This window comes from Juglans microcarpa x Juglans regia, chromosome 5D (assembly GCF_004785595.1).
Source record: "Juglans microcarpa x Juglans regia isolate MS1-56 chromosome 5D, Jm3101_v1.0, whole genome shotgun sequence".
Taxonomy (NCBI): Eukaryota; Viridiplantae; Streptophyta; class Magnoliopsida; order Fagales; family Juglandaceae; genus Juglans; species Juglans microcarpa x Juglans regia.
The window spans coordinates 14,863,105-14,934,870 of record NC_054602.1 but is presented as its reverse complement, the minus strand read 5'-3'; the positions used below and the strand labels follow the sequence as shown (position 1 = coordinate 14,934,870).

General features: G+C 35.1%; 6 protein-coding genes across 9 annotated transcripts in view; 3 read left to right on the top strand and 3 right to left on the bottom strand.

The window, feature by feature from the left end:
• The window catches only part of LOC121266085 (actin-related protein 2/3 complex subunit 2A-like), an 11,306-nt gene extending 1,835 nt beyond the window's left edge, over positions 1-9,471 (top strand). Inside the window, exons 4-10 of one of the 3 annotated variants that reach the window (XM_041169808.1) lie at positions 1,803-1,972; positions 4,154-4,231; positions 4,485-4,617; positions 4,697-4,788; positions 6,508-6,564; positions 8,981-9,052; positions 9,199-9,471. In XM_041169808.1, the coding sequence (XP_041025742.1) occupies positions 1,803-1,972; positions 4,154-4,231; positions 4,485-4,617; positions 4,697-4,788; positions 6,508-6,564; positions 8,981-9,052; positions 9,199-9,234 (638 nt within the window). In that variant the 3' untranslated portion in view covers positions 9,235-9,471. Of the gene's footprint in view, positions 1-1,802; positions 1,973-4,153; positions 4,232-4,484; positions 4,618-4,696; positions 4,789-5,985; positions 6,056-6,507; positions 6,565-8,980; positions 9,059-9,198 lie in introns of those variants that run through there. The other 2 variants (XM_041169810.1, XM_041169809.1) reach the window with 2 other exon arrangements.
• Positions 9,472-10,444: 973 nt separating this feature from the next.
• On the bottom strand, positions 10,445-15,487 carry LOC121265525 (espin-like). The gene is made up of 5 exons (XM_041169179.1): positions 15,095-15,487; positions 13,357-13,968; positions 11,876-12,305; positions 11,608-11,685; positions 10,445-11,044 (listed from the first exon to the last, which is right to left on the bottom strand). Exons 1-5 carry the CDS (start codon positions 15,103-15,105, stop codon positions 10,991-10,993), a joined length of 1,185 nt encoding a protein of 394 aa, XP_041025113.1. The 5' UTR covers positions 15,106-15,487; the 3' UTR covers positions 10,445-10,990.
• A 19,773-nt stretch (positions 15,488-35,260) lies between these two features.
• LOC121266075 (leucine-rich repeat receptor-like serine/threonine-protein kinase BAM3) lies at positions 35,261-39,501 on the top strand. Of its 2 annotated transcripts, XM_041169795.1 has the most exons (3): positions 35,263-35,587; positions 35,773-38,193; positions 38,892-39,501. In XM_041169795.1, the coding sequence occupies exons 2-3, from the start codon at positions 35,973-35,975 to the stop codon at positions 39,227-39,229; spliced, it is 2,559 nt and encodes an 852-aa protein (XP_041025729.1). In that variant the 5' UTR covers positions 35,263-35,587; positions 35,773-35,972; the 3' UTR covers positions 39,230-39,501. The 2 variants fall into 2 exon arrangements, with proteins under 2 accessions (XP_041025728.1, XP_041025729.1); XM_041169794.1 differs by having other exon boundaries at positions 35,261-38,193.
• A 3,263-nt stretch (positions 39,502-42,764) lies between these two features.
• Positions 42,765-44,400, bottom strand: LOC121264522 (plasma membrane-associated cation-binding protein 1-like). The gene is made up of 5 exons (XM_041167739.1): positions 44,176-44,400; positions 43,843-43,986; positions 43,589-43,678; positions 43,374-43,458; positions 42,765-43,205 (listed from the first exon to the last, which is right to left on the bottom strand). The coding sequence occupies exons 2-5, from the start codon at positions 43,951-43,953 to the stop codon at positions 42,832-42,834; spliced, it is 660 nt and encodes a 219-aa protein (XP_041023673.1). The 5' UTR covers positions 43,954-43,986; positions 44,176-44,400; the 3' UTR covers positions 42,765-42,831.
• Positions 44,401-57,847: 13,447 nt separating this feature from the next.
• On the bottom strand, positions 57,848-66,091 carry LOC121264521 (DNA replication licensing factor MCM6). Its single transcript, XM_041167738.1, has 18 exons — positions 65,906-66,091; positions 65,631-65,780; positions 65,426-65,551; positions 63,056-63,218; positions 62,745-62,938; positions 62,432-62,627; positions 62,246-62,323; positions 61,590-61,819; positions 61,389-61,503; positions 60,365-60,439; positions 60,137-60,277; positions 59,751-59,954; positions 59,486-59,647; positions 59,334-59,389; positions 59,102-59,241; positions 58,875-59,000; positions 58,427-58,557; positions 57,848-58,356 (listed from the first exon to the last, which is right to left on the bottom strand). Exons 1-18 carry the CDS (start codon positions 65,980-65,982, stop codon positions 58,216-58,218), a joined length of 2,505 nt encoding a protein of 834 aa, XP_041023672.1. The 5' UTR covers positions 65,983-66,091; the 3' UTR covers positions 57,848-58,215.
• A 2,271-nt stretch (positions 66,092-68,362) lies between these two features.
• Positions 68,363-71,766, top strand: part of LOC121264520 (ycf3-interacting protein 1, chloroplastic) — a 3,976-nt gene continuing 572 nt past the window's right edge. Inside the window, exons 1-5 of the mRNA XM_041167737.1 lie at positions 68,363-68,697; positions 68,785-68,829; positions 69,052-69,165; positions 70,262-70,342; positions 71,488-71,652. Of these exons, the coding sequence (XP_041023671.1) occupies positions 68,422-68,697; positions 68,785-68,829; positions 69,052-69,165; positions 70,262-70,342; positions 71,488-71,652 (681 nt within the window). The 5' untranslated portion in view covers positions 68,363-68,421. The remainder of the gene's footprint in view (positions 68,698-68,784; positions 68,830-69,051; positions 69,166-70,261; positions 70,343-71,487; positions 71,653-71,766) is intronic.

The window sequence follows — 71,766 nt, the reverse complement described above, 5'->3', positions numbered from 1 at the left end:
GGAGTTGTAACTGAAATTGTATGACATGTGGGAAGAAGTTAAAAATGTTTGGAACTATGTCTGACTGTGCATATTGTAATATTTATGCAGTCCAAGGAAATCAACATATGAATTAAAAAGACTATTCACAGTTTGATCATGTATGTTGTTTGGACCTTATGCCTCTTGTACTATTTCTACGGGGGTTGATTAATTTGTATTATTCAGTTCTTTTGCTGAACTGATTCTGGATTTTGTTTCTTTTAGGCCTTATTAAATGTTTTCATTGTGATGGTTTTAGCGGCTTATGCAACATGTTTTGAAAAGTAAACTCCTCTCCCATTGGATTTGCCTCTAAACCTTGCCCCAGCAGAAGACTGGAATAAATCAATGAGCAAGATCAACTTGCATGACTGATTGAAATATCCATCTATACTTCTAGGCTTTGATGTATAGCTAAAAATTTAGATTAGGTTTAGGTGATTATCTGCAAATAGCAGTTCCTTTCTCAATTGAAGTAACATTCATTTGCAATATATAGTCCTTACCATATTCAGGATGTCACTCCTCAAGTGAATGCTTTGTGAGCTATTATGCTCTCATATAAATTTAATGTGCAACCAACTTGTAGACTAGGTGAATATAAAAGAGTAGCGTATAGCTTGTGAATTTTGTTTTGGATGTCTCTCATTGGCAATTCACTGTGCCTGTTCTCATGGGTTAAAGCCAATTTCTCAAGTTAAAAAATTATGCTCGAGGCTAGAACTCGGCGCTTATTAGAATTATCCTCTGCCTTTGGTTTTTAGGAGTGTAATACCTCATATTGAGAGAGCATAGGTGGTGAATGAGATCCCACATTACTTGAGAGGGAGAAATTTTTACTCTTTATAATGATTCCAAGGAACTTCAATGGTACCATTGACTAGATCTGTTGGAGTATGGCTCAGATCTGGCTTGGGCATTCATTGGGGTGTTACAAATGGTATTAGAGTCCAAAAAGAAATGTGGGACTTGAGTCATGTCATCTATGATGGAATGACTTCATGAGGGACATTGGGAATTTAAGGGGGGAGATCGTAATACTCCATATTGAATGAGTATAGGTGGTGAATGCGATCTTACATTGCTTGGAAATGAGAAGTTCTTACTCTTTATAATGATTTCAAGAGGATCCGGTTGCATCATTGACTAGTTTTTTTTTGGAGTATGGCCTAGATGTGGCTTGGGCCTTCCTTGGGGAGTTACAAAGTGGTTGTAAGAAACTCTCTCTCTCTCTCTCTCTAGAAATGACATGAAAGGAAGAGGATTACCCTGTAGGACATTCCTTTTTAAAAGTAGATACTAAGGGAGTTCTTTCATTGTACACTTGTTTTACCCTAAACACTTCCTTTTTCATTTTTTGGCTCTTAACCCCTCGCGAATGCACAAATGGAAAAACACTGTGTAAATATATATTAAAAGAAACAAAAGCAGAGAGTACAATATATGAAATTATTCTATAGGTTATCATGAACATATTATTTCTTTTGGTCAAGATGTAGGGTGCCTGAGCAGACAGAAATTCTTAACGATGCAATCAAACAAGCCATCATGTGAAAAATCCGAGTGTGCCTTCACCTTACATGTAGAAATAGCTTATAACAGATTGTTTGATATAAATTCAGTGAATTATATCTTTGCATAAGATTGTTTTGAACCATAAAGGATAAAAAAAAATACCTTCCATTAATTCTTTATCTATTTATTATTTGTGTATTCTGTGGCTGAGTTACCATTTTTTGTTTTTGATGTTATTGGACTTTTTCCTTGTTGATGTTTTGCAGAGTACAGACATGCTCTTTTGGTTAAGATTGCATCTGTGAGGGAAACGGTCCTTGGTGCTCCATTGAGAGTAATTCTAAAACAACTTGCTTCAAGGACTGTTGCTTCTAATATGGACCGGCTTGTTGCCATTCTGCATAGGCCAAACGAGTCTTTTTTCCTTGTTCCTCGGGTAAAAATATCATCTCAACAGGTCAACATATTTTTGTTGCATAATTTTTTTCTTCTCTAGAACTTTGAACGATATCATTTGACCTTCATGGCTTTATTTTTAGAGACGTAGTATTAACTAGAAAATTGCTCTTTACTCTCATTCTCCCCTTGACAGTGAAGAAGGCATAGCCCTGTGTACTTGGGCAGTGCCCCCCCCACCCCATGCTGTGGCGAGCCCTCTTCATGAGGTAGGGAGAAGGGGACCCCCACCCTACGGATCTCTCCCACCCTGTGGGCCCACAGTGGGGCAGTGTGTGGGGGTGGGGAAACCCTTCCCCCTTTTCCGTGTGCCCATCCTGAGGGGTAGAGGAGAGGCCCTCTCCTTCCCTCAGTAGGGGAGAAATCTCCCACCTCACTCCCCCACAACTAGATGGGGGAATCCTCTCCCCAACAGGAATTTCTTCATTTATTATTGTACTTTTTAAATTTCGTATGGTTATCTTTGTTTTTCGACCCGTGGTATACCACAAGTTAATCATTGTCCATGTTGTATATCACATGACAAAAGCTTGGCAGGATTTTTAGAATCAGCCAAAACTTTGGTTTTGATTAGGAAGAAAGTCTTATTAATGAATAGATCTAAGTACATAGGGTCTATACAGTAGATACATTTAATTAGAAAGAGCAAAAGTTTTATAGAAGTCTTGAAAACTAAAGTTGGAAGAACATATGTATGCTGAAAACCAGTGATAAGTTTCCAGGACTTAGTCACTTAAACAGTATTTGATGGTTTAAGGGGTATCCAAAATACTTCAGTCTTTTTGCAATCAAGAATGAATCTAGGTTGTTATTGGGGGGCCAAATCATATATAAAATTTCTTGTAGAACAAAAATTATAACAGAACTCAAAAGTGTACATGAAAATATATCTGGTCAGCCACAAGCACAACCAACTTCAATTGGTCCCTGATATATTAATGAGTAAATCTAAGTACACGGTGTATACATAATAATATATCATCTTAACATGAGTAATCTAAGTACTTATAAAAAAAAATGAGTAGATCTAAGTATTCGGGGTCTATAAAATAATCCCCAATGTTTAGCCTAATCTCAAACATTAGTGGTCCACAATATCAAATTAAGCGCTATCAAATCAAATTCAATATTTAAAACATGTGATTATCTGAGTTACACAACTTCAAGAACCAAAATTCACGGTATTCAAATATGCACACTTTGAAATTCGATTCAAGTTTTCTCAATTTAATCATAATTAAATAAAACTACTTGCCTATCAAAAAAATAAATAAATAAAACTACTCGATTGAATGTTGAATTCCAACATCCTATATAACACAACCATCAATTTTGTTATCCACCCAAATCATAAAACTCTCTAATTTTGACTTATTAGTAATCAAAGATTTAATTTAATTTTCTTCAAGTCAAAATTTCATAAATTTTTTGACTTATTGAAATCTTAAACTTTAAATTTTTTTTTTTTTTTTCCCCTCTACAATGTAACTCAAATGTAACTGAAATTGACCCTATAAAATGAAATTACACATCAACATACCTCCATGTATTAAATTTGGAGAAAAAACAAAAAATGTCAGTTGAATCAGGTTAGCTTAGGGGTCATGGGTTACAGGCTTTTGGCTGGAATTCGTATTTTCCTTGATGAGTGCGGTGGTTGGGGTCTCCTTGCCAGAAAAGCTGGTCTCCGTTTCGGTAGGTCAACATTGGCCTAAAATCATCTAGTCGGTGATCTTTTGACAAGGAAGGCCATATTCTTTCTTCCATCATCTGGTGTTAATGGTGGAGGAGGGGTGGCAGCTTCTTCTCTCTTGATGCAATGGTTTTTTGCCTCTATATGTAGCATTTTATCTAGGTTGGGGTCTCTCCTGGAATTGCAAAGATACCTCTAACTATTCATAAATTAAATCTACTAGCCTCATTATCTGGAGTATTACACAGACCCCATCTCCTTCCAAAGGTGATACACTCTAACTCTAGTTGCATTGATATATAAGTTTTGATAGAACATTTCTGAAATTCAGTTTTTTTTTTTTTTAGCGTAACAGAGCATGTTGTAATTTTGGTGTCATTGTGTATGTTTTCATCCAATCCACTATTCTGTGCGAAGGTCCATACTTAAAACTTGCTGACAGAATGTTATAATATTGATTTTTAACAGATAGAAAAGGTGACAGTGGTGTTTCCTATGAGATTTAAAGACTCCATAGATATTGTTCTTGCCACTTCCTTCCTGCAGGTACAATAATTTTTTAATCTAAATAACTGATTTCATGCAAATGCGGGTTTTGTTTTTTGGAAAACTATGAGTGGACTCTCACCTTTTTGTTGATGGTCCTATGAGGGTCTTTCACATATGGAATTTATTACAATTTACACATATGTATGGTGATTCTGTTGCTCACACTTGCAAGCATACCTTTATGATATGTTTGCCTTAATCCACTTGTGTTATTTGTAGTTTTTCACTTCCAAGTTTGTTTATCATATAGGAGTTTGTGGAAGCAAGGCGTACAACTGGACTCCATAATGCTCCTTCTTGTTTGTGGTCTGCATCTGCTCCTCCAGAACTGAAGGGAGCTCCGGCTGAAGCATTATTGGCAAATGCAGGATTTGTTACATTTGGTAAATGTAGAAAAATGGATAGAGTTGGTTTTTCCTTTACTTTCTCACCATAACAAACTACATTGTTTAAATGATGCAGTTATCTTCCCTCGTCACGTAGAAGGCAAAAAGCTGGACCGTACGGTTTGGAGTTTATCTACGTTTCACGCTTATGTTAGTTATCATGTTAAAGTGAGATTTCTTTCACCTAATCTCCCTGAATCTTGCTTCCTTTATCTTTGATTTTTTTTTCACGTGCTTGGAAATTGTGAAATACATAAAAATAAAAAATAAAAGTGATACATGTCCCTATATTATTTGCAATATTTATGGAAAAGAAAGCAGTAAAGCACATTCTTACACAGTTTCCACTTGCATGTTCAAACTTTTTAATTGAGATACAAACTGTGAATGATTTTGGGTAAGGGTCCTGCTAGGGCCACTGATAGTGGCCCTGAGGATTCCTACCAATAAGTGTAAAATGTATTTTTTTATTTTGTGTTTTTTTTTTTCAGGTATTTTTTAAATCTTTTTAAACATTTTTAAGAAAAAAAAGAAAAAAATCACAAATTCATTTAAAAACACTTCCTTAACAATTAAGTAAAAAAAAATTATAAAATAAAAATAAAAATCGGTAGCTTTTGTCGTGCTGCATCCTTGGTGGATGCAGCATTTTCCTTTGGGTAAATGTAAATCTAGTGAGTAGCTTCAGCTGGAAACAGCACCTATGTGTTTGTAGTCAGAATTGTTTTGATAATTATGGATTATTTTTGTTAATTTTAGGCATCATACAAGTTCCATACTTTGTGCTTGGGTATATGCATGTGCATCTGTACCACTTCAAATATGTCATGTTTAAGTAATAGTGTGATGTAGCCTGGCATAGTGAGAAGCTTAATCTGCTAAAATGAAAATCTCACAACTTGTTTTTGCAAACAAAGAACTAATCCCAATGTAATAGGAATATAAGGAAAACTCTTCCAAGCAGATTCTATTGATTTAAAATCAGAAAAATAACTCATGCAGCCAAAACCAGCCTTAGAGTACTTAAATAATGTAAAGAAATTTAACCAAATCGAAATTCTAAGAGATCGGGATTTTAAAATTATTGCAAGTTTGTTCAAGCCACAGTCTCAAGTGTGTCGCGCAAGTTTTAGTTGCGAATTTCATTCAACTAATATCTTGCGAGAGTCTTGTGGACTCTCAAGAAGAGCCACTCAATTGGCCTTCAACTCACAGGAGTCGTGAGAAGTTTCAAAAAGGCTTGCTCGACAGATGCTTGTGCATGGGTTGCACATCTTGTGTATTTTTATTTATTTTTACTCCAATATGGGTTTTACTACTTTCTCTCAAACTTCTCCATGAACCCATTGGCAATTTGGTCCACAGCAGAGTGCTTGCTACTATGTTTGCTCTCACCTGTTAAATGCATGCACAGCAGGTGCTCTGGCTAGGGAAGGTGATGCTCGTACAACATTTTGATTGTGTGACATTGCATGTTCAATAGTAAATGATCTATATTTCACGATGATCTCAATTCATAGAAAAACTTTGGAGAGTTTCTCAAGCATGGGTGCCACAAAATATTGATTTATTTCCTCATTTATCTTGAAATCTGTTGTCTTGTTATCCATTTTAAAATCATTAAGATATGTTCATATGGTATGCATCCTTATTCCTAGACTAGATTAATTAAGAACCTTCTTCTGATATTAGCTTTCTGCTTTTCGTTAGGGAAAGAAACCTTGATCTGTTTGAATGTGTAAAATGGTGGTATGTGGATTTTATTTGGTTCTATCAGCCCATATGGGTGTATTTTTGGCGTGCAAAGTCTTCACTTTATTTTAGGATGCTTCTTTTTCTATATTTTTGGATATATTTGATATCTGTTCCATACATATTCCTCAACAGTGCTCTGAGGGTTTTATGCATACAAGGATGCGACGTCGCGTGGAATCTTTGATTCAGGTACTATTACCTCTCTGATCAGTCTCTCTTTCTTATAGTATCTGAAAGTGGTACTCTTAGATTGATTTTTTGTAAATGTTTAGTTGATTTTTTTATAAAGGAGATAAATGTGAAAAAATCTAGCTGCCAATGATGGACTAGAAATTGACCGAAATTCATAAAAGCCATAACACCTTCTTCATGAAGGCCTCAGCTTGTTGGGAATAGCTCATTACTGAGTGAAGCTTGTAAATTTGCCTAATACTTGTTTTTCAATGAGTGATTCTAGCTGCACTTTGGTGCAAAGCCAGAACCACAATGGAAATTCACATGGCATTGATTGCTGTAGCAGTAGGAATTCTCTGTATACTGACAACCACAGAAATAGCTACAACAATTAGCTAACCTAGGAACTCTTACCCGTGTTCATCTCTTTCTACTTTTACGGTCATTACATGTATGGTGCATTAAGGTCATTATTGTATTCTTCCCATGCCATGAATTTTTTTTTTGTTGTTTGGGGGGGGGGGGGGGGGGGGGGGGGTTTCATTACCCCCTTTTTGTGCCTTGTTGAGGCTGCATCGCACTCTGTGGAGAGCTTCGGTCCTTGGTTCAATTATTATTATTCAGCATCAATTGGGTTATCCGCTGTCAGTTGTAAAGTTCATGGCATCTGGGAGAGGCGCATTTGTGGTTAGGAGTATTTGGAGAGCAGCTCCTGTATTGTTGGTGTGCTGATTGAAGTGAGAGGAATGGAGGGTATTGACAATATTATGAGAAAGTTAGTTATGGAGCTTTTGGCCATCTAAAAGCAGAAGATGCATTAGATGGAATGAGAAGGCCTGAAATGTCCAACCAGTGTCATGTTTACTGCAAATGGGTACAATGTGTTTGGGTTGAAGGAAGTGAAGGGAAGTGGATGAATGATATGTGAAATGGATTAAACTCAGAAGCACTTCCCACATTTAGATGTTTATGTGAAATGTCCACCCTGCATCTTGTGAACCGCACATGGTTAACAGTGTGTTTGGATTGAAAGAAGTGGATGAAAGAGAAGTGTAATGTATTAAAATCAGAAGCATTTCCTTTTTTGATGAGTAATGTAAAGTTTTGTTAAGACAAGAAGGACCCTTTTCACAGGAAGTATACAAGAGATCCACCTAACTATTAAAAAGGAAAAAGATCATATCCAATTCTCAAAATGCCTTTATCTTTTGAAGACAAATTCTTGAATTGGTTCTTATTTCCAATAAGCGCCGGTAGGTTGAGATTGGGCACCTGGGTGCTTTGTAGATTGAATATGGAGAAGGCCTATGTTCATGTGAATTGGAGATCCTGGATCTAAAAGCTGCGGATTTGGAGAGAAATGATATGCGTTGATCACCCAATGCATATCTACAGTGTGCTCCCATAGATTTCTTTAGCAGTACCTGAGATTTACACTAGGAGAACCTTTGTCTCTTATGCTGTTTATAATTTTTTTTCCCTACTTTTGACCTCCCGTAAAATTTTATCAGAGGTTAAAGGGTTATGTAGCTCGTCATGAATGAGATTCTGTCAGCTGAAGGAGAATCCATCAGTGCTAGAATGTGCATTGGAGTTGTCCATTTTGAGGTGCTTGTATCATCTCCGTGAAAGAAAGCAGCAGGAGCATGTAGCTCTTGCCAAAAAATGGGACAGTAGACTTTGCGTCTTGCGATGGCGCGAAGGAGCCATGCGGTTGTTGCATGTGCTAATCAAAAGGTAGATGTGGTCAATGGGATGGTAGAGCCTAACGCCAGGTCCAAGTGGGGAGTGGGGTGTGTTATGAAGGCGTGCTGTGGTAGATTTAATATTGAAGTTCTTACATAAAAGAGGTGAGAAGAAAACTGAAAGTTATTGAAGTAGCATAACTTGATTGATAAGCAAGCTGATAGCCAGCCAGAAGTGGTTGGCATAAAAAAATAAGCTAGAACCTGAGGAAGGAGGGTGGCATGTGGTAGCCAAGCACCAGTGACTGGTGGCAGCCGATGACTGGGGAAGGATGAGGAAAGGGCAAATCTTCTAATGGTGGGGAGGCGTGTAGAGACATGGTGGATCAAGAGCTCTAGATCTACCCTTTAATGACAAAGCAAGTGAGAAAAAAAAAAATACTTATGAAAGGAAAAGGAGAAGAAAAAAGAGAGAGATCTTTGGATTTGTTATGGGAGGAGGGGCTTCTTTCTTCCTCTCTTTGATTTGGGAGTGGTGGATTCCGGTGGGGATAAGGATTTGTGGGGGGAGAGCAGTTCATGAGATTTTTTTTTTTTTTTTACATATATTCTGTCCCTAAATTAAATTGGTTAAAAGTATTTTGTACCCACATTCTTGTTTGTGCTTTGTTTTGTTTACGTAAACAAGAAGGTGCACAGGATATTCTCATGAGCTCATGGGAACTCACATTTATTAAATTCTGTAGGCTCTCGATCGTGCCAAGCCCGAGTTGGAGAGTCCAAAGAAAAAAGTGCAAAGCAGATCCTTCAAACGACTGGTTTGTCTCGCGGATGCTTTTCTTATCTTAATGCCATAACAATATATATACTTATAATTTTTAGCTGACTTTGCTTTTTCTATGCTTTTCCTTTTCCTTTTACTATTTTTGTCAAAAAAAAAAAAAAACTGTGCACCGGATTTCAGAGCCTCAACGAAGCAAGGACCAATTCAGAGTCATAGTTGGTACAGGATGGGTGCTTCTGTTTGGACAATGAGAAGCCCATTAGCCGAGGCATTGCTTGCTATATGCAGGGGAAGACTACTAGTACTCCAAGTGCTTGTATTTTATTTCCCAATATAAATTAAAAAAAGAGAAAGGAAAGAAAAGAACATATTTATTCAGTTTGCTAATATGATACAATTTTGTTTGTAGTTGGGTTTTTAGTGAACGGTAAAATGTTACTTTGTTTAGGTCAATTTTGGGGTCCATTATTTTCTTTCATTCCTGGTTTGAAACATTAATTTCACACCCTCTAATTTTGGACTTTAGACTTGGTGGACTTGTCATGTCTAAAACCCTCCTTGCTCTATCATTACCAATCCCCTCAAAATGGAAAACTCTATGCTCTTTGTGTTCTAACTTGGAAAGTCTCTGGAGAGGAAACTAAGCCGACAATGATATGATTGCTGCGATATATGCAGAAGAGCCTGAACAATCCTTTTTTTTTTTTTTTTTTTAAGAGTTCAATGGAAAGTCCAAAAATCTTGTAATGGGAGAAGTTTCAATTATAATTTAAGCCTGGACATGATTGATGGTGGTAGGCTCCCATCTCATTTATAATTTAAGCCCCTAGATGAGGGACATGATTGATTAGGTGAAGTGAATATAGGAAAAGATTGATGATTGGCAGGTGAGATAACAGCTGAATTAAGTTTACTTTCCCCAAAGGAGGGAGGGAGGGAGGGAGGGAGGGAGAGTTAATATTTTCACACAATAATGTTATGGCTAAATATGGTCATATAGATGTCCATTTTAAGATCAAATTGGTTGAATACAATAAATTAAAAGAAAGTTTATTTATTTATGTTATTTACTTATGGTTATATTTAAGCCTTGTTAATATGTGAATTTGAAATGGGTAGATATAATTATAAATAATTATTTTTAAAATTCATAATTCAAATGTTTTTGTTCGAGAAAAAACCTCAGAATTCAAATTCATTTTATATTGTCAAATTCATATCAAGCACCTCAGACACCTCTTTATTTCTTTTTTCTTGTTTCAAAAAGCAATCATAAAACAATTTTTATATATATATATCGGAAATGGCAGGAGTAGGACCAAACTGCCAAGCAACTCAGACAAATTTTTAGGTAGTTGCCTTATCCCATGGGGGGGGGGGGGGACACATTAAATCGGCAAGCAGTACATAAGTCTTACAACTACCAGAAAACAGCTCATTCATTTGTCATTGATGGGGAAGAAACAGCTGCACGAAGGGTGGAGGGCAGCTCTTTCTCAACACGGGATGAGCATGAACAACAGCAAAGAATTCCACGCAAAACAAATGACAAGCAACCAAAAAAACCAAGCACTTAACATAAAAAAAAGAACCCCACCTTGGAGGGTTTCCTCACGTGATTGATTTAGCTGGTTTTTATATCTTACATTAAAAAACTTGGCTGAGTATAAAAGCTCTTCTGGTTGTCAGTCTCTCTCTGAGAGAAGGCTAGGCTTGGCTTGGATGGGCCCTGAGTACCTCTGGATTTTTCAGTCACACCTGCCTCCATCTCTCCGCGTGTGCTTTTGCAGATCAAGCTCCGATATATCAACCTCAAATTGATACCTTTAACAGTAGAAGAAAGGGCCAAATATATTAATTGAAAAAGGTTGTTGGTGGGCCCTACCCTCCACCCACTATAAAGTATGAACCAACATAATATAATTTTTTTTTATTTTTTATTTTCTTGGAGCAGAATTGACTGGAAAATTGGCTACTCGGATTCACTGTCCAAGCTCTCCATTCCTTTCAGACCCCTTCGCTTTTGCTGCATATGCCATCCACAACAAGCAACAAACATGCAGATCGTTTTAGTCTTGCTGCAAATATAATCAAATCTACAATAATGCCCGAAAGACCACTATTTCCAGGCGATGCTTCTACAAGTCAAGATGAAGGGTTGATGATTTGCAAAGGAATTGTCAGAAACTCGAGAAGAAATATGTGGGAGCCAACAGCCAAGTTGTAATTTCCATCAAGGAAAGTAGATGGAAACACACCCAAAGTCAATCAGATGATTGTGGAGAATGGACAAAGAAAGAGATAATATATATATATATATATTTAAAAAGCAATGGATCGCGGAGAATGGGTCAATGAAAAACAGATGAGAATCTAAAGATGTCCATGAAGAAGCTGGTGCAGTAATTGCACAAGTACTAAAAAGTATCCCTTATGGCTATGCAACTCTGAAGGAATTTGAAAACGCATCCCTACTGTTTCTTTTTTCTTTTGGTAAATAACTGTGGGCGTACTAAACAATGTTGTGGGCGCCCTATCTCTCTCCACAATCCCAAAAGGCAAAGAAAAGAGGAAAACAAGCATCAATACCTTCTTCACACATTTCTTCTCCCTAACCTCATATCGATTCCTTGTCAAGTCAGACAGCCACATCCCTGGAAAACAATACTGCCAAAAAAAACATAACCCACAATTTTATTTTTTCTCATCTGTATGGAACAATTCGAAATAGTCTGCACCAAACAGAAGACAGCATTTTTTTTTTTTTTGAAAAAAAAAAGAGCCACTAAATAAAACAGATTATTATTATTATATGATTTATGGTTTTTTTTCCCCTTTATAGTTAATTGTAGTATACCTGGAGAGCTTTATCAATGTTCTTGGCTCTTTTCTTGGGTCTCTGAGACAGTTTTGTGCCTTTCATTGCAAGGAAATCATCTTCTTTCTCCTTTCTCGACAGAGCAAGGTAAATCCTGGGCCACTCAGTCACTTCAACATTCACCTTTTCCCCTCCTCCTCCTCCTCCAGTCAATGGAGCAGCAGTGTTAGTAGGCCCAGCTTCTTGCTCTGAGTGTGCTTGATTAGCAGAATCAAGATGATCACAGGATCCATTTGGCTTCTCCTTCTCATCTTTTGCAGACCCAGAATAAGGATTCATCTTTCTATCAAGTTTCTCCGGAGGAGGAGATCGTCTTCCGGCCATAGATCTCGGCAACACTCGGCTACTGCTGCCACCGTTTCTGGATGGTGATCCGTTTGCTCCAGAACCAGATCGCTCCTCTAAATTCCTGGGCATCATGGCCAACTAATATTATGCAATAGATGATAAAAAGATTCTTGCTTTAGGGGTAACGGCAGAGTAGATCAAGTTCAAAAGCTTTTTCTAGGACCGGAAATAATCGCAAAGACACGAATTTTCTTAATACCCACCCAAAACAAAAAATGCATTTAACATACTTTATCTATGCTAGTGCTGCCGCATATCATATCATTATAAGAAATACGTTGAAGAAAGGAGATAATCAAGGATACATGGTTATATAATATATATATATATATATATATTTAAGTACAAATTAGCATGGGGAAAAGAGAATAAGGAAAACGGTTTTCAAAGAAATTTCTCAAGTTTCAAGATCGGGACCGGACTGGAACTCAAAGCTGTGTTCTGTCACAAATAAGAGACAAGGGTATAAGAGCATTGATGGGTGATACCCCATGAGTCCATGACCCCAACCCACATTTGTGACACAGAGAATTGGAAAGCAGAGATAAAAACTAGAGAGGGAGGACGACTGGGGATTGGACTTCTTGGATACCCACTACTGGAAGAAAAGCTTGTTTTTAGGTCTTAGATTTTCCCAAGCCCATCTTTTCGAGGGGCACAAAAGTAAATTAGTGAGAGTATGCTTGAACAGAAACAGCTAAAACATAAAAACAATGATAACCATGGCAACAACAATACATGGTTTCAGTCTTCAGATTTTGGACCAATATGAGTAAATCAAGTAAAAACATGATTCTTTTGAAACTCAGGAGTTTATCAAACAAAGCAAATACGAAGATCCAGATCGATATGTGAGTGAAGTTATCTATATCTAGACTAAATTAAAAAGTCACAGATGAGATCATAAGGTTTATAAGGAAAATAATGAAAGAACACGAAGGCCGAGCCCAGTAAAAATAGAAGAGAAGACTTTCGATTTAGAAGAAGAAAATAGGGCATAAAGAAGATCCACATAAAATCTTAGAACATAAAGACGCATATATGCGTATTAAAAAGGAAAATAATGGGCAGAGAGAGAAGAAACAAAAAGAAGAGAAAGATATGAAAGAAACCTGTTGGAAAGAAAGGCAGAAGCTTCTCTTCTGGGTCTGGTGGGGGCGTTAGGAGTAGAAGCGGAAGAAAGGGGCAGTGGCGGAGGCGGCGGTGGTGGCATCGTTGTGGCGGGTGCGAGTCTCCTTTGGGCCTTGATAGCAGCAGACGACGACGACGATGATGCCGAGTCATCAGTTAGCACCCGGATCTCCGTTCTTGAGACTCTTGCTTTCTTTCTCTGGCCCCACTGCAGTAACATGTCTCCATTAACGCCTCCGGCACCCCGGCCCGGGCAGGGACTCGCACTCGCACAGGGACTTGGACTTCTGTCGCTCTTCGGGTTCTGGGTCTGGTGGTTCTTCGCTGCTGATAGGGGATCATGGAGCTGCTGGTGGTGGTGGTGGTTATCGGACTGGGGTGAAGTGGGTGCAGCTTCAAAAGTGTTGATTTGGTCTTGGGTTGTTCTAGATGGGGATCTGAACCTGAAGCCTTTGGCTTCCAAAGTAGAACAACTGGTGCCATTCACATTTGTTCTGGTGGTATTGGTAGTCGGGTTGAGAATTCTGCCATTGATGTTGGGCTTCTTCCCATTACTCAAAGCAACGCCATCTGGGCTGCTTACTCTCTGATATCTGTGAAACCAAACCAAACACACATTCGCTTCCATTAGCAGCCGAATCAGTATATATTGCAGAAACGAAGCACTTGACTCTTCTGATTCAATTCGAAAAAAACAATCAAAAACAAAATAATGAGAGGCCGAGATGTTTGTTTATGACAAGATCTGACAAATAGGACAGATTCCCTTTATCAGCTCCACACTCCAATTGCTCTAAGATGTATTTGGCATTACATAAAGAACACATTCAACACCCATAAAAAGAAAGCACACAACAGGTAGAGTGCGAAAGAAATAGACAGACATTCAACTATTATGGTGAAAATGAATGAAAATATCATCTTTTTTTAGAATGGAGATTCATGTTCGGGACACAAGGCCACAAGTGAATCCGCCAGCAACAGAATGGGGGTTTGACTTGCACCAAATTCTAGCAGAGAGCAAAGGGAGCTACGGTAAGGATAAGAAGCTTAGCGAATCCCTGGATGGGGATTATAGGAAAGAACTTCAGGAACTTGGTTGGCCTTGATGCTTTTCCACATTTATTATCAAGTATATGCAGGTTCACAAACGTCATCGGTGTAGAGAAGAAATCATCTCAAGACCAGAATCAGCCTGCGAGATTTGTAGCCGGAATAGGATGTAGAGGCTCCCAACAGCCGAATCTCAAGGATGATGACCGATCGGAATTCACTGCAACAAAGTTGCGAATCTCAATCTCAATCTGATGGTTATCTCGATGAATCTACACTCCCAGAGAGAGAGAGAGAGGGAGGGAGGGAGGGAGAATTTTCCGTGACATTTTCATCCGTTCAAGAAAAAAAACAATCGAAAGAAGAATCAAATTGAGGTGGGGAGCTCAGTTTTCAAAGAAACGGAGACGTTGCTGCTTCGCCTACAATTTCCACCATAAAAAAAGCTGATCTCAGACAGCAGTAACAAAGAAAAACCAAAAACAAGTTAATCAATTGTCAGTAACAACAGGATCCAGGAACTCATTGCGCCATCAGATAAAGCCACAGAAGGGAAGGAAAAAGAAAATCATCTCAAGGCCTGAAGCAATGGGGTAGACCTCACTGTAATCTCAACAGACAGACAGACAGATAGACAGAACAAGAAAGGGTTATATGGAGGCAGACCTCATTGACATGTATGTATTCCAAAGGATGAAAATCGCTGGAACAAATTCTGGTTTGATCCCTCAAATCACCTCACACAATCAGCTTTCTGTGACATATATATTTACACATATGTTTTGGTAATGAAAATCGCCTCTCAAAATGACTTCTTTTCTCTGCATAAATCTAAGAACAATGAATGGAATACAGAGAGAGACAAGAGAGGAAAAAAAAAAAAAAAAAAAAAAGACCAAGGAAACAGAAGAGTACGAGAAAGAGGAGGAAGAGAAAGAAGAAGAAGAAGCAGCTACAGAAGATGGGCAACGAAACGAAGAGATAGTACAAATAATATAGAAGTAGGGGTATGGGAGTGAGTGGGAGACTCTAAACAGGTGCTTCCTTCGTTTATTATTCGACTTCTCTAAAACACCCCTTAATTCTTCCTTTAATCTCCGACTCTGCCACTATTACCTTTCAATAATAGTTCAATTTCCCAACACTAGTGGTAAATTACCTTATGTATTTCCTCTCAATTTTCTAACAAAAAATAAAATAAAAAAATAAAAAAATTATTACCTTCAATTGTAACATAATGATTATACTCCATGCATTAAGATATATATTGGATATAATATATTTTTAAGCCATTTTAATGGTAAGATTAAATGAAATTACTCTTTAGTAACGCTCAAAATATTAATTAAAGGTATTAATGTCGAGAATAATAATTTGAAACTATTTTTTTTTTTAAAAAAATGGTAACAATCGTACAGTATATGATGTATTTAAACCATTTTTTTGTGTTAAAAAAAGCTTTCAAAACCTTTTTTTAAATGATAATTTGAAAACTCTTTAAAAAATTGGAATACCAAATGCTAATCATTACCTCTTTGAATTCTTTTCCATATAATTAATATGAGAAACTATATATATAAAATGAAGTTTTGGTTTTCTCCCATCGAGATAAAAAATAAAAAATAAATAAAAATAATATATTTCTCTGCGAATTAACGACTGTCTATCGTATTTAAGAAAAAAGATTATTTGTAAATTTAGTAACTAATGCTCCAAATATAATATTGATGTGGTAAAAATATATATATATATATATATTTAATTTAAATGTTTTATATTTGATATAACTTCGTAGAATATAGATATGTTCTCGTATATTGTGAGGTTACAGAAAAATTTTAATAAATGTTTGAGTTACATCTTATTAAAAGTTTTTTGAATATATCTTATTAAAAATTTAATGAATAAGATTGCAAAATTGACGAAAAATTCTAACTTATTTTTTTTACTTAAAACAATCTTCTATGTTTCATTTTTTAAACGAGTAATGTCAAGTACAAATCTTAAATAGATAAATCTCATACAAGTCTTTTATAAAAAAATAGATTTCACTAATAAAAAATAATTTTTTATACTTTTTTAAAGTGAAGTCAACTTCTTTATAAGGATTTATATGAGATTTATACATTTGATTTCTCTTTAAAAATATAAGACAGATTAAAACAAATTAACTAGTAAGCATAGTTAAAAGAGGGTTAAAAAGAACAACTGTTAAGGATCAGTCATGGATGTCGATCCATCCTAGCCACTCTTGTGGGTGTGACCAACCACCCTAGACAGCCATGGCTAAATTGTGGGTTAGGTCACAGATAAGCCACCCTTTGTTGGAGGAATCGCCTTTCGACAATAAATTTCATTGGCAAGCCATCCTCGATAAATTTCATTGATTGTAGAGTTTTTTATTTTTCCTAATAGTTTCATAAATATTAAATTTTTAAAATAAAAAAAAATTATTTACAGTCGTGGATTATGTAGGCGACATGAAATTCTTTTGAAAAAAATAATAAATACATAATTCATATAAAAAAGAAATTAATTTTGTTAATAATAGACCTTACATTTAAAAAAAAAAAAAAACTGTATAACGCTTTACAATTTTAAAATTACTTATTTTAAATGATGAAGAAACCAAATTCTTAAAATGCTGAGGAGGCAATATCCATGTGTGTGCCACATCATTTCTTAAAATAAAGATGGCAATATCTCTAGCATTTTCCTATCATTTTCATTTGCTTAAAAAAGTGAAAACCAAAGCACACGTCCTAGGTTGCTACAAAGACGTGAAAAAGAGCCAAACGTAATTGAATAGTAGCAGGCTAATGAACATAGTCGATCGTGGAAAACATGGGCTTCATTACATGTCTAGAGGTATATTTCCTTAGAATTTTTTGGGAGCAATTACCACAAAAAGATCAAAAGAAAAATACAAATAAAAAGAAAAATATTTTAATTACGAAAGAATATTACAAAAATAAATTTATAAAATGACGTGATTTAAAATGATATGTTAAATTGTACAACTATTTTTATTATAAAGTAGATATAATAAATCTTATGAAATAACGTTAATTTGTAAATTTAGTTTTTATAAAATTAACACTTCTAAAAAATAGAATCCTCTTACGGAGTAGTAATCTTCTAAAATAAAAATACATTATCTTGTTTAAAATTTATTTTAGTAAATAAAATTGAGATGCTTATGGGAATTTAGATACATTTATTTTTCTTATTATATTATTTTAGTGTTTTTTATTTGCAGTCATGTACTGAAAATAAATGTTGGTGTATTCCGTTTTTTTTTTTTTCCTTACTTCTCTCTCTCTCTCTCTCTCTCTCTTATTTGTCGATATTGTCATGGTTCATTGGTTATAGAAGAAAAGTTGTTTTTCTAACGTCGAGTTTTATTATGGTTACTTTTTTATGCTACTTCTGTCTTACATTTTGACAATTTATGCAGAAATCTATATTATTCCACAGAAAAAACGTATACGAATATATTTTATTTGTTTATAAATAAAAAATAATGAAAATATTTCAAACAATACATACCATTTTCATTTTATATAATTATTTCTATTTCCCGTAATTTTTATTTAATTTTTAAACATTTTGTATCACACAGTGAAATGCATTCCAACTTTCCAAGAAAAAACCGAAGGCAATTTTAAGAAAGATAAATCATTTTCATAACAAGCATAACTAAGATTGATTCCATGAAAAGATAATCTAAACAGAAGGATAAAGACCTTGTCACATAGCATAAAAATAGCGTGCACATCAAGTGTTTAGATAATTGTAAATGTTATAGAATCCACTTCCAAGTGTTTTTTCTCACACACTTTAAGCCCTAGAATTGGGTCAAAATCCAAATCCACCCGATATATCACAGATGACCCAATAACTGAAATAGGGAGATTTCTGGTTTATATGGCCTTTATTGATAACCAAAACTCTCAAAGGCATGAATATGCATCTAATCCTGCTTCATATATATTCGGGGTAACGAGTCTTATAGCACTTAGGAGTGGTAATATGTGATACGCTGTGAACTCAACACAAACATGATACTAAATTAGTAGATTTGGATTTGATAATAACGGATTCGGGTTGGTCAAAACGAATTGACCCGTTAAGACACGATTTATAAATAGGTCAATAACGGATTAACATGTTTAATACGAAATCAACCCATTTTGATACGTTTAGAATTTATTTCAAAATTAAAATTTAATTAGTGTTAAGTTGTAATATTAGTATTTTTCAGTATGTTTATGTTTTTATTATTTTTATTATTGATATTGTAATTTTAGACCCATGCTCATATTTGTTATTGTATAGTTTGTAATATTGATTTTATTATATGTTAAAATTTAAAAAATATTGATATATATATTTTTTATGATATTGTGGTTATTAATAAATATAAATTTTAACTTTTATGTGAAATTATGTTAATCAAGTCAAATGAATCATGCGTTTTAATTCAACTCATTTATATGAAGCAAATGGGTTTGCATGAGTCGTATTGTGTTAACATATTTATAATTAATTATTAAACGGGTGACACGACATGACCTATTATCTAAAGGGTTGTGTTAAAATTTAAAAGTTTGACATATTTAGCTTAATGAGTTGGGTTCGAGTTGACTTATATAGTTGAATATTCATGACTTGACATGACATGATACGAATACGACCCGAAAACACGATTTTCCAACCCTTGCCACTGCTTCAATATATGTGGATGGATAATCTTAATGCATGAATCTTAAAAGACCACCCCCTCCCCCAACTCATTTTATCATCTCACCAATTTTTCATCCAACAAGGTAATAAATTAAAACTTAAGCTGCAAATTCAACTCGATTAATTTATTAAATGAATTATTTGTGCACAAAATTATAATTGATTATTATATGATATATTTCATATAATACTCAACTTAACTCGTTTAAGTGGACATAAGCTTAATTAATAACTTCGTATTTTCATTAATTGTTTATAGTATTATCTCTATATTTATAATAATAATAATAATAATATTTAAGAGGTTAGAGGAAATGATCCTAATACTAAATACATTGTTTTGATCCTTATATGTATAATCACTTATATATGTATACATAAACTTAATAAAAATATTAGTAAAAAGTTAAATTTGTTTGTCAAAATGTATGGATAAAGTTTTAAAATACAGTATAAAAAATATATCCATCAAAACGAAATAGCTGGTGAATAAGCTCAAACTTGCTCAAATATTAAATAAGTTGTTTGTAAACGTAAAATCCAGTCGTTGAAAAACTCTAACTCGACACGTATTTGAATAAAAATTAAATCAACGAGACTTAACCACCCCTATTTGTTGGAGAATTCAACACAGCGGAAGGGATAAAAGCGGTAATAAAAGAGTACACTCTACGCACTCAGTGACACCAAGAATTTAACGTGGTTCGGCAACTGCCTACATCCACAGAAAAGAGCTTCACTATTCAATAATGGTACACAAGAAAATATTACAGAGGAAGAGGATCACACTCCACTCAACTCAAGTCTCTTTTTTTCTCTCAGAGCTCTCCAAGCTCTCTCTCTTTTCTCTTCTCTTCCTTGGGTGTGATTGAGACTCTCGCCAGAAGCCTCAATTTATAGATGCATTGCTTCACGTATGAATGCATTTATTGTTGCATTCAATGGACAGTTGAGAGCTGGGCGTTGGAGGTTGAGCAAGCAGTCAACAATGACTGCTTGCTTGTCTCTGCAGTCAACAATGGGCAGGGATTTCAACACTATTCACTCGAACTAGACTCAAGTATACAACCTTAAAGCTACGTTTGAATGTTGAGGTAATTTTAAATGATCTAAATATTAATAATAGTAAAAAAAAATAGTGAATAGTCATAAAAAGTAATAAATAATTTGTGAATAGTAATAAAATAACCTGATACTACTTCACTTACCCAATTCCAAAGTGATAAACAAGACATTACCTTCACGCCTTAATTCTATTTTTCTAGACATGCAAATAACCTCAACTATACAACCTCGTTATATACACCTAAAACCGAAAGCAACACCAGCCCTAGTTTAGAGAGAGAGACTCCTAATTCTCTCTAAAAACCACACCAAATCAAAACCTGCGCAGAGGGGAAGAGCTTCGGTTCCTCCCTCCCTCCTCTCTCCTTCATCCCTACTCCCTCTCATCTCTAGTTTTCTTCTTTCTTTTTCTTTTTTAGTTATTTTTTCAGGGCTAAGTATGGAGGAAGGTCGATCTGCTGGTCTCCGGCGTCCGGCAACCACCACACGCCCTCCCGCAAGTTTCCCAAGGTGCTGATTCTTTAGATGGTCAAAGTTTTTCGCCGAACGGAGCTGTGCATGACCCACATGCGCGGTCTAAAGTGGACGCTTGAAACAATGTTTTGAATACCATACTGGATGTCGTACAGGTCAAGGCACTAAAACGAAATATTTCGGTACCGATACACTTTCGTGTACCGTTTCGGGATAGTCGATATATGAATAAATTATATTCCAAAATAATAATCTATATATGAATAAATTATATATAAATACATATATATATATAAATTATAAATAGCTTAGTCTGAATTGGGGGGTCAAAAAATAAGCCTGTAGTTTGAAATAAATAAATAAATGTCAAAATATAGGCCGGTACCGGCTGGTATTTAGGCCGGTGCGAAATATATATGATACCTGTACCGGCCACTGGGCTGGTACGCAAAATATCGGCCGTACCAACCGGTAGGGTATGAGATTAAAAACAGTGGCGTGAAATCCACGTGCCACTGCTAAGGGTGCTCTTCTGCCACCATGCACAGCTTTTCTGGGTCCAAGGCCACCAGTTATTTCAGATTTAATTGACCGCCATACTCATAGGGTGGCGTGTGGCTCTCATGCGCCATTACAATCACTTTGTTTGTAATTTTTTACTTCAAGGTTGAAAATACGGATCTATATCTTTTCAAGATGTAATTCATTTTTTTCATGTATCTTTAATTTCTGTTACGTCTTTTGTTTCAAGGAAAAAAAACACATCGTCTCTTGGACTTCCGTCTATAGAGTGTGTCCTCTACTCCATCTTAGACAAAGTATGGGGTTTGTTAACTCTGTCTTGGATAGAGTTGTGCTTTCTCAGGTAGTCTGAGAGAGGTTTGCAACATGGATTAGACTCTGTCAGTCACAGTTATGTACTGGGGAGTCATTAATGTTATAGTTGGTTTGTAATGAATGTTTCAGGTTAAAGTTATAGTGTCCGTTATTAATGAATGCAGTTTGTTTTATCAAAAAAAAAAAAAAACTATATAACATCGTTTGGAGATTCAATGATGATCATCAAGTTCTTAAGGTTAAAAACTTATATTGGATTTGGATTTCAAATTCAAGACTTTAAAAAGCTTTAAAACTTATTTGGCTTTTGATGTAAATTTAAATAAAAAATTATTTACATCAGTCTACTGTTGGTTGTAGCCGCAGCACACCTAATCTGTTGAGTATATATATATAAAAAAAAAAAAAAAAAAAAAAAAAAAAAAAAAAAAAAAAACACCATATAAAATGTACGGAGAGTGCGGCTGATATATAACCGGGCTCAATTTAAATTTAAGTTTTAATATACGATCCAAACAAGGGATTTGAATTTTAAAGACCATAATCCAAATCCTCCCTCTAAATCCATCCATCCAAACACACCTAATGGAATCGTTCTCTCCACTCAGTAAAGGCTCTTCTTCTTTCCCATGCATATATAAGAGCAACAGGTCTACAGCTATGGGAATTCTTCTCTCCATTGCGTAAAGGCTTCTCTCTTTCCATTGCGTAAAAGCTACCAGGAATAAGTTCAGCACTAGTTCCTCAAACCTCATATTTTTTACTTAAAACTTTCCATTTCACCGACCCTAGTCTCGAGAGTGTATATGCTCCTCCATTGATCTTCTTCAAGACTAATTCAGGAGTTTTACATTCCAAAGGTGAATGAATAAAAAGCTGAGATAGCAAATGTACCTGAATAGAAAGAACAATAGTTCTCAACTAAGCAAATTCAACTTTTAAGGCCGTCAACTTACACACACGACAAAGATCCATATGGGAACTATACAAGCGATGGAAGTAGGGACTAAGGAACATGGAATGAAGTTACATTTCAAGTACCAATGCAACGCCCCATTACATCCATCCTGCTAAGGAAAAACAAAAAAAAAACATGCCACAATGACATAAGCTGGTATTATTGCATCCGTGGGCAATAAACAGTAAAAACTAATCAGGCATTGCAACTTCAAAGCCCAAAAAGAAGGGGAGAAAATGAAAAAACTATGCTCATGTGTACCTTTCTTCTTTGGATTATTCGGTATCAGGGAAGGGAATTCGGTGATTGACTGGTTGGCTAAGCATGGTGCGGACGGAGAAAATTCGAACTGGAATCAATTGCAGCTTATGCCAAGACTCTTGTGTGGTTTGATTCGGTTGAATAAGCTGACCATGCCATATTTACGTTGTCGTTAGGGACTAGGGAGTGTCCTGTTTTTTATTCTTTGTTGGGGTTAGTTGTTTTGTTGGTTTTTGCTTTGGTTTTTATTCATGTACGTATAACTCATTACATGAGGTCCCAATACAGATTACGGCTTGTGCATAAAGAGGCACAAGGAAAAATAAATAAAGCTTTAAACTGAAGAATTTTGAGAAACGTGGTTTTTATATAAAGTGGGACTATAACAGAAACTTCTGTTAGTAAATCCCAACTGGATTTGAAAAACAAAATGCTGTTATTGTTGAAAACATACTGAGTGAGCTCATTCACCTTAATAAATACCAAAGCCTGCTTGAAAACACTATTTGAGGATTGATTCTGTCATAGATTGTTAGCTGAAGCCTTCAAAAGCTCATCTTACAGACGACTTGGCATAATCAACAAGTTTCGCCATATAGGCATTATGCTTCTTTCTTTGCTTTGTTTAAATCATGATTTTATTTTCAAATTGCCAGAGAGAAACACTTTCTTGATAATTTAAGTGTACATGGGTTGTCAGGATTGCATTTTTCCAACCTGCTGAGTAATGACAAGTAATGGAGTATGTCAATAAAAGAGGGTGCAATAATAAGAGGAAAAAGAAGAGCATACTGCATCTTGGTCATTTTAGCAGGGTCGCAGTGGAGGATAACTTGGAGAGCTCAACATCATTGTTGTCCTCCCTCCACATTGTCCTAGTTTTTCGCATTGGGTTTGGCCACACAAACTGCTGCTATTGTAGCGGTTGATGCTGGTGTTGATGTGGAAGCGGAAGGGTCGGCAGCAGGGGAATGAATATCCATACTGTCATCGTCGTCTTCTTGTTGTGCATTAAAAGCTACGGAAGCGGAATCCTCTTCCTTCAAACGCTGGCTGCTTCGAATTGGTCCATCGATACCTGCCTCTCCCTCTCACTCTCGTGTCACACACACACACCCACCCCAGAAACACGAAAATCACGAAGGGAAAATAAACGGCTATCGTTGTGTTTTGTCTGGAATAATATGACATGTCGTTAATTGAAAGGTACTAAAAATATCGTTGCACTTCCCTCTCGACCTTTTTTGCGCCTTTAAGTCCAGAAAGGTACCTAGAAATATTAATACACGTAGGATGGTGGCTTTATTTTCTATCGAAAACGCCATTCTAGAATTTGGTTTGACTGTGACCTTGGGTGAAACGTACTTTAGACAGATTGTTCACTCGATATACGCTTGACAATCCGCTCGAGCAAATATTCAGAAAACTAAATTCATGTACCGTTTTATATATAAACGTAATTATCTTCCATGGCCTGGGCTAACTGTTGTGTAAACGATGACAATAAAGTGAATATAGACACAGGAAAAACAAGCAATCACACACGACACAGTATTTACGTGGTTCGGGAAATTGCCTACGTCCACGGGAGCTGCAGAGGATTTTTATTTCTTGAGGAATCACAATACAATAGTGTAGAACGGCTACTGTTCACTCTCATGCTATACAAGTCAAAAAACAACTCAATATATATGTTGTACGGCGGAAACCATAAATTCAGCAGAATTAATGATGTTCGCTCGAGCGGCGTGTCGAGCCCGCGTCGAGCGAACCTGTTTTCCGCAATCGCTCGAGCCGTGAGTCGAGCGGCTCCTTAAGCGAAGCTCTCTGACTTCCCTCCGCTCTAGCAGTGAGTCGAGCGGTCATCGAGCGAACCTCTCTGACTTGCTTTTGCTCGAGCAGTCTGTCAAGCTCTCTTCGAGCGAAGCTCTCTGACTTGTATTCGCTCGAGCGGCTAGACGCTTCGCTCGAGCGGCGTGAACCAGACTCCAAATACTCAACAATTCTCCCACTTGGAGACTGGTACACTCACATTGTCGCCCCCTGCCTCAAACATGATATCCTCCACCTCTGCAACTCACAGCTCCTGTTTTCATGCTAGAAGACCAATGAAGTTGCGCACAACTTCAGTTTCTCAAGTGTAACACCCTTTGTCAACATATCAGCAGGGTTCTTACTTCCACAAATTTTCTCAAGTAGCAACTGTCCATCATCCAACAATGATCGTATAAAGTGATACCTGATCTGAATGTGTTTAGTCCTGGAATGAAATGCTGGGTTCTTGGCAAGGAATATGGCACTCTGACTGTCACTGTAGAGAGTGCTATTCTGATTCTTTTTACCCAATTCCTCCAAGAAGCCCTGTATCCAAACCATCTCTTTTGCAGCTTCTGAAACTGCAATATATTCAGCTTCTGTAGTAGACAAAGAAACTGTCTTCTGTAGATTAGAACCCCATGAAACTGCAGTACCGCCCAGAGTGTAAACAAACCCTGTGGTACTTTTTCTGCTATCAATGTCTCCAGCTAAATCAGCATCAACATAGCCTTGCACCTCTAAGCCCTCTCCTGAGAAACACAAGCACGTTTCTGAGGAGCCTTTTAAGTACCTCAAAATTCACTTCACTGCTTCCCAATGTTGTTTTCCAGGATTACTCATGTATCTACTCACAACTCCTACTACATGGGCAATATCTGGTCTAGTGCAAACCATAGCATACATAAGTGACCCAATAGCTGAGGCATAAGGAACCTTACTCATATAGTCTTGTTCCTCTTCTGACTTTGGTGCCTGATCCTTGCTGAGTCTGAAATGACTTCCTAAGGGTGTGCCAACTGACTTGGCCTTGTCCATACTGAACCGGTTGAGTACCTTTTTCACATACTCAGCCTGTGAGAGTCTCAAAGTGTCTCTGACTCTGTCTCTAACAATTCTCATGCCAAGGATTTGCTTTGCAGCTCCCAAATCCTTCATTACAAAATGCTCTGACATCTGCTTCTTCAGACTGTTGATCTCATCAATACTAGCCCCTGCAATGAGCATGTCATTCACATATAGCAGCAAAATAATGTAAGAATTGTCAAACTGTCTGACATAGCAACAATGATCTGCCTGACATCTGCTGTACCCTACACTACACATGAAACCATCAAATTTCTTGTACCACTGTCTGGGAGCTTGTTTCAGGCCATACAAGCTTTTCTTTAGTCTGCAAACTGAACCTTCCTTTCCCTGTACCACAAACCCCTCGGGTTGGTGCATGTAGATGTCTTCTTCAAGATCTCCATGAAGAAAAGCTGTCTTCACATCTAACTGCTCAAGAAATAGATCTTCAACAGCAACCATAGCCAAAACTAGCCTGATGGTTGTGATTTTTACCACAGGAGAAAAGATCTCAGAATAGTCAATGCCCTGTTTCTATTGAAAGCCTTTTACAACAAGTCTGGCCTTGTACCTCTTACTGCCATCATGCTCAGTTTTCACCCGGTACACCCACTTGTTGTGTAATGCCTTCTTCCCTGATGGAAGTTTTGTCAACTCCCATGTCTGATTCCCTAACAAGGAATCCATCTCATCCTCCATGGCCAACTCCCACTTGCTAGAATTTTCATCTTGCAAGGTTTCTTGGTAACTCTGTGGTTCTCCACCATCTGTCAACAAAATGTAATTCAAAGAAGGTGAAAAACACTGTGGAGGACGAATAGTCCTACCTGACTTGCGAACTGCAGCTATTGGAGTGGACGGCTCTGGATCTGACTGCGGAATAATGGGAATGGGTGTGCTAGACCCACTCTCCCCGTCACTCACATCTCTGCACTGCACTGTGACCTCTGGTAGATCATCCAAACTCACAAACTCAAACTCCTGAGGAGCTGCTTCAGCAACTGTACTAGACTTGTCTTTGTACACAATCTTCTCATTGAAGATCACATTTCTGCTTCTTATAATCTTCCAACCCTGATCATCCCAGAAACGATAGCCAAATGCCTCGTCTCCATAGCCAATGAAATAACATTTCCTTGACTTGGCCTCAAGCTTATTACGAGCATCAGAATCAATAAGAACATAAGAAAGACAGCCAAATATTTTAAGATGAGAAAATTTGACCTCTTTCCTGCTCCAAGTCTCCTCAAGCAATCCACAATCTAAAGGAACTGATGGCCCTCTGTTTATCAAGTATACTGCAGTGCTAACTGCATCTGCCCAGAAAGTAGGTGGTAGCCCAGCGTGCAGCCTCATGCTTCTAGCACGCTCATTTATGGTTCTGTTCATACGTTCAGCAACTCCATTTTACTGTGGTGTCCCATGAATGGTCTTCTCCATTCTGATACCCTGAGTTGCACAGTACTCCTTGAACCCACCATCAATATACTCATCACCATTATCAGACCTCAAGCATTTCAACTTCAAATCTATTTCAGTCTCAACCATGGCTTTCCAATTTTTGAACACATTAAATACATCAGATTTATGTTTCAAAAAATAGACCCATACCTTCCTGCTGTGATCATCAATAAATGTAACATAGTAGCGAGAACCTCCAAGGGATGCCACTGGGGAAGGTCCCCACACATCAGTGTGCACAAGATCCAGTCTCTCTGACTTCAGTGTTCTACCACTCCTCAAGAAATTGACCTTCTTCTGTTTCCCCATAATACAGCTCTCACACATACTGAGATCAGCTGACTTCAGTTTTGGTAGCTTGCTTCTAGACAGAAGTTCTTTCATGCCCTTCGGACTCATATGGCCAAGCCTGCAATGCCATAAGTCTGCTGTGCTCTCTGCAACGGTAGTGGCAATAGTGTTATTTAAACCAGTAGTCATATAGAGTGTACCAATTTTCTTACCCCGAGCCAGTACCAATGCCCCTTTGGTGACTTTCCAGGTGCTATCTGAGAATACCACTGAGTGACCACAATCATCAAGTTGCCCAACAGAGATGAGGTTCTTCTTTAACTCAGGAATGTGTCTGACCTTTTGCAAGGTCCATTTGTTCTTGTTAGGAAGTACAATGTTGATGTCTCCCATTCCAATTACATTCAAAGCTTCTCCATCAGCCAAATACACCTTTCCAAAATCACCTGCAACATAGTTTTGCATTATCTCCAGATGGGAAGATGTATGGAAAGATGCCCCTGAATCAAGTATCCAGTCATCAACTGGACTATGAACTGCAAGCAATAGTGCATCCTGTAATTCTTCAGTTACCAAATTAGCACTATCATTCTCTGTCTTCTTGGGATTTTTGCAATTCTTCTTTATGTGGCCAGCTTTGCCACAATTCCAACAAATTGCCTGCTGACTAGTTCTTGACTTGCTCTTGCCCCTATTCTTTGATTTTGATCTGCCTCTGTTTGAGTTCCTGTCTTGTGCTCTCCCCCGAGAGTCGACATTCAGAGTTGAACTCGAACGTGAGGTCTCGCCTGAATCTCTCCTACGCACCTCCTCAGCCAAAATCAAATCACGGATGTCATCATATTTCAACTTTGACTTACCAGCAGAATTGCTAACAGCCATCCTCATGGCTTCCCAACTGTTTGGCAGTGATGCCAATAGTATCAGTGCACGTATCTCATCATCAAATTCAATTTCAACAGACGACAATTGATTTGTGATAGTATTGAAATCATTCAGATGTTGTGCAACAGACGTACCATCTGACATCTTTAAGTTAAATAACTTATTCATCAGGTGTACCTTATTATTTGCTGACGGCTTTTCATACATACCTGATAAAGCCGCTATGAGATCCGCAGTCGTCTTCTCCTTGATGACGTTGTGTGCAACGGATCTCGACAGGGTTAGACGAATAACCCCCAGGACCTGTCGATCCAACAGAGTCCAATCAGCAACTGACATGCTGTCCGGCTTCTTCCCTAACAATGGAAGATGGAGTTTCTTCCCATAGAGGTAATCATGTATCTGCATCCTCCAATACCCATAATCCGTGCCATCAAACTTCTCAATCCCCAATACTTTCACTTCTTCTCCAGCTATCGTATTTCTCAGACCTAAACCTTGGCTCTTGATACCAATTGTTGTGTAAACGATGACAATAAAGTGAATATAGACACAGGAAAAACAAGCAATCACACACGACACAGTATTTACGTGGTTCGACAAATTGCCTACGTCCACGGGAGCTGCAGAGGATTTTTATTTTTTGAGGAATCACAATACAATAGTGTAGAACGGCTACTGTTCACTCTCATGCTGTACAAGTCAAAAAACAACTCAATATATATGTTGTACGGCGGAAACCCTAAATTCAGCAGAATTAATGATGTTCGCTCGAGCGGCGTGTCGAGCCCGCGTCGAGCGAACCTGTTTCCCGCAATCGCTCGAGCCGTGAGTCGAGCGGCTCATTAAGCGAAGCTCTCTGACTTCCCTCCGCTCGAGCCGTGAGTCGAGCGGTCATCGAGCGAACCTCTCTGACTTGCTTTTGCTCGAGCAGTCTGTCGAGCTCTCTTCGAGCGAAGCTCTCTGACTTGTATTCGCTCGAGCGGCTAGACGCTTCGCTCGAGCGGCGTGAACCAGACTCCAAATACTCAACACTAACTCCTTCAAGTTTTCAAGTTTCCTCTTTGTGGTCTCGCCTGAAACATCACCTACAATCACATTTATAGATTTCATAACAGTTTTTGTATGTAGGTTGTAGACTCTATAGGCTTTGCTATTTGACAAATATCCAAAGAATATTCCTTCATCACTCTTACTACCAAATTTATGTGAACTTTCTTGATCACACAAGATGTAGCACCTGTTGCCGAAAACTCTAAAATATTCAACAGTGGGCTTCTTGTTCTTCCATAACCCATACGTGGTATGTTCTATTCTAGGTCTAAAGACAACTCTATTAAGAATGTGGCTTGTCGTGTTCATAGCTTCTCCCCAAAAGTATAAGGCATTTTTTTTCTGCTCAACATTATTTGAGCCATCTCTTGAATAGCACTATTTTTCCTTTCCACTACTCCATTTTGTTGTGGAGTAATAGGAGCAAAAAATTCCTGATGGATGCCCTATTCATCACAAAAAGAGGAGAAATTAGAGTTTTCAAATTCTTTACCATGATCACTACGAATTCTAGAGATAGAAAGGTCATCATCTATTTGTAGTCTCTTGAACAGCTTCTTGGCAAGGTAAAATGCTTCAGATTTTTCCCTTAGAAGTATGGTCCAAGTAAATCTGGAAAAGTCATCTATAATAATCATAATACACTTCTTCCCTCCAAGACTCTTGGTTTGTGTTGGACCCATCAAGTTCATGTGAAGTAGCTCAAGAGGTCGAGAGGTGATAATATCTGAAATTTTCTTGTGTTGTGATCTTGTTTGCTTTCCCTCTTGACATGCTCCACATACCATCTTTTTAGCTTTTAGAGACTTTGGTATACCAGCTACTGCATGATGACACGTAAGAATAAACTTACTTTTAAACTTACCTCAATTAGGCTTTCTTGACATTGACCTTTCATGAGAGACTCTCAGAATGTTACATTTTGACACGATTTTCTTTGGAGCATCCTCACATTGGCTTCCTTTAACAAAGATAATACATTTTGATAAAGTGGCAACGGATGATAAGGCTTGAAGTTCTTTGCTTTGGGAAGTCATGTACCCCAAACTCGTGCGATCACAACTAGATTTTTGAAAGCTCAATATCTCATCTAATTTCTAAATTGTAGTTTTTTTTTTATTATTATTCTTGAACTTTTTCCAATTCCTTCTTAAGTACTCATCTTTGATTGTTCAATCTTGATACTTCAACTTCAGAAATTTTTAATGACTCAGACAAATTATTCTTTTCATTCTCTACGCTTGTGAGCTTGTTGTACAGCTTCTTATTTAATTTTTTCAGCTTGACCACCTCTTCACATAAATTATTATAGGCTTCTTGTAAATTCAACTCATGATCAGCCTCAACTAAAGCTACTCTGAATCACTGTCATCATCATCAAGGTTTTGTTAGCATAATTTTAGGAATCTTACTAATAACAGTAGAAAAGGCCGTAAATGAACTTTCATCCTCAGATGTTGAATTGGAATTTTCAGAATCTGGGCTCTCACTCAATGTGGCATTAAGTGCTTTTCTTTTGTTCTTTTTAAAGTTTGGACATTCAATCCTTATGTGATCATAACCTGAGCATTCATGGCACTTAACCTTATCATTTTTCTCAGATTTCTCTTTATTCTATTTTTTAAAATCATTTTTCTTAACACCTTATCTTTCTTTTGCTTCCTATTTGCCCTTTTGTTAAAAATGAATTTTCTTTCAATAAGCGTTATATCCTCATCATTTAGATTCTCCTCATCAGAAAAAGTTTCATGATCTTCTCTCACAATTTTTAGAGCAATGGACTTACCTTTTTCTTATTTGAGGAAGTGAAGACTCATAGGTTTGTAAGAAACCTACTAGTTCTTCAGCCTTCATTGCATCCAAGTTATTGTTTTCCCCTATGGTAGTCACTTTTGAGCGAAACCTTTCAGGTAAAGATCTTAGGATCTTTCTCACAACTCTTAAATCATTCACCTTCTCTCCAAGATTGAACCTGGAATTTACAATATCGTTAAGTTTAGTATAAAAGTCATTAAAGCTCTCGTCTACTAGGATTTTTAATCTCTTCAGACTTTGAGGTTAGTAATTGCAATTTAGAATTTTCTACAATTCTTGTTCCCTCATGCGTGACTTCCAAAATATCCCAAGCTTCTTTAGCCACCTCACACATGGAAATTCTTTTAAATTCTTCAGAAGATACCGCCATAAAAATAGCATTAAGTTCATTGCTATTCCAATTACAAGTGTTAATCTCATCTCTTGTCCATGCATCAATGGTTGTCTCGGGTTTAGTCCATCATTGCTCAACTGCATACCACACACGTTAATTCAACGATTTTAGGAAAATCTTCATATGAACTTTTCAATATGCATAATTTTTCTCATCAAAATGTGGGGGGAAAGTCATTGACGACATGGTCAACAGGAGCATAGATCATACTCAAATGAGTGAACAATGCTATGATGTCAATTGAAACTACTCAAGTAGCCATGTATTTGAATTACCATGTTCTACCAATTCAATCAACAAATTGGTTAGTGATCAATAATGAAATAGTTTGATAATCAATTAAATACACAAAGTAAATAAAGTGCGTTACACCAAATTTGGTTCCAAAGGGAATCCTTTTAAAGAACTCTTTAAAGGTAAAACCCTAAGGGGCAACCAAACCCAGAAAAATCAATTTTATTATTCGAAAATCAATTACAAGTAATTCTCAATTACAAAACCTTTGCTAATTGACTCTTTTACTTGACCCGACAAACGATCTGTTTGCCTCTACCGTAGTAGCAGCCAGAACCTCTAGCGATTTTTAAACTATTGACTTATTTCCTGGAACTCCAATAGCTGAACTCGATCAATCAAAGTCCAGCATGGAGTAAGCACACACTCAATGAGAGAAAGAGGAAAAATGATCAAAAGATCAATTACACTCAAGCACTTGGATCACTCTCCAATCTCTCCAAGTTCTGAAATGTTTCAGTCGAAATCTCAATCATAAATATTCTGAGTAGTATTTGATCTGTAGTAGGAATCTGCTGATGAATTTTGTCTGGTAGAAATTTGATATGCAATAGGACTTTGCTGATGGAAGGACTCTGCTGGAAACAACTCTGCTGACACGTCTATTGACACCTAGTGCTAAGTCTTCTCAACAAATACAGATTTCTTCAACTGTATAGTTCCTGATTTTTCGAACTACAGTTGTACACACTCTTGACTTATCCAAAACATTATTTAATACCTTCTTGATATAATTCAAATGTTTATAAATAAAGATAAAATACTTTACATTCATTCAACTAACTTAACAATAAATCTATATCCATCTAGTCACATAATTCAAAAAACTTGTTAGTGAGTGGCAGAGCTTCAACATAATATGTCAGTATAGCGTCACATTTCACATTTGCACTTTAAAGGTCGCACATTGGTTTGTTAATTAAAGTAAAAGAAACACCAAAGCCACTTTAATAAAGATGTGAATGATTCGAGGAATTTTTGTTTTTTCTGAGAGAATTTTGTTTCTTCCTCTTCCAGAATCAAGAGTGGATACCCAACTTCTCCAAGAATATATTTTTCAAAGCATCAAGAAAGAAAATGTTGGTCAAGTTTCTTTTCTGAGATGGGTTTGACATGTCAAGTGATAACTTTAATGTTTCTCAATTAAGTCAACGGAACTTGTCTGCATTAGCTACTCTCCTTTACTATAATCAACCACTTCTGACACCTGAAATTCCCCCTTCATGAGATGATGAGCAGAATCTAGGACTTTTGTTGCATCTTGTTGCTTGAAAAAATGTGCAGTCTTGTGGAATCAATATGATTTTGTTTTTTGTTTTCTTGGTTGAAGTTATCCATTAAAAGTGGACTTCTGAAGCATACCTGAACTAATCACTCTTCATGACTACAATTTTGTATACTGCTTCTGTTCTCACCAGCTTCCATATCAGTCTCATGACTGCTAAGTGAATCATTACGCTTTTATCATGTCATAGCTCTCATGCTTAGTACTGACTGCAGGTTTGTATAAACAAGAAGAAGGAAATGGGGAGAGATAATCGAGAGGGAGAGGAAGATACACAGAAAGTTACAGTGTGCGTTTTGAGAATTAGAAATGACAGAAAATCGAGAGTGGCGAGGAAGAGAAAGAGAGAGGGTTGCTTTTGTCCTGTTAATTTCTCTCAAATTATTCCTTAATTACCTTGATGCCTTTAATTTTCACTTGCTTGCCTTAGCACCCACCATCACAATTTCGAAGGAAGAGCTTTGCCCCAAGGAGCCAAGTCATTCATTACTACTTTAAATGATTATAAACAAGTTTAAAATTATATAAGATGTCATATTAATTAATATTAAGCAATTTGAAATTTGAAAGAATTAGTCTTTTTTTCTATAACACTTGGTTCACACAATTTTATAATCAGAATATAAATAGAATAAGAAATGAAAATATGTTATAAAATTGACAATTTTCCCTACTTTATAATTATATTGATGATTTTGTTTTTTCCAAGTGGAGACTGGCCGGTATCCAGTCAAATGATCCGGATAACAGGGCTAAAAGGGAGCAGGGAAGATTCAATAGGTTATGACATTGATGATGATCATGATGATGGACCATCATTGCTAAGACAGCATCATCAAATGTATGAAAATAGAGAGCCCTACATGGACTTTAAAAAGTACCATTTGTGGAAGATGGATGATGCTTTGTGTTTTTAAAATGCATTCATGCAATGAAGCGTTTTGGACATCATTTCTCCATGGTCAAAGGGCAGCATGGCCAATTATTACAAGGAAACCACTCTACTGACAAAGTTTTCAACTACAATCAGAAAACTATAGAGAATCAGCCATATAACCAAGAGTCCTCGTCTTCAGCACGAGTGTATGTATGACTGTATTCAAGCACAAACTGAGCTATGCTTATACTTCCATAGATGGATTGACCCAAAAAGAGAAAAAAGAGGAGGATTCATGCATGCGTGTTCACAAAATTTGAGAAGCAGAAATTAAAGTGATGAATCCCAACATGCTCCAAAATCAAGCCTCATGCCTTTTTTTTCACCTTGCGGTCTAAGTTCTAAAAGTGGGGCGGGGAGGCTCTAGGTGATCACTACTCTACTTATTCCTATGCAAATAACAAAGAAAAAAAGATGGACCCCGAGACCCAAGGTATTAACTTTCCACCTAAAAAGACACCGAATAGTGGAGGTAATCTGCATGCTCTAAGTTGATATCATTCTTGGATGATCCTCATTATTAAACTTTAGACTTACAACTTGGAAAAATCCTCACAAGTTCGGGTGTGTGTGTATCTTTAACAACTTGGCTAATTATCAGGGACAAGGATGCTCTCCATTTCACGTACTATCTAGTGTAAAACAGGGCTATTTTAGTGATCCAAGCTATTATGATGAGCAACACACAATAAGAGAGAAAATTGGAAAATTATATTATCAACTCAAGCTGTATGTCATAATGGAAGGGGGTGGAACATTCCCAAGCAAAAAGGAAATGCCCTTTGCATTTTAATAATAATCCAACTCGTGCTAATTATACACTTGGGAAAGTATTATCACTGATGCAGAAGAAATTATGTCAAAAGAGTGGATGCCATGATCGATCGACCTGCTTTACTTTTTCCATCCGGTTCAGTTCAATTCAAGTATGAATATTTATTAGCTCTGCACTAAAAGAGTGGATCACTGAGGGTTAATGATTTTTGTGCATTTCCAATTTCCTGCCTATGGTTGCTGGCATTTACATTTTCATTTTGGGCCAAAAATCTCAAATGCAGAAGATTCAAATTCCGACTTCTCTGTCCATTTGGATTCAATAAATGAGAAGGAAAAGTAGGGCCACCTTTGTAATTTGGCTTCAAAAGTAACGGAAATCTGGATATTGGGATGATCAAACGGTCTGTTGTAATATTCATCTTTATGCAAACATTGCTTTTTTGCTTTCTCTTTTTATAAAGTGTAAAGATAAAACTAAACTATACACTCTCAGAGATGGAGAGGACATTGCCTTGCAATTCTTTTGCTCGCCTTCCACTGTTTGTCTTCATTGCCTCTTTCTATCCTTCTCCCCTTAGCTCTGTGTGCGTGTCTAGAAGCTGTTGCTATACTCGAGTAAGCTCGATAGAAGTCTCTGAACTGTGATATTGCTTTTCTTCAATTTGATAGAAAGAATTAATTGGTTTCTTTTGAAACCATTTACTGTAAACCAGAGAGTCTAGCATGGCTGCTGCTAATATGAGGTCTGTCTTCCTTTCTTTTATGATTCTTGTGTTTCTCACATCTTCTCATCCTGTTTCTTCACATAATCCATCTCTCAAAAGGCAAGCTTCAATCCTGGTTTCTCTCAAACAAGCTTTTGAGTCCTTCAGTCCTTCTCTAAATATCTGGAATGAATCGAACTACTTGTCCCTTTGTTCTTGGACAGGCGTCCTTTGTGACAGAAACAATAGATTAGTAGTTTCACTAGACATATCCAGTTCGAACATCTCTGGCTCTCTGTCACCTGTAATCACAGAACTTGGAAGCCTAGTTAATCTTTCAGTCGCGGGTAACAGTTTATCAGGTTCTTTTCCCCCGGATATTCACAAGCTACAAAGACTTCAGCTCCTAAACATATCCAACAATATGTTCAGTGGAGATTTGAAGTGGGAATTCTCTCAGTTGAAAGAGCTTGTGGTGCTAGACGCTTATGATAACAATTTCAATAGCTCACTTCCTTTGGGTGTCACTCAACTTCCCAAACTGCAACACTTGGACTTTGGGGGCAACTTCTTTACTGGGAAAATACCTCCGAGCTATGGAGGTATGAAGCAGCTCAATTATCTTTCACTTGCAGGGAATTCATTGCGTGGGTTCATACCCAGCGAACTTGGCAATCTTACTAATCTCAAGCAGCTTCTTTTGGGCTATTACAACGAATTCGATGGTGGAATCCCACCAGAGTTGGGTAAGCTGATCAATCTGTTTCATCTAGACCTTGCAAATTGTAGCCTGGAAGGTCCAATTCCTCCAGAGTTGGGCAATCTAAAAAACTTGGACACTGCTTTCTTGCAAATAAATCAGCTCGGTGGTTGGATTCCTCCTCAACTCGGGAATCTGAGTAAGCTGAAAACTCTAGATCTTTCAGATAATGCGCTAACAGGAGCTATCCCGGTTGAGTTCTCAGGCCTTCATGAGCTTACCCTCTTGAACCTATTCATCAACAAATTTCATGGTGAGATCCCTCATGCCATTGCAGAGCTACCCAAATTAGAAGTCCTAAAAATGTGGCAGAATAACTTTACTGGAGCCATTCCTTCCAAGCTTGGTCAAAATGGTAGGCTACTTGACCTCGATTTGTCAACAAATAAGCTCACTGGGTTGATCCCTAAATCTCTATGCTTTGGAAGGAAGTTGAAGATCTTGATTTTACAACACAATTTTCTGTTTGGACCTCTGCCTGATGATCTTGGGCAATGTGACACACTCCAAAGAGTCCGAATTGGGTATAATTATTTAAGTGGGTCGATAGCAAGTGGGTTTCTTCACTTGCCTGAGCTATCACTCATGGAGTTATATAACAATTATCTTAGTGGGCCACTTCCTCAAGACACAAGCAAGGTACCCTCAAAACTCGTGCAGCTAAATCTTTCAAATAATCGCTTATCTGGATCTCTTCCTACTTCCATTGGCAATTTTCCCAGCTTGCAGATTCTTCTACTAAATGGAAACCGATTCACAGGAGAAATTCCATCCTCAATAGGCCACTTGAAAAACGTCCTAAATTTGGATCTGAGTATAAACAAATTTTCAGGCAGAATCCCTCCTGAGATTGGAAATTGCCTCTTGCTGACTTCCTTAGATTTGAGCCAAAACCAGCTCTCAGGCCCAGTCCCAATTCAAATTGCAGAAATTCACATATTGAATTATCTTAATATCTCATGGAACCACCTGAACCAGAGTCTCCCCAAGGAATTTGGGTCCATGAAGAGTTTGACTTCCGCGGATTTCTCCTACAATAACTTCTCTGGTCCAATACCTGAAACTGGGCAATATTCAGTCTTCAACTCTACATCTTTTGCTGGTAATCCTGACCTCTGCGGTGCATACTTGAGCCCCTGCAACTATCTATCAAGCTCGCCAATAGAATCACATTACCACAATGGCAGCATGTCTCAAGTCCCCGGAAGATTTAAGCTTATTTTTGCATTGGGACTCTTAGTATGCTCATTGGTATTTGCTCTTCTAGCAATCATAAAGACCAGAAAGATGAGGAGGAATCCAAATTCATGGAAGCTCACAGCATTCCAAAAGCTAGAATTTGGAAGTGAAGACATTCTAGAATGCATAAAGGACACCAATATTATAGGAAGAGGTGGAGCTGGGATTGTGTACAGGGGAACCTTGCCAAATGGAGAGCAAGTAGCCGTGAAAAAGCTGTTGGGAATAAGCAAAGGCTCTTCTCATGATAATGGCCTCTCTGCAGAAGTAGGCACACTGGGTAAAATCAGGCACAGGAATATTGTGCGGTTGCTGGCATTTTGTTCAAATAAAGAGATCAATTTGCTTGTGTATGAGTACATGCCAAATGGAAGTCTGGGTCAAGTTCTGCATGGGAAAAGAGGTGGGTATCTCCAGTGGGATACAAGGCTCAAAATAGCCATTGAAGCAGCAAAAGGCCTGTGCTACTTGCACCATGATTGTTCCCCGCTGATAATCCATCGAGATGTCAAGTCCAACAACATTTTACTTAACTCCGATTTCGAAGCTCATGTTGCAGACTTTGGACTCGCCAAGTTCTTACAAGACACTGGAACATCAGAGTGCATGTCTGCAATTGCCGGCTCTTATGGCTATATAGCTCCAGGTACGTTTATTTTTCCCCCTTCACATCAGTTTGAGACATAACTCAAACCTTTAGCTTCATCAGTTCCAATTTCAGGGAATCACAGGAAAGAGGTTACATTCTTTCATTCTGAACCTTATTTGTTTTCTACAATTCTGGGATCAAAATAACAAAGAGATCAATAGTATATACTTCTCCACACTCTCCATAAAAATATAGCATGGATATACTGTTCTTAGGACCAAGGTGGAAAGTAGAATCCTGTGCATTCCATTAAGGGAAAAGGCTCCACTAACACAAAGGAACAAATTCTCCTTTAACTTTTTCTTTCGCAAACAGTCACACTAACCGGCTATGCATGTCTTGAAAGTTGAAGCCATTAGCCCATGCATGTTCGTTCAGAATCAGACCAATTACAGTCAACCTTTTTGACCAGCACCCAATTCTAGAACCATAACAAAAGGTACACATTCCAAATAATTCCCCCCTTAAGAATCCAGATAATTGGGATCTAAGTTTTACTTTCCCTTTATTTTTTTTCACAACCACCCAAACTTCACAACATTGAAAAGACCCTTTACGTACCCTTCTTTAAAATACACCACTTCATAATAAAAAGGCTAAGCATTTTTCTTTCTTCCTTTCTAGATAGATATTGAGCAACTCAGCTATAAAAACCTTCTTATTTTCCATGTTTTTCCCTCCGCCTCCTTCGACAGAGTACGCATACACATTAAAAGTTGACGAGAAGAGTGATGTCTACAGCTTCGGGGTGGTACTGCTAGAACTACTAACGGGGAGAAGGCCAGTTGGCAATTTTGGGGAAGAAGGATTAGACGTTGTTCAATGGACAAAGATGCAAACCAACTCATACAAAGAACAAGTGGGGAAAATCTTAGACGAACGGTTGGGGAACATTCCTCTAGATGAAGCCATGCAGGTGTTCTTCGTCTCAATGCTATGTGTTCAAGAGCAAAGCGTGGAGCGCCCGACCATGAGAGAAGTTGTTCAAATGCTTGCACAAGCTAAACAACCAAATACATTTCCAATGCAATGACCATTCCCCCAAAAAAAAAATAGTTTGTCAACGCGGTAATCTGTTGATACATACAAGCTGTGAAGTTGCCCTTTTTTTTTAACCTTTTTTTTAAAAAAAAAAAAAAAAACTGGGGTTTTTAAAAGCATATATATATGCTCTGTATTGTTGGTTGTTGTAGTTAGATTTGTCAAAAGAGTGCAAGAAAACATGAAGGGTATTGTAAAAGTTATGTATTATCGTGTCATCATTTAGATATATGGTAACACCAAATGATGTGAGGCTGCTTTTTCTTGTTCTTTCTTAGTATAGATTCTGTACTCAGAAATTGAAGAATGCTGGTGGATGCATGCATGCATGCGAGCAGTCAGACCCTAATTGCTTTTATGTCTTATCCCTTGGCAAGTCATTCTCCTCTGTCTCGACTCTCTCCTCTTCTTGCTTGCATGGTGGAGCTTTTGATTGTGCCTCCTAACCTTGCGTACTTTTATTTTGAAAAATGATATTTGTAGTCAAAATATATAAATATTATATAATTCTTTTAAGAAAAAATAAATAAATGCGAAATTTGTATAAAAAAATTAATTTTTTAATAATAAATTCTATTTCTTTTCAAAAAATTACACAATACTTACAAATTCTATTACTGTACCTAGTATTATTATTATTATTATTATTATTTTTTTTTTTTTTTGGGTTGCTCTAGCACTCTCCCTTAACCATATGCAGCCTGACGCATGTAACGTCTCGTCTCCACAAAAAAAGATAATGATTTCCTAAGAGTCCCGTTTCGTAATTCCCCATTTGCCCACTAGATGAAAACTATCGACACCAAACCATTTAATTTTCTTAAAGAGCAGTGCTCGTATGTAGCACGAGACATAAGAAGAAAAAGTGTTTTTTATTTTTTCATTATTTTTTTATATTCTTAAACTTTAAAAAAAAAAAATTCACAACATTACTAAAAAACAATTCCTTAATCATTAACTTAAAAAAATAATTGTCGTGACCTAACATTCGGTGATTCTAATATTTTTGTTTCTTAAATAAAATGATCACTTTTCACTTGACGTTAAGGGAAAAAACTACTTTGCCCACAAAATTTTACCGCTCTACTTAATCGCTCAGTAAAAATTTTTATACTTAATGATTAAGAAAGTGATTTTAAGTGTATTGGTGTATTTCTTTTATTTTTTAAAAAATATTAAAAAATATTAAAAAAATGTGAATAGAAAAATAAAAAAAATTATAAAAGTAACTAGCAGTCAAATCGAGCAGGCTACTCTGGGCAGCAGAGTAGCCCGACTCTTAGTAAAGACTTTTATTTAAGAAATTAAAAAAAATAATAATAAAAAATAAACTGATTTTCATCAATGAATGTCAAACGAGATACTGAGTATAATCTTTCCAATTACTTTATACAACTTTAAATAATTGAATAGGGCCAACATAACTAATTGACTCCGTATACACAAGCATATACATGTATTTTGAATGAAAAATGTTATTTCAAATTAAATCATGTCCTGTAAATAATATGCGATCTCTTAGTATGTGATGTAAAGATCTTAGAATAACGTTATTCATTTTAAGGACGTGCTTAATCACAGATTGATTATATGAATATAGAAATGAGTTTTTTCATGAGAAGGTTGATTGCTCAGCACTTCAACTTTAGGTGTTGGAATAAGAACTATTTTGGTGGGGGAGGGCAGGCTGGCTTCTGTTTTGTCCCCACCCTCAACGCCAAATTGCTCTCTTAATTACTAATTAATACAACCTCTTTAATTACTAAGGATTGTTTTTTTCCTTCCATTTCTTTCTTACTTACCCTACAAAAATGACTCCTCGATTGCATGATTACTGATCATGCTTTGACATGGGACAGACAACTTTATATTATACTCTTTTTTTTTTTTTTTTTCTAATTCGTAAAATCCAATATCATTCATTTCCTAGATGATCAAACCAAATTTATTGTTTCTCTTTTTGGTTCTCTACATACTGTCTTTGTGTTTGCTTTGCTGTAGGGAGAAGGACTTACACTTTGAGTCACCTCCAAGGATTCACTACCTCCTTTCCTAGTTACATAACCTCTTTTTCTACAACCGCCATGACTGCCGCCGCCTCCACCATTCCCTGCCAGCATTAGCCTTTACATATTTTACTTTTATGGATCTTCAATAGACTAAATTTTGTTTGGTTCCTAAATCCATCTCAACTCATCATTACAACTTTTTCAAATTCCAATATAAAATATAATAAACAATTCAACTTTTTCAAATCTCAAAATAATAATAAATATTCTAATAATATCTTAGCATCTCAACTCAACTCAGTTCAACATCTAAACGCAGCTGATGTCATACTAATCATGTGCATCGATCTAGGTTCTTGAAAGTCTAAGAGATTATAGTTTTGCTTACGAATTAAGATGTAGTGGGATCTTTTGCTGTTGTTCTAGACTAGTGTTTGCAAAATTTTAGCCCATTTTGGAATTTGTATTAGGATTAACATAAATTAGTTAGATAAATTTCTGTTATTAATTCCAAATCTTGTTAGTTTAGAAATTGTTAGTCAGATTTAGCTCTTCTCTATAATTAGATCGAGCTCATCTGATGTACGTATGTATCAAAGTAACTACAATAATAATTTTCCCTCCATCTCTCTCCTCTCTTGCCGCAGCTTCTGTCCTCTCTTCAATTCTATTTTCGATATAGCATCAGAGATTTTCTATTAAAAGCTCAACCATTCCAATTTTTAAAACTGCTGCATACTAATTTAATTAAACCTTTAATAACTATTAAGGTGATAACATTTTCTAATAAAAGCAATCCCACAGATATATTAATATATTTATTTACTCACTTCCAATTAAAAATCTGTTTTATATAAACGGGTGTGAGTTACCCCCAAAAACATAGAAAATTAAGTATATTATGGTAATATTTTCCTGAAATTAAAAAAAAAATACTGTTAATACTTATTCCCTCCACCCAAATAATTATCCAGTCAGACAAAGTACAGTACTATAGCTAAAATCTTAAAATGAAAGAAATAAAAAATACCGAGACTAATTAAGTTAAATAAATGTATTATCTTTAATTAATTAGGATACAAATTTACACTATGGGATTATGATGAAAAAATTATATTTGATGAGGATATATAGATCTAACTACTCAATTAATTTGCTACCAAAACTTTAGAGAAATTAAATATCTGATAAAAAAAGAATACTTATTCATGGCTCTTACGTACGTACCTAATTATATGAATCCTTATCATAGAGAGAGAGAGATCCAAATAAGATCCAAATCAATAAATATTACCCTTTTAATTAATGCATTTGTAAATACTGATAAGAGGAGAGTTTCCCATCAATCCACTATATTGGAAATAATATAGATTAATTCACAATGATTATCCGTTCACACATGAATTGCATAATCCATAAAAATAAATACAGATTTTTTTTTTTTTTTTGGGTTTTTTTTCTTGGCAAATCAGAGAAATATTACAAGAAAAGGATGGAGGACAAAGAATAACAAATCACTATTTTTTTTTTTAATTTCCCACAAAGTTTACTTTCAAGGAAGTTGCTGCTCATGTACTCGAATTTGTCAAGGCTTTGGCGGTTCTGCTTCCTCCACCTTGGCTGCTGCAGGCTCGGTTGAAGCTGGTGCTGGTGCTTCCGCTTTCTCAGCCTCCACTGCCACAACTTCTATCTTCTCTTCTTCTATTTTCTCCACCACCTCTTCTTTCTTCCCTTCCTCTTCCTTCTTTTCTTCTTTCTTCTCTTCTTCAACGATGACGATCTCCTTTTCTTTGCCACCTGCTGCTTCTTCAGTTTTTGCTGCTTCTGGCGGTGGCTCGACTTTCTCTTCTGTGACTATAAACGTCGAGACCTTTTCAAAGACAAAGATAACCGGACCGGGAACCAACGCTGGCCCAAACTTTGAAGATGCTTCACATACTGGTTTTGATCCCGGAAACTCTGTAGATATATATATATATATATATATATATATATATATAAATATATATAGCGGTGAGCATAAATATAGAACATCCAAGCGACAAAGAGGCTATGAGAGAATGGAAATATGTATTGCATAGGGATGAATATATAACAGAAAATAACAGAAAACATGATCATACGTACCGATTTTCACGAGTTCTTCTATGAACTTGTGAACTGCAACAGAGTTCTTCTTCAATCCTGCCTCCTTGGGTTCCTTGATAAAGGTCTGTACGTAGCAGGTTGAAATATGATGTTAGTCTAGTACTCTTCATGATGCTCTTGATCTCTTTTCTTTGAAGTTTTTTCTATCTAGATATTCTTTTTAATTGCCCCTAGTTCTCGAGATACAATCTCACCTTGATTTCTGCTGACGAAGCCTCATATATTTCAATGACTTTAGGCTGGAGCTCATGCTTCTTCTCTTCAAACTCCTTGTGGATTTGATCCTAAACCAAATACAGAGAAGTGAGAATTTTTTTTTCGTTTTGTTCTGCTATGCTTTATATATATATATATATATATATGCATGCCTGTATGATGGTGTATCCGCACGTTTTTAATTGGTTTCATTTCTTTTGGAGAAAACAGAATTCATTCAAAGAACAAATACCTTAGACTCGTCGAAAGACTTGCAGGCCTCAGCAGCAGCAGCCTTCTTGGGACCAGTCTTGTCGAAAACCTTCTTGATCTTTGGAAGAACCTTTTCTTTCCAGTATCCCATCTTGTTTGTCTATTAAATTAGCTATTACTAGCCCTAACAAAAGGAGAGGAGAAAAAAAAAATCACATACAAATTAAAGAAGGATTCCATAAGAATCTCTTTACAAAACAAAAAAGACAAAAAGTTAAGTATCTGGGTATCTTATAATATCATTCTTTCTTTTCTGTCTCTCTCTAAAACTAAAAAAACCTGCAAAAAATCATAGTAAATTTTCCAAACATACCAAGAACAAACCAGAAGAAGAAGATGCAGACTCTCTCTCTTTCTGATCTCTCTGTGTGGCTCGCTCCCTCGGTTACTTTGTAACAATTGCTCCGTCTCTGTCGTGGCAAACTGTGGTCACCAGTTGAAGTCCAACTCAATGCAACTGTTACGCCCAACTGTCCCTTCCAAATTAAGGCACATAGATAGAGCTCCAAGACCCAGCTCCATCAACATATAGGCGTACTTTCTGTGTAAAAACCCCCCTGCTTTCCTTTTAATTACCAAGAAAACCACCCTTGTTTTCCGTTATCTCCACCCACCTCGAATTCAATGACCCTCATTACCCTCCTGTCGGACGGCTGCACAAGCACGCACAAGCACAATGAATTGTGGAGGGGGGGGCATAACCGACTTTCTGATACTGGATATGGCTCGTCTAAGTAAATGAGGGAGGAACCTGGGGGTATAATGGGGGAGGAAAAGTGGTGGTGGGTCATGAACAGCTGGCAGTCACCTCATGCAGAGGTGGCAAATATCATGTGTGGGGGCCAGTAATAGAGGTTCTAAACACTTTGATATGGATCTGTGTACCAAAATTACAAGTTTCTTATCTTTTTCTTAGAGACTTGCTCACGTGGCTTAGCTGGTACTGCCAAAAGAAAAGGGCAAAAAGAAAAGGTCTTTAAAAATGTAGAAGCATAGACCCACACCCCATGCGATAAAAATGTTGAAAAAACTTGATCACGCCATTTGAAAAGGTACAATTTCAAAGGGAATGTAATGTAATCATGTGTTGTTCATTAATGCAACATGCATGAATCATGTATAGCCAAGCTTGCATTCACATGGGGATTTGTTGTTTATAATTCTGTGTTTTTGGGCTAAAAAACAAACGACTTGGGGACATGAAACATGGATTAGCTTGAGGTGGGTACAAGTCAGGTTTTCTTTGCCAAGTATTTTCATTAATATATATATATATATATAGGTTTTCTTTGCCAAGTATTTTCATTAATATATATATATATATATATATATATATAGTACCTTAAGAGATTTCAAGTTTTCAACTACTATAATATGATATTTTACAGACATACTTCAATGATATTCAGATGGTCATGACTCATATATATAAGATATTAATGTCAGTTTACTAGAAGGATCAAGATCTACGTACACAATTTCGAACTTAAATTTCTTAAGTTTTTTTTCGATTCAAGTGGGAAAGATATAAACACATAATTTTTTACAATATTTATAATTTGTTTAAGCAAATTTTTTAGATAAAATTGAATTCTTAATAAATGTTGTATAATTCATTTCATGTATCGACTGTATTTGTCTTATTATAGACCTTAGAGTTGTGTGTATCTCTCTAACTCAATACCACCAACTGATCTTGTATTCCACTCTTCTTTTCTCAAGTTACGTGATCTATTTGATTTGGCATTTATAGATTTCTAGACCCAGGTTTTAGAATGAGATATTGTATATGACCTCAGTTTCTTCGCTTCTAATTTTCAAAACCTTCTACCAAATTTCTTTTTACCAAGATAAATTTATGAAATGGAGAGCCTCTCTCTCTCTCTCTCTCTCTCTCTCTCTCTCTCTCTCTGTTTTTCTGTTTTTTTTAGAACACACGCTGTTCAAAATCATTTAAAATTAAAAGTTGTACAGAAATGAGGTGTTAAGACCAGAAGGCAGAAACTTCCAAATCTTTCTTTGTTTGGGGGCTTCGAAATATTTTCCATTAAAAATATGCATTTTTATTAAAATTAGACATTGTTAGAATACTACCATACTTTTTATAGAATATATTCATAATATTCTAGTTTATACGATAATATGACTTATTCTTTATCATATTTAATTTATTATTTAAATCAATTAGTATTATTGATTTATTATATTTCCATTATTTTTCTAGCCACGTTCACCTATAAATAGAGAAAATAAAAATAAAATAGAAAATAAAATAAAGAATGAGGGAGAAAGACTTTAAAGGCTATATCTTTACTATCATTAATTGTTCTTGAATACATAATATGTATAAGAGCATACACAATCCTGGTATATCTCATAAAATCGTTTATGTCCATGCTCCATCTTTTTGTTAGCAAGCTTGTTCCTTCACTTTGCTATTTACATAACACACCAAGTCTAGTTTAATAGTCTTTTAACACTTGACATGTACAATTCTTTACATATAAGTTACGTTCCTTTTCAATATGGTTTTCCTCATATCAGACCACTAATCTACAAGTTGTTGTTAGCATTTTGGCATAAGAGACATCAATTTCATAGTGTCTCTCGCAACGTTTTTCATTCGTGATAAGTCTCATATTCAACATGTTATTTGGTGTTCTGTTTCGTTCACCACACGTTCTCCAAAGGCTTCCTATATACTTAACGGACCATCATTCTTAATAAGTCTCATATTCAACATATTCTTTGGTGTTCTTTTTGTTCACCACACATCCTCCAGAGACTTCCTACGCATTTAACAGATCGTCGTTTGTGATAACTCTCATATTCAACATGTTATTTTGTATTTTTTCCGTTCATTGTACTTTCTTCAAAGGCTTTCTATATACTTAACAGATCGTTGACCTCCTTTTTATCATCAATCTTGTACATCAGTTTGTTTTTATCCACCATCCACTTGCACCACGCGCTACAGAGACAACTTTTGTCTGGTCGTCAGTCAGATCCTCAAGTCTCATCCACTTGACCGATAACATAATCTTATTTACAAAGTACTCAAGATGATGTCTTTATCATCATCCTGAGTTTGAGGATGATGTTAGAATATTACCATATATTTATTATAGAATATATTCATAATATTCTAACTTATTAAGAAAAATATTAATATTCTAATATGTATGGTAATATGACTTATTTTCTACCATATTAAATTTATTGTACATAAATTAATCGGTATCAATTAGTATCATTGGTTTATTATATTGTCATTATTTCTCTAGTTTCACTAAAGGGAAAGTGACTTTTTCCGATGATTATTTTCGCTAGGAAAATTTCTATTTTCAACAGACATAAAATCGTCATAAAAAACTTTATTTCTTGTAGTATTTCATTCACTTATAAATAGAAATATATGTTATGTATTACAGAATAATTGATTATAACAAAAATAAAGCCAAAAATCCTTTCTCCCTCTTAATCTCCTTTCTCCATCTCTTTTGTTTTGTTTTGTTTTTATTTTCAAATATCACGACAGTACAAAAAAAAAAATTCTAATAATACAAAAACATGGTAATAATATATATCATTTCCACGTAGATTTCTACGTATGCATAATAATTATCATCCATCCATCCATCCATCTTTTATGCATGTGAATATATATATATATATATATATATAATTTATGCTTGGTATTTGTCAATTTAAAGCACGGGGTCCCTTATGCACCCAGTTTAGTGCTCTTGCACAAATTAATGCATGCCTATCTATATATCTTTATATAGATATAAAGATATCGATCATGTATATTATATATGACATGTCATGAGTACAAACGTACGTGCTTAATTAATTCTAGATCGGCTGTCAAAATAAATTAATTAATTAATTCTAGACCGATCACTCTGGATAAGATCAATGCCGTTGGCGGCTTCAACATCATAAAAAATTATAGATCAAACTGATCATTCAAGAATCAGTCAAACTCGAGCCATTTTAATTATTTGTTTCTTCCGCCTCCTCTTTAATTTGCTAATTCGTAAACGAAGAATCTTAGGCCTAGTTTGGATGAGGGGTGAGCCAAAATTTGAAAATCTGAGTCTGAATTCAACTATATTCTAACTTCGACAAAATGGAGTTGAAGGTGTCGCTGAACCGACTCAAATCGATCCGACTTTGACTTTATGCTCTGACTCAAACTCCAACTTTGTCATTCAACTTCGACTCTGAATTCGACTCTAATATTGTATATATGTTATAAAAATATATATTTATCTATATATTTATTATATATACTAATATAGTTATATAGTTATATAAATAAAACTTATATAGTTAAATTCAATAATATACTAGTAATCTAATATGAGTTAATTATTATAAAATCATATACTTATACAATGATACAAATAGACTAATGATAGTTTAATATATGTAAATATCATAGTATTACTATCATACATAATCAAGTATAGAAATAAGTTAGACACTAATATTTAAATGAGTCTAGTATAATAAGTTAATAACACATATTAATTTACTAAAGTATAATAATGTGAGATCTCTAATTTTGCATGTGTTTTTAATTCCTTATTTAAGTGTGTTATTTTAGTTATGTCATTTTATTTTATTTTATTTTAATTTGGTTTATTTTCGGTTTGTATTTTTTTTTAATTGTTGTGGACTGTGTGTGTGTGTTTTATGTTTGTTTTTGGGCCGTATGTTGTGTGAAGCCCAAAGCCCAACCCGTGCGTATATGTGAACCCAGCCCCTCATTTAGCTAAACGGCGCCGTTTTGGTGTGAATCCCTTAGGGTTTTACACATTCTTCTCTGCGCCGTGTGACTTCTTCTCTTCTTCTCCTTTATTCTATTTTCTTCTTTTCCCTTCTTGTTCCAACAGCTGCTGTGAGCCACCACCACCTTTCTATGGCAGTTCCGTGTCGCTCAGTTGCGGCTCCGAGGACTCGCTGTCCAGTTGCTGCTCCACGCGGCCACCATCTTCCACCTCTTTTTTCATTTTTCTTCTCCGTGTCGTGCGACAGTGCACTCTGAAAAGTTGCTGTCCAGCTGCCGTGCCACACGTCCGCGCCTTAGCCTCCTTCTCCTCCACGGCTTGTGCTACCGTTTTCACCCTTCTTCTACCCGTGCGACACATGGCACTTCAAACCGCCACACTTGGCCTATAAATAGGCCACAACTTCTGCAATTTATTTCTTCCGAGTTCCTCTTCCTTCCTCTCTTGTCTAAACCATCTTCATTTCTTGTTGATTTGAGTTTTGTTCTATGTTTTTGTTGGTGAATCCGAGAGCTTGAAGTTTGGTCGTGCTTTGTTTTGTTCTAAAATTTGGAATTTCAATCGGTTTATTTTGGTGAATTGTGAGAACTTGCTGTGAGTTGAGTTTCTCATCATTTTTCTTAGATCGAATTCTTTTGAGAGAAAACCCACTAGAAAAGTCACTGTTTTATTCTTGAAATCATTGTTGCCGCCGTTGTGCTGTCAGCTTGAGCAACACCCCTTTCGCTTGATCTTCCAGATTTATTTCTCTTTTCGTGTATGTAATTTTCCAGTTTTAATATGAAATTGTTATAATTATCATTTGTAAACTATTGATTTGTTGGTTTGTTAGAAATGGGCTTTGGGCCGTTGAAGTGTTGGGATGTTTATTGGGTTGTTGGAATTGAGCTTTGGGCCGAATTGGAGGACGGGATGACGCTTGTAGTTGGTTGTAAACTGTATTTTTGTAATTTGTGAAATTGTAAATGAGTTATTTAAATGTATTCCATTAAACTGTTGTAATGTATATTTATTGTCTTTAATAAATTGTGATGTGATGTCACGCTGTCTGTTTAGAATAGTGACTGAATATGTGGGTGTGTGTGTATCACGACTCCAAGTCGAGATAGGGCATTATCTCGGTAGAGCTCCTCTGGTCACTCGGGAGCGTAACAGACTAACATGACGTCTCCTGAGTTGTCGCAGGGCGACGACGGGAACGGACGAGACGGTAACGCTCTCATACCGATTCCGTGACCTTTTGGCTGGCGGGGTTAGAGGATGCTTGGCTGTGTACGCGTTGGGCGCGGAACTGGGCATCACTCGTTATGAAGTCTCATGTACGGACGTTACCCGTGATGTGATGATGAGAGCCAGGGTGTGCGGACGATCCATAGGGGAGACCATGGTGCATGCTTAATTTTGTAATAATTATGATTGGGCCAAAATTGGGATTTTAGGCATGAGTATTAAAAGGGTATTTTTTTGGGAAAAAGAATGTGGTTTCGTTTTCTGCAATATTTGTCTGTATGGGGACGCGTGAATATATTATATGTTTTAAGTCTCCTGGATGTTGTTTTGATTAATTACTTGCTGAGATGTCATAATCTCATTGTGGTGTTTTACCCTACGGTTCTGTCTTATGGTGCCGTAGAGTCTGACGCAGAGCCCGAGTATGAACCTGAGGGATCAGCTCCGCCGGAGGTCTGAGTTGTTGAGATATTGTTCAGCGTTATGAGATTTGTTTCCTTTATGTTATTTCCTGTCTTTAATTTATCTGTTGGATGACTGTATAATTATTGTAAAGTTATTTTACTGTTTTTGAACAATTCTGGTACTTAATAAAGAAAGACTTTTTTATTTATCCGCTGCGAATATTATTTTGTATATTTATTGCATATTGTACACACTCTGAGCACTGGTTGTTGGGGTGCGTGATCCATGTGGTCAACATCCCGGTGTCACAAACTCCACAAAAATAATACGTGGGGGTCGAGGGAACCACAAATAACATGTAATTAGATACTAGAAAGTTTAGTAAATAATTAAGTTATAAATAAGTTAGACATTACTATAATAACAAGCAGTACTGATGTATAATAACATGTACGTAATTAGATATTATAATATAAGTCTTATATAAATAAATTAGACACTAGTATAGAAATAACTAATAAGTCTAGTATAATACACATAATACTAATTTACTAAAATATAATAATATGTAATTAGACACTAAAAATAATATATAATATTATAGTATGATAACATGTAATTAAACATTATAGTATACATCTAATATAAAAATAAGTTATATATTAGTATAGAAATAAATTAGCAGTAAATGATTTAATTTTTAATTTTTTGGAAAAATTCAAATTTAAAAGCCCACATTTTTAAAAATGAGTTAAATATGAAAAAAAAAACGAAAGCCCAAATCTGACTCCGTTAGCTCTGACAAGTCGCAGTTCGAATTTGAAGTTCGATTAAGTCAGTGCTCACCCTTGGTTTGGATAGCAAAGACCTCCAATCATTACTTAATCATTACAACTTTTCTAAAATTTTAAACAAAATATAAAAAATGATTTTTCAAATCCCAAAACAAAAATTATAATGTAATAATATTTTAACTTTATAATATTTTTATTCAACTTTTCCTCTCTCATTTCTCAAAATCTCATAAAAACATATTAACTCAAACTATTCAACTACTATTCTCAAGCCATTTCATTATTATTCACAAAAAGTAATACTACATACAATCATAGAATGCATAAGGGTCGTGCAATCGTTTTGAAAAAGAGTAGAGTCCATTATTAAAAAATTAATTTTTTTTATGTAGGTCTCGTATTTACTTATTTTTTCAAAGCAGTTGAACGATACTTACGCTCTCCACAACTGCAAACATTATTTCTCATTTATAAATCATCTTATCTCAATCCTTAAACATATGGGAACAAATAGGTACGTACTACGTTTCATATATATTAATCTATATATTTAAGGCTAATTTAAGAAATAGATAAAATTAGTTAAGGTTTTAAATATTATTAAAAATAGAGAAATTTTATTTGCAGTCCCCATTTGGGAACTGCATATGTAAGCCCTTCATTAAATAGAAAAAAAATTATTTTGATAAGGATATTATTATAATTTAAAAAAATTTAAAGATAAAATTAACTAAACTTATAATGTAATTCCTACTTGAAGACTGCACGTAACATTGCTCTTAAAAATAAGAAAGAAAAAATTCAAAGCTCTCGACGTATTTATAACCGGCTCCTGCAATCATGCATGTATTTAATTTCATGATGCGCTATATATAGTTACAATTATTAAATGCAAGATTGGTGATTAATTTTTTTTTTATATAATTAGTGAAATGATGAACGGATTGAACTTTTAATAATGCTAGCTAAATCAAAAGCAGGTAGAGCTAGGCAGTTGCATGCCTAGCTCTACCTGTCAACCTATATATATTATTTAGTTATAGAAATATTTTAGTCATAAAAAATCCTATAAAAGGAAATTGAAGAATTGAATATGTGATTTGATAATGATATGTTAAATTATAAAATTATTTTTATTATATAGTAGATATAATGTATCATATTATAAAATCATATCAATTAATTATGAATTTATTTTTGTAGTTGATATACTTTTCATGAATTAGTTATAACTACTTTAAAATTTTAGTAAAACATATATATATATATATATATATATGTCCATATAATATTTCTAGACTCCTTATAATTCATTGTTGGAGTTTGAGATATTATATATGCATGATTCTAATTTCAAACCTGGACCATCGGCTGGACCAATCATCCTGCACACACACATAGATATTACATATATATATATATATATATATATATATATATATATATATATATATATATATATATATATATGCGCGCGCTCGCATATAATATGGATCAATCATGAGTACTATGATATATGATCCTTTATATCATGTCCCAGATGCATCACATGGTAGTTGGGTTAAAAAAAAAAATAAGGGAAAATTTTTATTAATCATCCTTATATCAAACATGTCACATAATTTTTTAATTTTTTTCTTATTAAATATGTGGTATATAGATAATGAATAAAAAATTTAATCAATTTAATAACAATAAAATTAAAATATATATGATATATGATGTACGAAGATGATAATATCAAAGTTATATATATATATATATATATATATGTGTGTGTATATGTATGCGTCAGCTTTCAGGAGAAAGGAATTATCAGGTCTCAAAGATGAAACAAAATATACGTATGTACGTGTTATCATCACAAAGAATACACGGGAATGATCGATCCATTCATCGATCGGAATAACTACTTCGTGCGTAGTACGTACATGCAGCCAACGGCTGCCGGCCAATTTAATTACGGATCAGATCATAATTTTGCATGCATGCGCAGCTATATATAATATTATTAAGAAAAAATTTATTTATCATTTTAATTTATATTATCTTATTATTATTTCATGATCTATCTAAATTTAATTCTCGTATAACTCTTTTCTACCAATTTTGTCTCTCAAATTTTTTTTTTTTTCCGTTTCTGTACCTCAGTTCTAACATTTATGCCGATAATTTTTCTATCAAATTTACCCCTGCTTTTGTATTTATTATGCCACTCTGCCCTGAGTTTTGTTGTTTCTGATGATTTTGCCCCTGCATTTGTATTTGTTTTCCCCTTCTGTCCTTAACCTCTGTTACCTTTTGTTTGCTTTATTACGGTTTTGCCCTTATGTTTTCCTTTTTTATTATTTGTATCCATCACTTCCCTTTTTAACCTTGCGTTTTAATCGCATATTTATGATTTTGCCCTTACTTTTTGTCAGCGTTTCTCCCAAATTTCTCCCTATTGTTCTTATTAAATTACCATTTATTTTCATCGCTTGCACCAAATCTGTTTCTTTGCTCCTCAGTCCTTCTGGTATGCTTTCTTATGTTCATTCTTCTGAATTAAATATTTTTGATTATTTATTCAGTTATTTATTTAGATGCAGTAGTTAACTGTAAAAAATAAATAAATGAATTGTTACTATAAATAAAAAATTATGCTTCATATCGAGTAACAAAACCGCAGAAGAACATGTATATCTAACTAAAAAAACATTAGAACCCAATATAGAAAATGAAGAACAATAAATAAGAAATTTTATTTAAAAAATTATAACTAAGAGGGAAATAGAAAAACGTGCATGTTGAAACAAACAAGAAATAAAAATACTCAATATACAGCAACAACGAAAAAGATTAAAAACCCCATATCTGAAGAAAAACGTTCACTGAGAGGAAAAGCAAAACACAGAGACAGAGAGACAGAAGATAGAGAGGACACAGAACCAGGTGAGAAAGAAGACTCTGGAAGGTTGGGATTATGAGAGAGAAGAGGTTGTAAGGGAGTAAATATATATCTGCTATATATGGGATCGTATTCAGAGATGAAATGAGATAGTTTTAGATAAAAGATAAAAATTATAAAAGATATTTTTTAATATTATTATTATTTTATAATTTAAAATTATTTGAATTGAGATTTGAAAAATTTGAATTGTTTATTATATTTTGTGTAAAAATTTAAAAAAATTATAATGATGAGATGAGATGAAATAATTTATAAATCCAAATAGGTCTATGTATGTTGTTATTCTTAATATTTTATTATAGTTCAATAAATCAAATCCTAATTTTATTATGTTTTGTTTCTTTATATGTTATTTGTCATAGATGAGCTGGTTTTGTTCTTATCTTGCTCGACAACATTTCACTGCTTGCTCATCTGTGCTATTTCTAATGTTCATTTATTTCTCCTCTACTTTGCAGTATTTTTTATCGCTTTTATTTAAAGTATGTTTTTCATATTTATTTTGTAATATTTATTTTGTTTATTCATATGCACTATTTAGAATAATTAATTTAATGCCCCGTTTAGAGTTTTTTTTTTTTTTTTTAAATAAATGTTTCTTTTTCATGCTTTAAATATAAATAATTACTATATCATCTATGCTTATATTTTCGCATGTAATGCATGTATATCTGTATGTTTGATACATTGTTGTTTAATTCTTAGATTTGTCCGTTAAATTCGTGCAACGTCAGTAATTTGCCATAAGAAATGACAACTGATCAAACGATATTATTAATAGAAAAAAATTATATGTAAATTTTACAAATATCATTCTTATTAAATCTTATATAAATTTTTCTATAAAAAACATTTTAAAAATCTAAAAAAAACTGCAAAGAGAAATTGATATACTGTCCCGTTGAAGGAGAAAAAAGAAGACATTTACCGGAAAAAAAATCACTTAATATATTTGATGTGAGGTTATTTAATATAGTCTAATAATAAAGAAATTATTTTGGACATATCATATCAATTACTAAATATTAATAACAATGTATCAATGGACAAATATTAATTTATATATTAGTAATAAATTTAATATTAATAACAGTGTTAATGTTGTTATTGCTGGTAACATCATTTGTAATTAAAAAAACAAATTGTTTTATTACTATGATTATAAATTTCCATAAAATAGGAAGATATTTTTTCTAAAAACTTAAGTAACCTATTTTCAAAGTACATTTTATTAAAAATTTAGATAAACACACATATCTATTAAATTCCTTAATGTGTTTGATATAGTTTTATATAATATGATTTATTGATAAACAAGTTTAATAATTAAAAAAACAATTATTCATATTGATTAATATAAGAAAACAATATATAAAGACAAAGAAAAAAACAACAAAATTTTCAGACCTAAAAAAAAATTCAGGTCATTTTCTACAGTATTATATTGTATTTAACTTAAATTTTAGAAATATCCATTCCATTTATTGTATTTATCATTATTGTTAATGTGCGAATATAGTGTCATTTAATAAATTTAATTGTAACTTTATTATATTATGTTGTTTTCATATTTTCTTCCAGATAAATCTATTGGTTGTATTTTTTTTTTGACTTCATGTGACCTCGCTTGCTGTTGATTTTCTGTATTTTCACTTTTTTTTATTTGTCCTCTACTTTTTGGTATATTCTTATCTTTCTCATGTGAAAAATGCTTGTGCTATTTACTTTGTAATGACTACGTACTCTATACTTATTCATATGTTATATTTGACAAACATATGAATTTGTAATTACTAATTATAATTAATGAATGTCTGTTATAAATATTAATATATATTTTTTTATGTAAATCTTATATTTATTATTTTTTTTAAAAATAATTATCCGACCCTAACGCATTCCGCGATTACGTACAAAGAGTACTTATCGTCATCTTTAATTTGCTTCCTTCTAGTACTGGGGTCATCTATCTGGAGAGATTTAACCAACCTTGATCAAAGTACTTAAAGCTCATAAAACCTAACCTATATATATAGGTAGGCCCACTTTTAATTAATTAACTTCATCTATCTATCTATCTTAAGATTTAATTAAGAATATTACTGGCATTAATTTAACCAACCTAGCTACTAACTTTATGATGATCTTGATCATCATATCAATCGTGTCTTGTGATTTAAGAAGGTCGTTAATCATGAACTTGTATAATAATTCAGTTTTCCAACTTCATATGCATGGGTGTATTTCTTGATTCATTTTTAGTTATCTTTTTTTTTTTTTAATTAATATAAGACGGCTTACATCACAAAAGAAGATAAAATTAAGCTGGCCAGTTGTGTGTGTATATATATATATATATATATTAGTCAAATAAGTTATTCCAAGATATAAATATGGTGGAGCAGCAATGTTATTATTGTTGCTAGTTATGAATGATGTCTATACATATATATATAAAGATAAATATTTTAACCATAAAGAGATTCTATAAAAGTAAATTTTCAAAACGACGAATCTTAATATAATATATTAAATTATAAAAATACTTTTATTATAATATGAATATATATCATATCAAACTATTTTAATTTATAATTTTTTTTTATAAATTTCTTTTTAAATAGCTGCAGCAATACTCATATATAAAATATGAGAAGTCTGCATCATTTCAGAGAACTACAGATTATTCCTAGTTGTTGTTCCTCTTGTTGTTTTGGTAAAAGGCAATTAATGAAACAAGGATGACGTAGTTTAGCGTTTGAGTGGAGAACTCTTCCGACAATGACATGTTAATGGATTCTCTGTCATCCTGAAAATGATAGTAATTATTGTGATAAAAGCCTTCTATTTCAATTTTCTTTCATATTCTTATCCAATTTTGAAATATTTGCCGCGTTGGCATTTTTAAAATGATATCAGATTAGATGATCAGTATTTGGTATTTTTTCTTTTTTAAAAAGAAGGAAAATTTACCAACCTAGCTAATATTCACCATTCATCCTAATATTTATGGTAGTTTTCAAAAGTGATATATATGGTGTAGCAAACTCTCAACCACAGAAAAATTGCTTGAATATTATGTTAGCTGATTACTCGCTACGAAACTCAATATCTTTCATCCGGAAAATACTTTAACCGTAAAAATATTACACAAAAATAAATTACAAATTAACGTAACTTGACGTAATACGTTAAATTATAAAATTACTTTCATTATAAAACAGATCTAACAAACCCCATAAAAGGCATACTTTTATATAATTTTTTTTTATATCTAAAGCAGTTCTCTTTCCATCCTACTGCTTAACAAGACAAAATCTAGGTGGTACAATTCTGGATCTTGAGTTTCATACAATGTATTGCACATGCGAACAAAAAGTCGGCTGGAGCATAGAAAATATGGATTATTATTAAATTGAAAAAATAGGAAAAAATAAAAGTTTCTAGAGGAAAAAACAGAGTGAAATCGTGAATTCATGAATATAAATTTGAACAATCAGCATGTCTTAATTCACAGAAGACAATTCAAAGATAACCTCGATCGACTTTGTCACAAAGTATCTAAATAAATATATATATATATATATATATATATATATATATTTACTATGTGCCTGTCAGTCAATATATATGATTTGGTTTTGGATATGAATGCATGCCATACTATATAATGTAATTTAGTCTGTTCAAAGAAATTGAGGTGCAATTTCAAGCTCCATAATCTGAACACTCTCCAGTTCAAACTAAATGATATAGAAAAAGTAGTAGCAAATTAATGAACTCAACACCCATATCCCATGGTCATGGAGTTCAAATTCAAGTAGCAACTCAGAATTAAATTAGGCTTCAAGAATATTTTATTACACACCAGGTTACAGCAGATTAAAGGAAAATAAAATTCAACTATTGCACCAGTAGCAGCAACAAACCATTGAAACACCAGTATTTTGAATAACATACAGTTGTACACCAAGCACTCACTCGGGCAACCATTCTTCCCTTCGTTAGTATAATAGCTGGCCGAGACCCGTGCTGGGCTGTTGATGGAACCATCAAAGTTTAAGCAGTAATGGATCCACCGATTGTAACGGAAAGGCGAATTTGCTGCAGTACAGAAGGCTAACTTTTGAGTACTAGATGAGCTGGTTACTGCTTTTAAAAAATTTGCTGACTCAATCTATGACATAATTTGGAGCAACAACTAAAATTCTGTCATTTCTAGATACAGATGATGGCTGCTCTGCAGCTTCGCTCTCTGCAGCTTGCCTACCGTCATCTACCACTATCAAATGGCCTTCCCTTCGTATCAAACTCTGTACCAAAAGCATTTGATGATTAAAATGATCCAAAAAATACTTGGCAGGATGCAAGATTATTAGTTACCTCGATGATAGCTTTAATCTTGGATACTTCATTTGCTGCTTCCTCCATAGAGCTGTAGTTATTCTTTTCATTCTGCTGTGCAACATACCATTGGATCAAGTCCCTTTGCCTCATTCCAGCCAATCCAGTCCCTGCAAAAACAAAGTCCACAGCATGTTTCAAAGCAATGAACTAAAATGACAAAAAACAAATCATGAATTACTTCTGTAGCAGCATGGTTCTTATCAACCGGAGCTTCCAAATCTGCATCTCAGGTCCAATCTCAAAATACGTTGCAATTAAGATTTTCTACACACAATACATGCGCGCACATACATACATTATACATACTAAAATCTTATATATTGAACTTGAAGTAACAATATCCAGCAAAACTCTTATGGTACAATTTTCAGGTCAAAACTTGATATATTAAAGCAATTAATGGCAAAGGGAGCATGCGGTCTACCTTCTTGTATTACAGCTTCTTCATGCTGTCTAAGGCGCATGACTAGAGCTTGGGTAACCCTCTGAAAATACTCGTCAGTAATCACAAGTTTCTTCCCTTGGCGATTTCCAGTATCTTCTCCACTTTCTGGGCCATCATAAACCAATTAAAATGAACAGATTGGTCACTAACATAAAAGTTCAAACAAAAAATGATCTAAAAAAGCAGCACTGGCGATATGATCTCACCGGCATTCCCAGAAGCTGGCTCAGCTGCAGAGTTGCTTGGTTGAGCATCATCTTGGCCGGTGCCATCATTTCCATCACCACCATTACCATCATCACGAACTTCTTGAAACTCTGACAGATCAATCTCACTAGACTCCACACTGCATGGCAAAGTAATTAACATTATGGCCATTACAATTACTATGAGAGATTGATAAAGAGGACCATTGACACATTTTCATCATTCTCTTGCCTGATTATGGATGTTTTTAGCAATCTCACTGCCAAACGAACATGACGTGGTTGTACCTACCAAAAAAAAAAAAAAAAAAATCCATGAAGTCTAACGCGGAAATGCGTAACAATGTCAATGCAGATGGATAAGTAGCCAAAAAGTTTAAGCACCTGAGTTTCCAAATAACATCGGGCAATCGCTTCTGACAGTCTTATCAGTGCCTCCAGCTGCCTAACTGTCATGCGATAAGCAACTCTACTACCAGGAGCTGTATCACCTCTTCGGAGAGCAACATAAGAGTCCACCAACAGTTTCCTGGCTTCTGAGTTTAGCTGCATTATTCTAGACTCTGTTAGGAGGCAAACTACATTGACAAAAAAGCTTTTCAAGACAAAATAACTGCCTGCTGATTATATAAAAAAATATATACCAGACCTTGGGTTTCAGAGTCTTTGCATATGCAATATAACGTTTTAGCTCTGCTGTTGTGAAGGCAGGGCTGAGTGCCTCTTCGCGCTTTTGATGTACTCTTACAATGTGATGAGCAACATGATAGTCAGTTTGGTCATCTGGGTCATCAATCATAACATATACCAAATCGAATCTTGAGAGAATGGCAGGAGGAAGAGCCACATTATACTGGAAAGAAAACATATAATGAGATTAATCCTCATTAATAAATACATCAACATTAATTGGTCACACCACTGTAAGGCAAAGATATCATTTTCCTCAAGCATTAACAGTGGACTGGGGTGAAAGACTAGGACAAAAACCCATGCACTGTTGGAAACACTCATCAGTTGCAACAATCGTCTCACCTTGAGTGGTTTAGACTTGTCATAGCGCCCCCCTGTGGGATTGGCAGCAGCAAGAATTGATGTCCGAGCATTTAGTGTTGCTTGTATTCCTGCTTTTGTAATGCTTATCGTCTGTTGTTCCATGGCTTCGTGAATTGCCACCTTCAAGTTCATTAATAAATCAGACATGTGAAATTGTCTATGCATAGTATCCTAAGCTGATTTAAATAAACCACAAAGATAAAGCACCTGATCTCTGATGTCCATCTTGTCAAATTCATCAATACAACAAATGCCATTGTCAGCAAGCATCAGTGCACCAGCCTGGATAAAATCAGATGAGATATATTAGGCAATTTTTAGGGTTTTTTTTTTTTGGGGGGGGGGGGGGGGGGGGGGGGGGGGGGGGCGGCTATGCAAAGAGATTATATACAAGGAAAAAGTAAGAAAAAATTTAAGGATGGCTTACACTTGGAATTTATATATCCCAAAACTGAGAAAAATATCGCACATCCAAACAAGAAATGCTTTGGGTATTTCTTTTATGCAGTGTTTTCAAAAAATATCAAGTTCAGATTAAGACTGCCAATAGCTTTTCCATGTTATAACTAAAACTAGTATACTCATCTTGTTCATGTGATTTTAGTTGAAAGTTCTTTCCACATCCTTTGAAGAGCTGGAAGTCGGCACTTTCCCATTGTACAAATAGTGCTTTGATCTAGATTTCTTAGATAAGAAAATATTATTTTTCCCTACAAAGCTTGATACTCGAGACAGTATAATTGAGAAAAGACTTGCAAGCTTGATGATTGACAAGCATCGCCACTACAAAATTCAAGTCCTTGCCAGGACTACTTGCATATGATTCCCTAATTTTTAGCAGAGTACAGTCACAGAACGAGTGGAAGTTTTTTGCATTGGGAGTCATGACTAAAAAAATTATGAGTAGAATATTCTTTGGTCTACAAACTTACTGCTGGAATTATGCTAAGAGGTCTTATCACTTGATTTCGAAATACGGCTTATAGGTTTAATTTACTGATTCAAAGCAGCTTAATAACCATCTATCTCTGTTGGTCGTATCTGAGACTCTCCTTGTTTCTTAACCCTAGTAACAAGTAGAACTAATGAAGTACTATTGACCCAATCATAGAAATGATCACTTTTGGCATTTTGTAGAAATTGTCTCTAAATTCTGGTCGCCCCAATGCAGGCTCTGAGTGTAATAAAAATTCATGGATTTTCAAAAGGAGCAACATAAACTAAATGTTACCTCAATACAGAATTCACCAGTTTCTGGTTCTTTGGCCACAGTTGCAGTCAACCCAGCCGCAGATGAGGATTTTCCAGATGTGTAAACAGATCTTGGAACTATGCCTGCAGTATACCTTGAATTCATAGAACAACATATGTAAGTGGTTGAATTTCTATAAATCACAATATTGAAATGATAAATGCAGAAATAGTGGCATACTTGAGGAACTGAGACTTAGCGCAGCTGGGATCTCCAACAATACAGACATTGAGGTCCCCTCTCAGATTGATCCCTTCATGTGTAAACTTATGAACGCCACCCAGGAGCATAAGCAAGATTGCTCGCTTGATATCTTGGTGACCAAACACGGTTGGGGCAATGCTATCAACAAGTTTATTGAAGAAATCAGGAGTATTTCTCATTCTTTGAATGTCATCTAGATCTTCTGCCTGCAGAATAAGAAATAAACACAATTGGGGATTAGGTTCCCAAATATATGTAGGAAATCTCAAGCATCATATTGAAGTAGAACAACTTGTATAAACCAGATGAGAGAGAGCCAGGGACAAATGACTGATCAAACATACAAAGACATTCTGAGAATTACAACAGCTGAAAGATATCCTCTTGGGATGCATACAGTATATTGGTTTCACTGTTCACATTACCTAATAAACAACGTAATTTTCTTCTCAAAGAACCGAATCATAAAACATCAAAATAAAGAAGAGAAGCATAATTTATCATCACAGAGTCAACAAAGGAACTCTATTAATGAGACATAATACAACATGAACCAATTACGTATAAAAATTACTACATCTCAGGCAAACAGGGACCCGTAAGAAACAGTAAACTGTGGATGATGAACTAACTGTGAACTGCTGGTTGTCATCTTCATCAGCATCCTTCTTTCTATTCCTGATGTCAGTATTCCTTCTACCATCAGAAATCTGCATAAAAGCGGCATTTATGAAACACAGACCATAGAAAGACATCTCATTTAATTAAGTAACAGGGTTACTGACATCTCATCTAATAAAGACATCTCAATGACCTACCTGAACTGAATTGGCAATAAAGGCAAGGCGATAAGAGAGGTCTCTCACTCCCAATGCTCGAAGGCCCCTCACACCTCCATTTCCAACTGCAGAATCTTTGCGCTGAGGAGCTTCACGACGACATTCTGCTCTCTCACCAGGGGATGCCAATGCCAATATGTCCGGTATGACAACCACAGTGCCAGTGAAAATGACCCTATTGGTGCATAGAAGATGAAGCAAAATTACGACTTAGATGATTGAATTAACCAGATAAAGACATTTAAACAAATCAGTGACCCAACATGGATCCAGGAAAATGAATTTATCTTACGTGTCACCAGCTCTGGCCTGTTCCACAATTTCATGGCGAAGAATAACATCCAGTGATCTAGGAAGGGAGCCAGCAGGTATCTCTTTAGAAGTCTCTTGCATTCTTATCCTCTGCCAATCTGCAAATTTGCTTTCTTGCTGAAGCAATGCCCACTTTGTTCTATTTAAACAAAGTGCATTGACACATATTGTTGGCTGCAAGTCCACAATCAACACCAAACCACAATAATATTAGGCTTAAAATCCACCATTGTGGTCAGCAGATAACACCAAATCATAATATTTAGTTCTAAGAAGCAATAAATAACCTACCTCAGTGTACTTAAATTGTTGCTCAACATTTTTTATGATGTTCCCGCAAACCAAGCACTTGAAAGTCCCTTGAAGAAGCTCTGGTCGAACCTCGCTCGTGCGAGTCACCACTCCTGTCACTGATACTAGTTTTCCAATTTCTGCTGTAGTTAACTCCCTCAATCTACAGATGGAATATATAAAGGATTACAAAATTGTAAACAATTTTTAGCTAATCTAATTGGGATTAAGAAATTCAATAGATGCACATTTGTCTGTTTTAGTAACCAAGAAATTGAACAAAAATAATAGCCTTTCGTATGATGTTATTAAGGTCAAAAGAACTAAAAGAATACATTGAACTTGCAGCAGTCTTTGGTCTATGGCAGAGCCTGAGGGGAAGGGGGAACAAATGTAGCTGGGCTTTTTATCACTTCTCCCAGATCAATTTTTGGATTACAATTGAACGCTCAATCATATCAACTGGTTACAGTTATACTCCTTGAAGTAGAAACTACTTTGGGTTTATCTACTTTCAGTCAGAAACAGCATATCTTACAATAATATACCCAACTAGGATTCCTATTTAAGTCTTAAGTACTGAGTCCACCCTAATTGTTGCCAAAATTATTGCTACACAACTTAGCATAAGATAGGTTTCCCTTGTTGCAATGAGTAGGGGAATATGACAATGAGGTTGCTGCTACTAATACATATGATATTTCTTATTTTCATGCTGCAAAATTGAGCCCACATTGTCAAATATTGGCAAAGTACAAGTAACAGCTTGGATTTGAAGGTTTGGTGAGTCATTGTTATTGTTGATTTGACTGGCATCACCATAATACGCAGTGGGAGGAAATAATGGAAGATTTTTTGGAAGTATGTATCAGTACCTGGGACTTATAAGCTCTATTTCTTTGTCTTCTTTGTCCTCCATTGTAGCTATATAACAATATTATCACAAAATTTTATTTCGTGAAATATTTTAATGTAGTCCCCCAAACCAATCAAGTAAAAAATCATTTGCAACAACCCAAAGAAAAAACAAGTCCTTTTTAGACTTTTACTCTAAAGGACCTGTCAAGGATTACAATTAGAGCTCCTTGAAATCATTATAAAGCTCAATTCCACCTAGTAAGGAATCAATGTAGGACATGACACTCAATGCACTTTCATCATATTTGTTCACCTGTATCATACTCCTCCCACTCAACATGGGACTTAAGGGGCATTAAGGCCTTGTTTGGTTACACAGATGAGATGAGAAATATGTGAATAGTAGTAAGATTGTTTGTGAAGCAATTTGAGTTAAGATGTTTTATGCGTTTTTGGGAAAGGAGAGAAAAAATAAGTTGAATAAAAATATTATAAAATTAAAATATTGTTAGAATATAATTTTTTAATATAATTTTTGTTTTGCAATTTGAAAAAAGTTGTATTTTTTGTGTGTTTTGTTTAGAAATTTAGGAAAGATGTAATGATTAGATAATGATTAGATGAAAATGTTGAAATTTTGAAATTGAAAATTGAAAATTGTTTGTACTTGAATGATATTTGGATGTTGAGTTGAGATGAGATGAGAGGAGATAGGTTGAGATCATATGTGAAACCAAATGGGGCTTAAAATATCTGCCACTCATATCCTTGATGTCCTTGTCAGGGCCCATATTATACTCATGTACTGAATGCCCCAACAGTGCACCACCTGATGTTGCTAAGTCATCTCTAATATCATTTGTAAAGACCCAATAAAAAGTCTGCGCAAAATATGGACTTATATTATTCCAAAAAGACTAATCAAGTTTATAATCGGAGCTCCTTGAAATACTTATTTTTGAAATAATTATAAAGCTGAGTTCTAGGGTTCTACCTAGTAAGGAACCGATGTGGGACCTAGCACTCAATGCATCCTTGTCATACCCATTCACCTCTATCATGCTTTTTGCACTCAGTGTGAGATTTATTAGGGCATTACACCCTGACCCTTATTGGTTGTGGTGAAATTTTCATGTGTAGAACTCACCCAGAAAAAGGAAAAAAAAAAAATACTTATTTTTCAATTGTTCTCCTTTTCCTAAAGATCATGTAAACTTTTCGACAACAACCAGCTCCTATCAAAACAGATTGCCTAGCAAAGCACAACTTAAAAACTTAAAAGACAAAGCTCACATACATATTGCATTTACAACAAATTAAAGAAAGCTCAACTGCTCAATATAAGTTTACATGAGTTTTATGTAGCCTATCTAGACTATTTAATGAATGGGCTTTTGTCTGTGTCTCAAAGTTGAAAGTATTAGGATGTAAATCGTTTATTTATTATTATATACAACTAGATTAAACTGGAAACGGTTGTGTTTCCTGAAAATAATCAAAAGATAGCTGTACCTCTTACAGAGAGGGAGGTTGAAGAAGGCAACATTGATATCCTTGTTAGGGTTATCGTCGGCTATGAAAGTAGGCTTCTGTTCCATCACAAACCTCTTGCAGGCGTTCTTCAGATACGGCTCAAACCTATTAATCAAGGATATTTATCTTAGGGAATTAGGTCTTCGAATGTATAAAAAAGTCGAAAATAGAAAAGAAAAAAAACCTCAAGTATTCTTCAGAAATGGCCTTTTGGAGGAGATTGTTGAAGAGCATGACGTGATGGAAGTCGATGAACATGGTGGTGGATTCGCTGGCTTTCATTGCTTCGATCTCCGCCTCGTAATAAGGCTCAACCGAATTCCCAAGTCTAAAGCTGATTCATTTATCCACGATCCATTCCATTCCATACACAGAAACAAAAGCACTCAATTCGTATTAGCCACCATCATCATCATTATCGTTATTAAACAAAAATATCTCAGGAGAAGATGAACAAACCTCTTGAGGAAGTCTAGGAAAATGGTCTCCACCCGAACAGCTTTCTCATCCTCGAAGTAACCACCAAACCCGTCCATATTCTTCTTCTTCTTCTTCCTCCTCTGAATCAGATGGGGCAAAACCAAACCTTAGCTCTGTATCTCTGATCCAACTGGTAAAGAGCTCTCTCTCTCTCTCTCTTTCTCTGTGGCGGGAAAAGAAGCGGTTTCCCGCTAAAAAGCCAATACGATAATCCGATTGCTTTTGTGGGCCGGACTCCAAAGTTCGAAGCCCATTAAGATTAAGTGTCCAGCCTCTGACTGATAAGCCCACAAATGACCTTCTCACCCAAAAACAACGCATTGAACTTGAATTTGAAAATAATAAAAAAATGCTCATGAGGTAGAATCCCTCCATTGAATTTAAAAACAATGATTGAAATTTATATGAAAGTAATTGGAGAAGAGATCTACTCAAGAATTGATGAAAATTTTTAATTTATCACCTATTTAGATAAGTTAGTAATTTTTTTTTTTTAAAATGAGATAAGTTAATAATGAAAAATTCTTCTCAACAGTCACTATTCACCATCCCACATCTTACACTCTATGAAAAACACTTCACACTCTATAAAAAGCTATAAGTGTGGGGTGTGTAATATGAACAGTTACTGATTTGTAACAAAACTCGTTAGTAATTGAATTGATCTAAAAGAGGTTAAGAATTAAGGCGTACCTTTAAATGCAAAACCAGCAAAAGGATTCAAGTCTTTTAAAATGGCATGAAATAGTTATTAGGTGCTCCCAATCAAACCACCTTTATAAATTAGTTTTCTCTTGGATGATATTACTACTAATTGCAGTTTACTGACCAATAGCAAATGAGACGTATGTTACTCTGTTAGTCCTAATTTTTCCTCCCTATATTTTCTTTTTACCTTTCCTTGAATGTTTAGTACCCAAGTTTCCATTTTTTGGAGCAGGGGTTCTCTCAATCCCTCATCTACTGCACTTAGGAATCTTGTATTGGAATTACTTGCTTACTAAAAAAATTTACTAACCAAAGAATCCTATTGCATAGGATAACTGTTGGAGTGCCTGTAAAGTGAGGTATATGTCATTAACTTGCAACTTTGCAAATACTTTTTTGAGACATTTTTAATCATATTAAGCTAGCCTTTAAGACAAATTTTAAAATAAATCTGAGTGATAGTTTTGTCCCAACTTCATCAAGAACATAATAGTACTAAGTCAAGGGACAGATTATGAGCATAAATCCCAACTTCCTTGAAATTTTGAACTCATGATTTATTTTTACCAAATTACTCGGAGAGTAAGATCCGTTTAGATAGTGAGATGAAATGTGATAGTTTTAGATAAAAAATGAAAGTTGAAAGTTGAAAATATATTATTAGAATATTATTTTTTAATATTATTATTGTTTTGACATTTGAAAATTTTGAATTATTTATTATATTTACAGGTGTAAAAATTAACCGGGAAACCAAAAAATCAGCCCAGACTAGTTGAACCGGTTAAGTTCGGGACTGGTTCCCTTAATTCCAAAACCGATCGTTACCAGTCCAATTCTAGTTCTATACTTTTTAGGACCAAATCGGATAGTTCACTATAGTATATATTTTAAATTAATTTTTTTAATATTATATATAATTTTTTTAATATTATATATAATTTTTTTATAATATATATAATAATATAAATTATAATGATATAGAATATAATGTTATTATAATTTATAATATAAAATTTTAATCTTGAACATGAAAATTTATTTGATCTAATGCTTTAAACATAATATATATATATATATTAATAACATTTTATGACCTAATAAGTTATCAACATAGTCCGTTTGATAAATACATAATATATTAGTAATATTAATATACATTAGTATATTAATTACATTTTATATCCTAATACTAATGCTCTTAAAACTGGAAAATTGGATCGAACCAGATCGGAATCAGTAAAACTAGATGTATCGATTTAGGAGAGTAACCGATGCGTAATCGATTTTTAAAAATGTAAAACTGGTACATACCGATTTGATTATAAATTATGTTTAAAATTGGATTGAACTGATTACACTCTTAATTATATTTTATATAAAAATTTAAAAAAATTATAATAATATAATCATTATAACGAGATAAAATAAAATAATTTTCATATCCAAACGCGACCTATATCGCTGACGTACCTTTAATGGGATTTGACAATATGAACTTGACAGTCGAGGAGATTCTAGCTTTTCTATTTAAAAGTTCCATGCAGCCTCGAGTCCAGTTCTCCACTTCAAGTAGCAGGAGAACTGGACCGGTTAAAAAGTTGATTGAGCTTAAGATCCAAGCTTTCTGGGCTTCATATGCTTGCGAAGAAGTTGATTCAATTCAGCCCATGGGTGGAGTTGGGATGGGCCAAGACTATGCGGAATATCTGTTTGGTGAAGGGGAAAAACAAACAAAAAAGGGAAAATAAAAATCGTAAGTCGTGGCCACTGGTTCAGTCGGAATTATGGAAGGGATGGCTTTGCCACTGTTTCAACTCCCACTTGCTGTTGCATCATCCTCTTCTCGTATTCCAACGGTACCCATCTTATATTTCCACCACCAGCTGCACCGCGATGCCCTTCCACTCCATTATTTGTGCGGCCGTCGTCCGAGGAGGAGTGGAGTTGTTGTACTTGTCAGTAAGGAAGAGACAACATCTACCCAAGAGGACGAGCAGCAAGATGACTTTGAGGAACCACCAGAACCTTTAGACCTCGAATACGTTCGCCAAATAAAAAATGTCTGTTCTTGTTTTTCTTTCTCTCTCACAATATTTTTCTGTGTACCGAAGAGAATTTAGTATAGTAACTTCATCTGTCTCCCCTAGGTGTTGGAGCTTCTCAAGAAAAATAGAGACATGCTTTTCAGTGAGGTCAGTCTTCTTTTACTTCAATTACACTCAGCTTTCTACTTCAATTACACTTGTTCTTCTATTACTCTATATTTTATTTCCTTCTCACCATTGGTTTTAATTCTTTAACTTAAATGTTGTAGTAAATTTTGGGGCTTTTTTTTTTTTTTGGGAATTCCCACTACTAAATTTCCCATGCGCGTGGAGCTGACTCAGTTCATTTTTGTGTTGCTAAATATGTAGGTTAAGTTGACCGTAATGATTGAGGACCCAAGAGAAGTTGAGCGCAGGAGATTACTCGGGATCGAGGATCCTGATGCCCCAACTAGGGATGACTTAGTTACTGCTTTGGAAGAAGTGAGCCTTGCTTCTGTTTTGTTTTTGTTTTTTTCATATTTTACAAAAACTGAACTAGGCGTACTACAATTCTAATAGTTCCATGATCGTGTTTGACAACTTTTTAAATTGAATTAGGTTGTGGAAGTTTGATAGCAAAGCATTAATTTAAGTAATATATGATACTCTTTTCAAATTAATGTAACAGTTCATCATTCCCATATTTTATTGCTCTCTCATTTTATTGGTTTTTTTTTTTTTATTTTTATTTTCCAGTCTGAAGCCAGAATCATATGCTTGATGGTCATTTATGGTTCTCTAGCCATTTCTTTTATTTGTAGTTCGCTAGCCATGAATGCATGATTTCTTTTATTTATTCAAAGTTTGTGGGTTTACTTTTGTGTAATCCCTTTGCGACTAAAGTATTTTCCTTTATTTATTGTTGACTAAATTTGCAAGCTACAGGATCCAAAGCAATTATATTGTTTAAATCAGGATTGTTAGGGTCTGAAATATTTGCACCTATAAATAATGAAATGGATTTTTGTTAGTAAATTCTCTAGTTTAAATCATAATTGCTTTGATGGATTTCTTTAGTTCCTTACTCATAAGCAGTATATTATTTAACTTATTTTCTTGCAATATATAATGATGAGAAGGGGAAAGAAAAGAGTTTAGACTTGAAGGGTGAACTTTTTAAGATTGATCAGATCCCTTATTGGCATCATTGCGAATGCAGTTAGAGCACAGAATCAAAGGGCATTATACTTCATTGTACAAGCTTCACAATTTGACAAGTCAGGACAGTTTTGTTGCAAGAGGAAAAGCATGTCACGTGGTCACTTGTTTTCAGTCATATATATTCCAAGACATGTAGTTATATCTAGTGCTATATTCATTGATGTTACTCTTTACCATCCTTTCTATATATCATATTTTCTCCAATATATTTGTGTTGTTGAAGTGTTATTGATCTCTCTGCATTGACATTTTCACCTTCTCACTACCGTAGAATGAGAAGAGATGGTTTTTCTTTGACACATGTGAAGTGCTGACAGAGTTTGAAACTTATTCAATTTATTGGTACAACTCATGGTGCAATTGTTTAATGTACTAGGTGAATGAAGGAAAAGTACCAAAAGATCGTGTTGCTCTTAAGTTGTTAGCCGAGGAAATGGCTCAATGGCCTAACTTAGAGGTACTATTGTAACTTAAGCGTATGACATTCTTGTTATTAGAGATCAAAATTGTTTGAAAGCTTCTTGCAAGCATGCTGTGCGCTTTTTCTTTGATATTAAATGACATTTACATAATTTTCACTCACTTCCAGGCTCCATCATTTAATGCATGCAGCTAAAATGCTAAAATTATCTGAGTTGGGGGTCTGTAGAAGAAATTTGAACCTGAATGTTGATACTGTTTCAAGAAGCAGGCTCTAGTAGTTGTAAGATTAGGTTAATGTTTGAATCTCTGTTTTTGCAAAATATTGACCCCTTAAAGGCAGACTGATATATGTATCCCGCTATTTCACAGGGATAGGAGATATATTTTATTTGATAAAAATACTGAACCTCAATGTATACTTCATAACCAATAAGGATCAAAGAATTCATTGGAGGGTGTACATTGCAACTAATTTATGGTTTTGGGTCCAGATTACAATGGGCTACTGTTCAAGATGTGAAGTGTAATACCTCAATCCTTCTCTAGACATTAGAATTTTAGGTACCGATGGTGATGTCAACTGGTCCCTCCAAGAGCAATATTAGAATTGCCACTTGAAGGTGGTTTTTGTAAAGAAAAAAAGAAAATTCTGTCAGAAAATATCAGTCACAAAAGCTCAGACTTTGAGGAAGTTGGCAGACGATGCATATCAACAGCACCATACACACATTTAATGTGATGACCAAAGTTAGATAAACTTTCCAAAAGGCTTGCATTCAGTTTTTAATCTAATTCAAGATGTTAACCACCCTAATCTGAAGGAATTCTTAAGAATTATGCTCTTTTTTAAGGTCCAAAACATGATGCCACCTGAATTTCCAAAATACATTATTGTTTGTTATTTTGATACACATTTTTTGTTTTAACTTTCCTTACAACTCTGCATATTCTGCCTTAACTAATGAGAGTGTTCCAAATGTAAGCCTGAGAACCATCTGGAAGCATTTATTTGTTGGAGCACCTCTGATGTGATCATCATACAGATTAAATGATCATGCAGATATTTTCCAGATGGCTCACCTGTCACCACTGGTGTATCATGCTAATTTTACTGACTCTACTACCAATTTCCTGGAACAATTGTGTTTCCATGATTCCATCTATTGTTTTTTTGTATAGGTTGAAGCATCAAAGACAAAGCCTAGGAAATCCTTGTATGCAAAAGCCACTGACACTGGTATCGATCCTAAGGAGGCTGCTAAAAGACTGAACCTTGATTGGGATTCAGCTGCTGAGATAGAAGATAGTGATGCCAAAGATGAGACCGAAGTGCCTCCAGCTGTGGTTTGTTTCTTTTACCTTCTCTTGAAAAATTGCAGTATTCTTATTGGTATTAGGCTATTGACACAGCTTTTGGTCCAACATATTTTGGGCTTGTTGCTCCAGTCCTGGTTAATG

Excerpts from the sequence above, each read along its gene's own strand:
- LOC121265525 (XM_041169179.1), bottom strand. Across the intron at positions 12,306-13,356 it reads TCTGCCTTTCTTTCCAACAG|GAATTTAGAGGAGCGATCTG; the intron begins GTTTCTTTCATA and ends CATGATGCCCAG. Across the intron at positions 11,686-11,875 it reads ACATTGATAAAGCTCTCCAG|TATTGTTTTCCAGGGATGTG; the intron begins GTATACTACAAT and ends TTTTTTTGGCAG.
- LOC121266075 (XM_041169794.1), top strand. The coding sequence starts at position 35,568 with ATGGCTGCTGCTAATATGAGGTCTGTCTTCCTTTCTTTTATGATTCTT. Across the intron at positions 38,194-38,891 it reads TTATGGCTATATAGCTCCAG|AGTACGCATACACATTAAAA; the intron begins GTACGTTTATTT and ends CTCCTTCGACAG.
- LOC121264522 (XM_041167739.1), bottom strand. The coding sequence starts at position 43,953 with ATGGGATACTGGAAAGAAAAGGTTCTTCCAAAGATCAAGAAGGTTTTC. Across the intron at positions 43,679-43,842 it reads AGTCTTTCGACGAGTCTAAG|GATCAAATCCACAAGGAGTT; the intron begins GTATTTGTTCTT and ends TATTTGGTTTAG. Across the intron at positions 43,459-43,588 it reads CTTCGTCAGCAGAAATCAAG|ACCTTTATCAAGGAACCCAA; the intron begins GTGAGATTGTAT and ends TGCTACGTACAG.
- LOC121264521 (XM_041167738.1), bottom strand. The coding sequence starts at position 65,982 with ATGGACGGGTTTGGTGGTTACTTCGAGGATGAGAAAGCTGTTCGGGTG. Across the intron at positions 62,324-62,431 it reads TTATTGCCAATTCAGTTCAG|ATTTCTGATGGTAGAAGGAA; the intron begins GTAGGTCATTGA and ends GCTTTTATGCAG. Across the intron at positions 61,820-62,245 it reads ATGACAACCAGCAGTTCACA|GCAGAAGATCTAGATGACAT; the intron begins GTTAGTTCATCA and ends CTTATTCTGCAG.